Source organism: Macaca fascicularis, chromosome 6 (genome assembly GCF_037993035.2).
Source record: "Macaca fascicularis isolate 582-1 chromosome 6, T2T-MFA8v1.1".
Lineage (NCBI taxonomy): Eukaryota > Metazoa > Chordata > Mammalia > Primates > Cercopithecidae > Macaca > Macaca fascicularis.
Window position 1 is genome coordinate 102,891,800 of NC_088380.1, and position 70,910 is coordinate 102,962,709.

The following is a 70,910-nucleotide window of genomic DNA, read 5'->3' on the forward strand; positions in this document are numbered from 1 at the left end:
TTCAGGCTTCCCATGTGTTAGACGTGGGCCACTGCATCTGGTCTAATGCATTTTTTAATTTGCAAGTTTATATTATTTAATATTTTGAAGTACCGAATGTGTTGAACAACCAACTTGCAGAATTCCCGAACAATGGACGGTCAGCTGTCATGTCCTGGTTCAAATTGTCCCAGCACACCAAGGCTAGAAACCTTTCGGCCAACTTCCACTTATGTCTCCCGGGGCAGGACAATGTCACTTGGCCAATCCCCACTAAGAGGGACTCTGGAAAGGCAAGAAACTATTCTGTTCTCTATAATGGAATGTGACCAGAGAGAAGGCAGTTGGGAGGGCCAGCAGGGCCCTCCAACCAGCAGCGTCCACCATCGACTAACTGCCCTAGAGCTACACCGTGCTGGGCATTTGGGGCACTGTTATGAGCAAGAGTTTCCATTTTTCTTCTCATGGGACCTTCATGCTAGTGGCAAGAGACAATTCTTTTTTTTTTTTTTTTTGAGACAGTTTTGTTCTTGTCACTCAGGCTGTAGTGCAATGGTGTAATCTCGGCTCACTGCAACCTCTGCCTCCTGGATTCAAGCAATTCTCCTGCCTCAGCCTTCTGAGTAGCTGGGATTACAGGATTGCACCACCACATCTAGCTAATTTTTGTATTTTTAGTAGAGATGGGGATTCACCATGTTGGCCAGGCTGGTCTGGAAATCCTGAGCCACTGCACCCAGTCAAAAGGGAGATTTTAAATCAATAAGTATAATTGTGATGAATGCCAGAAAGAAGAATGTGTGTGATGGGGAGGGGACCTAAGTTATTGTCTCATATTTTACCACTTTCATAGGCAATAACTAAACACTTAGAAGCTTAAAACAACACACACCTTTAAGCCAATTTTGGCAAGCTAGGAGTTGAGCTCATTTTAGCGGGTCCTGTGCTTGGGATCTCACGCTAAGCAGCTGGGCTGCATCCTCATCTGAGGCTCCACCAGGGCAGAATCCATTTCCAGGTCCGCCGAGGTTACTGGCATAATTCATTTCCTCGGACCCGCTTGGCAAGGACCCAGTTTTTTGCTTCCTTGCCTACAGGGCCCCTCCGAAGGTCCTTTCTCAGCACAGCATCTCCCTCCTGTAGCGCCTGCAGGCGGAACCTTTCTCTCTAGTGTGCGAAGGTGATGCACTGTGACAATGACATCCCATTGCTTTTGCCAGGCTCTATGGGTTAGAAGCCAGTCACCGGTTTTGCTCGTACCCAAGGTCAGGAAGACTATGCAACGGCATAGGTCATTGGGGGGTCAGTCACTTTAGGGTGTGGCTGCCACCACTGAACTTGGTGAGACTTTAAGGGTTGGTAGGAGCTGGCCAGGTACAGGGGTGAGGGTGTGTCAGGCAGGGGTGAGGGCATGGAGGGGGATGCAGAGGCCTGCACCCTGGAATGTCCTTTCACTCCCTGAGGTTTTGTTCTCCTGATCCCTGAGTACATCCCAGAACACGGTGGGGCCCTAGCAGGGGAGAGGTAGGGAAGCATGTGTTGTTCATCCAGGGACCTTGTTAGGCAAATCAGATTAGGGGCCAGGCTTTCAGTGGTGGGTGTGAGCGTGGGAGTGATGAGTGTGCAGGTGTGTGTGCGAAGAGCGATGGGGATGGGGTCAGCCCCAGCCACCATGAAGACCTGAACTGTGCATCCACCCATCCCAGCAGCCTTCCTGAGTGAGTGCCTTCAGGGCGCAGGTCCTGTTTTACACATGGAAGTGAATCAGAGTGGGACACTGCCTTGCCTTAGAGAGGTCACACTTCTTCTCCTTCTTCTTCTTCTCCTCCTTCTTCTTTTTTAAAATTTGTGACAGAGTCCCGCTCTGTTGCCCAGGCTGGAGTGCTGTGGTGTGACCTTGGCTCACTGCAACCTCTGCCTCCCAGGTTCAAGCAATTTTCCTGCCTCAGCCTCCTGGGTAGGGTAGCTGGGATGATAGGCATACATTACCATGCCTGGCTAATTGTTGTATTTTAGTTTCACCATATTGGCCCGGCTGGTCCCAGTCTCCTGGCCTCAAGCGATCTGCCCACATCAGCCTCCCAAAGTGCTGTGACTACAGGCATAAGCCACCACACCGGGCGAGAGGTCACACTTCATGCCAAGTGGGTGGCAGCCACTCAGACAGCACCCCAGCTGGCACTGGGAGTGAGGCGTGCTCAGTGTCCTAGGAAGGCAGAGGGCTGCATGAGAGGTTCCAGGAGGAAGGACTGGAGGAGGATTTGAGATTTTCACCTGAGCAGCTGGGTGGATGGAGGGGCTGTTCACTGAGAATCACAAGAATGTGGATGAGCAGGTTAGGGCACTAATAAAGCACTCTGTTTGGCCCGCGGAAAATTTGAGATGTTTCCCTGTGTCCAGCTGGGCCTTTGGGAAAGGTCAGGGCTGGGCATCTGACTGGGATGGATGTCTCTGGCAGGCAGCAGAGCATGTGGATGGTTTGTGAAGCCTGGAAAGGCATGAGATTTCTTGTGGCAGTGCCCACTGCAAATGGAAGGGCATTTGGCCTGAGTCCAGACATATACAAGTTGGGCAGAGAAGGGGGTGGGTCCCCAGGACCCACCGAGGAGCAGCTATGGAAGTACAGGGAAACCAAGGGTGTGGGGTCACATGGAGCAGGAAACTCAAATAAGATGAGGAAAGACGTTTTAAAGACGATCAGGGCTGGGACAGTGGTTCATGCCTGCAATCCCAATACTTTGGGAGGCTGAGACGAGAGGATAGCTTGAGGCCAGGAGTTTGAGACCAGCCTGGGCAACATAGGGAGACCTCATTTCTATAAATAAATAAATAAATAAATACCATTGGTACTTGGCATTTCAGGCGGGGAACAGCAAACACATGAAAGTTCTGAGGTAGGAAAGGGAAGTGATTAGCGCTTGCTCCTGGTTCCTTTATCAGACCTTAAAGAGATGCAGAGACATTTCAGGTACTCCTTGGCCGAGCTCCTTCAGGGAAGGCCTAAGTTCGTTTTTACTTCCCCTCTATTAATTTTTTTTTTTTTTTTTTTTGGAGACAGAGTCTCATTCTGTCGCCCAGGCTGGAGCGCATGCAGTGGCACCATCTCAGCTCACTGCAACCTCCACCTCCCGGGCTCAAACGATTCTCCTGCCTCAGTCTTCCCAGTAACTGGGACCATAGGGACGCGTCACCACGATCGGCTAAGTTTTTTTATTTTTAGCAGAGATGGGGTTTCATCTTGTTGGCCAGGCTGGTTTCGAACTCCTGGCCTCAAGTGATCCACCTGCCTCCGTCCCACAAACTGCTGGGATTACAGGAGCGAGCCACCGCGCCTGGCCCTACTTCACTCCTAACGCCCACCATACGTGCTTCCAAATGTTTGCTGAATGACAAGGTGAACGAGTGAATGGGACTACGTGACTTCGGGCAGCAGGCAATCCTATTCCTTGAACCTCAGTTTCCTTTTTTGTAAAGCAAGCCTGTCTCTCGCTCTCTGCCCTAAAAGCCTGAGTTCTGGGCTTGAGATGAGCGCGTCCTGTAGGGCAGACTGCAGGTGGACGTTGAGCTGGGTCTTCTAGGAGGCCAGGATCCGGCCAGCTCTTGGGTCCGGTCCTCCCGCGGGACACCGCACGCCCAGTCCCAGCGCCGCCCCGCCCAACCTGCCTTTGTTCCCCCAGGCCCCGCCCTCTCCGCGCAGCTCGCTCCCCATTGCCCGGGGGGCGGGCCCTGGGCGCCCGGCTCCGCTGGGGGCGGGGCTGCGGGCGGCGGGCTGGGCCGTGTGCACCTGCGCGGTGTGTTTCCCGGCCGCAACCCCGCGCCAGCTGCAGCTCGTTGATCCGAGCCGGATCCTGAGCGGGGAACACGGGCTGAAGCGGCGGCGGCGGCCCCGCCCCGGGGCTCCATTGTTGAGGCTGCCGCGGCTCTGTCGGCTGCTCAGCTGCGCTCCAGTCGGCCCAGGCGCCGCGGCGAGGAGCGAGCGCTGCGAGGCGGCAGCCTGAGGTGAGAGGGCGCGACGGGCGACGGGGTCTCCGGACCGGGCGGGGGTCTCTGCCCCGCGCCTGGCGGCTCCGAGCTGGGCTCCGCAGGGTCTGAGGTTGGGATCCGGGGTCCTTGCTCCAGGGCTTTGTCTCGGCCTTGGGCGGCACCGGGGGCTTAGCGCCTGCTGCGGTACCTCGTGGGCCCGCGGGGTGTCCTGGTCGCCCTGCGGGTGAGGGCCGGTCCCTACTGCTCCCCGGCTCCCCGCGTCTGCCGCGGAGGGGACTGCATGGACCCAGGCGCTGGCTTCTGCCCGGTTCCCCGCAGCGTGGCTGGTCCCCGCGTGCAGCAGAGGGGGCCCTGCGAGGGCCCACTCGTGGGGCGGGGTCCGGGCCACCGCGAGAGGGAGACTCCGCCGCCCTCCTCGCCCTCCCTCGCAGCGAGACTGCTTCCCTAGACTCACCGAGGGGACTGCGCGGACCTTCGGACGAGGGAGTCCGTGACTCTGCGTGGGGGCTCTTTCCCGGCCCCGCATGAGGGCTTCCTGAGTGTTTTGTCACCTATATAGGTGGCTGCGTGGACCCGCGCGCGTGGGTAAATGCGAGGTCCTTTTTCAATACCGTGAATCCAAGTATTCGTGCTATTTTAAATCTGCAATTCCTTGACTCTCCAGAGGGTTTTTAGATTAATTTTTTTTCTATTACTTCCTAGCGTTTGTTGCATAGTTCAGAGTACTTGATTAAAACTTAACAGGTCTGCCTGGTACGGTGGCTCACGCCTGTAATCCGAGGACTTTGGGAGGTCTAGGCAGGCGGATCACTTGAGGTCAGGAGTTGGAGACCAACCTGGCCAACATGGTGAAACCCTGTCTCTACTAAAAATACAAAAATTAGTTGGGTGTGGTGGTGGGCGCCTGTAATCGCAGCTCCTCAGGAGGCTGAGGCAGGAGAATAGCTTGAACCCGGGAGGCGGAGGTGGCAGTGAGTGAAATGGCTGCACTGCACTCCAGCCTGGGCCATAGAGTGAGACTTCCTCTCAAAACAAAAACAAAAACAATGTACTGGGTCTACCTCTGGCTCTGGAATTTTCCTGGAAGGCCTTCTCTTCTGGGCTTCATTTTTCTCACTTTTGAGGATCGTAAACTACATAATTTCCAAGAATTTTTGCCCTACACCTTTAATTCTTTCAAGCAAATATAGCAGAGAAAAATTCTCTTCCCCGCAATGGTGTAAGGAAGTCTCTCACAGAAGGGGACACATGGGTATGGAGAAGACAGAGGGTATATATATATATATATATATGTTTTTTTTTTTTTTTTTTTTTTTTGGTGACGGAGTTTTGCTCTGTTGCCCATGCTGGAGTGCAGTGGCAGGATCTTGGCCCACTGCAAGCTCCGCCTCCTGGCTTCACTCCATTCTCCTACCTCAGCCTCCCAAGCAGCTGGGACTATAGGCGCCTGCCACCATGCCCGGCTAATTTTTTGTATTTTTAGTAGAAACAGGATTTCACTGTGCTAGGCAGGATGGTCTCCATCTCCTGACTTCGTGATCTGCCCGCCTCGGCCTTCCAGAGTGCTGGGGATTACAGGTGTGAGCCACTGCGCCTGGCCGACAGAGGATGTATTTTTGAGCTCTACATTTCAGAGTTCTTTTCTCTAGCCCTGGCCTGGGTCCCAAACAGGGAACTTAATTCACTCTATCCCGAAGTATACTCTTGCTTTGATGCCATTGGTATGTTGTCCTAGAGATTTGCTGTGGCTGCTAGGAGTGTTTCAGAGTTAAGAACTGATGCAACCTCTCTTTTGTCAGTTTATGAGTCTATAAACCATCTTGTTTCCTTAGCGTTATCTCCCTGGAACTGGAAGGTCAGAGATGAAGTTTTCTTAGATTATAAGTCTCAGTCTTTGCTATCTACCTTCGTCTGTCTCCCATGTCACCTGCTGTTTTTTTTTCCCCCTGTTTTTCGTTTTAATGTTTTTATTGGATAGGTGTCTATTATTGCAGGCTACCTCAAAACATTTTTGGATATTGACAGGATATAAGTATGAATAATATGTAAAAGATAACTTATTCTAGTTCTTTTGAGCAGAGGATTTGGTTTTGATATGTGGCCCTATTAAAGCTTTTGTTAAGCCCAAGTACTTGCTGAACTTCAGTTCCCTTACCTGTAAAATGGAGTTAGTTGTTAATAATACCTGTTCTGCCTAACTCAGGAGATTGTTTTGAGGATCAAATGAAATAATGAATGTAATGGAATTTTGTAAATTTTAAATGAAATATTGTATTACCTAAGATTTTTTTTTTTAACGCCATATTAAGAATGGAATGAATCTGGGTTTTCCTTTGAAATCCGAAATATTTAATGTATAGAGAAGTTTTAATGTGTCTGTTGGGGAGCTGCATTAGGATTGTTTTCTATCTTTAATTGGCCAGTATTTTTTTATATTTTAGCATTTTTGGGGAACATCAAAATTTGTGTTTCAGTTATCATTAATATTTTACAAAGTTATTGAATGTGCATGATTTAATCTTTAACAATCTCTTCAATTATTTACATTCCCATGTAAAAAATTCAGTAATGAACGTCCATGTAAATAACATTCCCATGCTTTAATGAAGCATAATTTCTTGACATTGCAGTTTCTAAGTGCCCTGTGTTGAGGTTGGGAAAGCTAAAGGGCAGTCAGAGGTCAAGGTCAGCAAAGCGTCACCTTTGACATTTGAAATCCAGCAGCAGATATCACAGTGAACCCCATTCCAGCATCCAGGAAGTTTCTCTGCCCTGCCTCTCCTCCGGCCACCTCAGAATCTGTGTCTGCGGTGTTGGTCCTGCTTTCCTGTCTCTCCTCTGCCTTTTCTTTCTCTTCACCAACTTCTACCGAGTGCCTCTGATGTCTCAGACAGTGGCAGTGGGATTACAAAGGCTAATAAACCCAGCCCTGGTCCTCAAAGAATTTATGTTTTCTGTGCAGATATTAAGTGACACTGTCATATATAGTGTTGACAAACATTGATACAGATTTCCTGTGAAGTGCAGAAGCACCATCCTAGAAGCAGAGATGCAGAGGCAGCACTGGTGACTCACACGTGGAGAGCTGGAGTTCTTGGTCTAGTGGGATAAACTGACCTGGACATCATTTCAGTGCAGCGGAGAGTGAGTGCTGGGATGGGCTCCCTTGGGGCATCTGGGGCTGGGTTTGTCTGGTGTTTAGTCTCCTGCCTGGTACTTAGAGTTTATCAGTAAGATGAGCATTGGGAGGCTTCTAAGTGAAAAGAAAGGCAATCACTTACCTGAAACCTAAAATTTGTAGGTGTTCTGGGCCATTTATAATTCACTGAATCTGTTTTGTCAGAACAAGTCTATCATTTATTGTTTTGGATGGAGTGTGGCCAGCCCTGCCTTGCGATGTAAGGAAATCAGGAAACGCTTGTCAGGTGTCAACACTGTGCCAGGAACTCTTCTAGGGGTTTCCACGTGAATCACTGTATTCATTTCTGTTGCTGCTTTACCACATTTCCACAAATTTAGTGGCTTAAAACAATTGAAATTGTATCATCTCACAGTTCTATGGGGCAGAAGACTGACGTGGATGTGACTGGGCAAAAATCACCATGTGGGCTGGGCTGCATTCCTCACTGGAGAATTGTTTCCAAGTGCTTTTGGCCAAATATAGTTCCTTGTGGTTGCAGGACTGAGGTGTCTGTTCCCTTGCTCTCCATCTGTTGGGAGCTGCCCTCAGCTCCTGAGGCCTCTATCTGGTCTTTGTACGTGGTCCCATCAGCTCAGGACTAGGTAGGCCAGGGACCTGGTCAGGCTCTCCAGTTCCCCTTTGTGCATTTCTCTTCTTGCACTCGGAGAAAGTTCTATTCCCTATTTTAAAATATTTTTTTGAGATGGAATCTCGCACTGTTGCCCAGGCTGGAGTGCAGTAGCATGATCTCAGCTCACTGCAACCTCTACCTCCTGGGTTCAAGTGATTCCCCTGCTTCAGCCTCCTGAGTAGCTGGGACTACAGTTGCCCGCGATGACACCCAACTAATTTTTGTATTTTTAGTAGAGATGGGTTTCACCATTTTAGCCAGGATGGTCTCCATCTCTTGATCTCGTGATCTGCCTGCCTTAGCCTTCCAAAGTGTGGAGATTACGGGTGTGAGCCACCGCGCCTGGCCAGTTCTATGCTCTTAGAGGCTCATGGGATTAGATTGGACCTCCCTGGATAGCCCAGGATACTCTTCCTAAGGCCTGTGGCCAAGCCCTTTTGCTGCACGACATAGTCACAGGTCTCGGGGGTTGGAATCTCCCACCACAGTTACGGATCCACTTACTACAGCAGCCTGGGAGGTGCTTTTTGTCACCTCTGGTTAACAGATATCAATTATTTATTTATTTATTTATTTAATTTTTTTGCAAGTTGGCAGGAACATGAAGGTCCTTTTTTTTTTTTTTTTTTTTTTTCTTTTGAGACGGAGTCTCATTCTCTTGCCCGGGCTGAAGTGCAGTGGTGCAGTCTTGGCTCACCACAACTTCCACCTCCCAGGTTCAAGCAGTTCTCCTGCCTCAGCCTCCTAAGTAGCTGGGACCACAGGCACGTGCCACCAAGCCTGGCTAATTTTTGTATTTTTAGTACAGACGGGGTTTCAGTATGTTGGCCAGGCTGGTCACAAAATCCTGACCTCGTGATCCACCCAACTTGGCCTCCCAAAGTGCTGGGATTACAGGCGTGAGCGACCACACCCAGCCATGAAGATCCTTCTTAAATGAAAAAACCGTTCCTCTGACTTGATGTGAGGCTGTTGGTGAGACTGATAGCAGTGGAGACAGGTCCATCAGAAATGGAGCTAAACTTTGTTTTCTGGAGTATTTTGATGGCCTGCCCTGATCATGTAAGTTTTGCTAAGAAGTCATTAGAGTAATTCCTCTACTGGAAGAAATACCATATGGGGAATTTGGGACCTTCCCTTTTCAAGTTTTGCACAAAGGACTCTTCATGGGCGAAAAGTACATGATTCCAGGTCCATTTCTAGAATGGAAACAGCTGCATCAACCCAACAGCGATTCACATTCCTGAGTTTGAGAGAATCTGATTGTTTCAAGGCTGAAGCCAAAAGCCCAATAAACAATGTTTGTACCTTTATTCATAGTTAGGAATTAGGTGCATCCTGTGGTCAAGCAAACAACTGATGGTGGTCACCAAGTAGTTTAAAACCAAGTAGGACCTCATTTTATCATGTGGGTGTTTTTGATTTTCTTAACTAAGTTTTTATTTTCCTGTGCAATAAATGACAAACTCTGACTTGAAATGCATTTCCTTTAATAAACCAGAATCTAGGGCCGGGCGCGGTGGTTCACGCCTGTAATCCCAGACTTTGGGAGACCGAGGAGGGTGGATCACGAGGTCAGGAGATTGAGACCATCCTGGCTATGGTGAAACCCTGCCTCTACTAAAAATACAAAAAATTAGCCGGGCATGGTGGCGGGCGCCTGTAGTCCCAGGTACTCGGGAGGCTGAGGCAGGAGAATGGCGTGAACCTGGGAGGCAGACCTTGCAGTGAGCGGAGATCACGCCACTGCACTCCAGCCTGAATGACAAAGCAAGACTGTCTCAAAAAAAAAAAAAAAAAGAAAAAAAAAGAAACCAGAATGTATAGTCCTAAGGTTTTTAACCTGGCTTTCAGGACTTTATGAAGTCCCCAAAATCCTGTGCAACAATTTTGTGTATCTGCATCCATGTGTGTTTATGGGGAGATGATTTATAGCTCTCCATACTTTTTCAAAGTGGTTGGATTCCAAAAAATTTTAGAATACACCACTTTGGCCTGGTGTGGTGGCTCACACCTGTAATCCCAGAACTTAGGGAGGCTGAGGCAGTAGGATCCACTGAGGTCAGCAATTTAAGACCAGCAACATAGCAAGACCTCCACCTCTACCAAAAAAAAAAAAAAAAGAGAGAAAGAATGCTGGGCATGGTGGTGCACACCTGTGGTTCTAGCTGCTCGAGAGGTTGATCACCTGATCCCAATAATTTGAGGCTGTAGTAAGTTAGAATTATACCACCGCACTCCAGCCCAGGCAACAGAGCAAGACCCTCTCTCAAACAAAAACAAAAAACCATATCACTTAATATACTATTGTTGTTGGTCAAATATCAGATTTTGTTTAAAAACTAAATACTCTTTTTTTTTTTTTTGAGATGGAGTCTCGCTCTGTCGCCCAGGCTGGAGTGCAGTGGCATAGTCTCAGCTCACTGCAAGCTCCGCCTCCTGGGTTCACACCATTCTCCTGCCTCAACCTCCTGAGTAGCTGGGACTACAGGCGCCTGCCAGCACGCCTGGCTAGTATTTTGTATTTTTAGTAGAGACGGGGTTTCACCGTGTTAGCCAGGATGGTCTCGATCTCCTGACCTCGTGATCCGCCCACGTTGGCTTCCCAAAGTGCTGGGATTACAGGTAAATACTCATTTTTAGCAAAGTTGTACAGGCCTACAGTTCTAAGAGTCAGAAATTAACAAGGCTTAGGACAAAACCCAGCAATCCCCCACCTTACCCTTCTCCACTCTGATCCCTGCTCCTTGGAGGTTACTGTGTTTATGTTTTAGCTCGTTCTTCTAGATTGTGTGAAAGACAGGGAGGTGTCCTACTATGGAAGACAAGGATTCAGGCTGCTTACCTTCCCCGCTCCTCCTGTTGCCCACGTTTTTCTCCCCCATCCTCTCAGTATAATTATTGTGCTAGTGAGGCCAGGCACGGTGGCTCGTGACTTATCCCAGATTTTTGGGAGGCCGAGGTGGGCAGATCACTTGAGGCCAGGAGTTGAAGGCCAGCCTGGCCAACACAGTGAAACCCCGTCTCTACTAAAAAATACAAAAATTAGTCAGTTGTAGTGTTGCACACCTGTAGTTCCAGCTACTCAGGAGGATAAGGCACAAGAATTGCTTGAACCTGAGAGGTGGAGGTTGCAGTGAGCTGAGATCGCACCATAAGCTGAGATTGCACCACTGCACTCCAACCTGGGCAACAGAGGTAGACTCTGTCTCAAAAAAAATTATTGTGATAGTGGGATACATAGTATAATAGTGTATATATTTAGTATTCTTCCTGGTTTTTGGCCCACAGCTTCTAAAACCCTTGTAATTTCCTGAGTGATAGGAACATCATTGGTTATAATATTTGGTCTTAGGTTTCAATACCTGACACAAGAGCTTCTAAGACTTTGGGAATCTCTGGGGCGATAGGAGTGTCTTTTGTATGATAATGAGATGACAGGGGGCTTCGGCCCCTAGACAGGTTCAGGATCAGGGCTGGTTGCCAGAAAGATGAGTCATGATTATAGAGTTGGACATGTCAGCCCCACACCTACCTCTGGGAGGGGAGATGAGACAGGCTGGAGATTGAGCTAGTCACGGGTAGCCAGTGACTTAATCATGTTGATGTTATTAAAACTCCATAAAACCCTCTAAATACTGGGTTTGGGGAGCTTCTGGTTTGGTGAACTCATTTGGTGCTGGGGAGGTGGCACTTCCAGGCATGGGAGCCTCGACCTCTCTGCCCCGTGGTGTGCCCTGTGCCTCTCTTGCATTTGGCTGTTCCCGTGTTCTCTTCTTTGTAATAAACCAATAAGAGTAAGTAAGTGCCAAGCACTTTGCGTCTGTCACCTCTCTTACTTTTTCAGCAACACTGTGTGGCAGATAATGTCCTCATTTTGCCGGTGACAAAATGAGACTGATGCATTGAGTAACTTGCTCAAGGTCACATAATAAGCGGAATTCAAGCTCTGACTCCGAAGCCTGTGCTTTTAACGAGCATGCTGCATACGCGGCCTCTTTATTTGTTAGGAGTTTCGGTGTCTCTAGGGCCTGACACCAAGTTGACCGTCGTGTCCTAGAGCTGTTATAAGGGAGCTTTTAGCGGCCCTGCTGAGAACAGAGCCAGCACCTCCGGATTGGCAGGGCAGGGGCTGTTCCTGCTGGGAGCTGCAGGTCACTCCCTGTAGCCCTTGGCTGATCTTGCTCATCCACTCCCTCCCTCATTCAGTAGTTCCTGAGTGCCGCCTCTGTGCGGAGGAGAAGGAGGCAGCCTTCCAGCCCAGGTGGGGCCTGCAGGTACACAAAGGGAGAGGCAGCTGTGCGCTGAGCTGGCTGTAGGCTGGGACAGTGTGGCTCCAGAGGTGGCGATAGAATGCTCTGGGACTGCAGAGAGAACACATGCTTGTGAAAGGGAGGAAGGGGCAGTCACCGCAGAGGAGGTGTACTTGAGTTGGACTTTGAGGGAGGAGTTGGATTTCCACAGTGGAACCGAGCAGCTGAGGCTTTCTCAGCAGCTGAAGATTACAGCCAGCCAGCCTCAAATGTTCAGTTTTTCCTGAATTCCCTTTTTTAAGAGAGTGCAGTAAGTTTTCAACAGAGATAAAGCAGTCACCTCCATGTCATTCATGTTCTGCAAATCCTATGTGTAGTTGTTGATGCTTAGCAGATGGGGGCAGCCTGGGCCATAAGAGAAGAGCCTGTGTGTCCACTTGTTTGGACATCAGTCAGGTGTGGCACAGGGCAGTGATCACTGCCTTCCCCTGAGGACCTCAGTTGTACTTTTATGTGGAGAGGACAAAGAAAGCTGTTGTACAGGGGGCAGGAGACATTTCAACTGCAAAGCAAGGCACAAAATACACATAGTCTGTGCCCTGCATGAGAAACCTAGCAGAACTGTGTGCTGATTCCACCCCTGCCTCCCCTTCTGAGAGCGAACCGTCCATTGTACCATGGTGGAAGGCATTTCTGAAGCCTCTGCAATCGGAGTGATCTGTTACTTGCCCATTGAGCCTTGGGGCAGCAACCAGATGGTGTGGCTGAAACACAGGCCTTGGCCAGACGTGGTTGGTCATGTTGGTTCTGCCACTGATTGTGAATTACAAAACCTTGGAGAAGTCATTGTCTTTGTGTGTGCCTCTCATGTAAGATGGGGAACACTGTGGCCATTGCAGAAAAGCAGATAGGTGGAGCGAGTATGGAGTGCTTTGTGTGTGTGTGTCATACGGTGAATGAAATGGCACTGATTGACGTTATTGATAGTAATAACAGGTTTAATTCAGGAATAAAACTGGTAAAGTAGGCCAGGTGCGGTGACTTACGCCTGTATTCCCAGCACTTTGGGAGGCCAAGGCGGACGGATCATGAGGTCAGGAGTTTGAGACCAGCCTGGCCAATATGGTGAAACCCCATCTTTGCTAAAAATACAAAAATTAGCTGGGTGTGGTGGTAGTCCTGGGTGTGCCTGTAGTCCCAGCTACTTGAGAGGCTGAAGCAGGAGAATCGTTTGAACCCGGGAGGTGGAGGTTACAGTGAGCCGAGATGGTGTCACTGCACTCCAGCCTGGGCTAGAGAGTGAAACTCCATCTCAAAAAAAAAAAAACCTGGTAAAGTATTTTACCCAGCCTAGGTACATGTGGTAGAGCCGAATGAAAGCTTAGAAAAAGATGACTTGAGAACTAGCCCAGCAGAGGAATCAGGTGGGATGTGTTGTTACTGAGTAAGTGAAATTTGCACCTGCTTTCTCCCAGGCCTCGCTGAGTTGTGTACAACAGAGAGCTCAGGTGTTGGGGGCAGTTGACCGGTTGAAGAATGCATTGCTATTATGTGAGGAACATTGGGCTTTGAAAAAGCAGAACTGGATCCACGTTCTTGCCTGGTAACTCTAACTATCATCTAGTTTGTAAAGGGGAATACAGTTCACTGAAAAATTCTTATGACCGTGGGGAAAGGATTGGGGCGTCTGCATTGGTGTGTGTAATATAGGTCATATGAAAGAGCATTTAGGCTGGAGGGAGACTTTTCATCTCTATAACTTTACTTTCACAGGACAATTCCATCATGATTTGAAGATTTTTGAGTCAAAACTACATTGTTCTGCTATGTGTTTTGGGGCAAATTTATACATACAATTTGCTTAAATATTTCAGATGATACAAGAATATATGTGTAGCATAAAAAGCTGAAATTTGCATTTCCCCTTCTCTAGAAGTAACCATTGTGAATAGTTAAGTCTGTATTCCGCTATTTTGTGTATTATAAATACACTGTGAATATATGAGTCTATATAGACATATATGTTACAGAAACACATTTTTAGAGATGGAATATTGCTGTGTTGCCCATGCTAGTCTCAAACTCCTGGGCTCAAGTGATCCTCTCGCCTCAGCCTCCCAAAGTTTTGGAATTACAGGCGTGAGCCACCGCGCCTGTCCTGGATGAGTATATTTACTAATTGCTAAGTTACTCTGTTCATTACGTGTCTATTGAACTCCCCCATGTGCCAAGCATTGTTCTGAATACCTTATATGCACCAATTCACTTAATTTTTAGAGAAGCTCTATTGTTGCGTCCCTTTTACAGTGAGGAAACTGAACCACAGAGAGGCTGGGGACGTTGTCTAACATCACACAGCCAGTGCTGTTGGAATTGAGGTTGGAACCCAGACAGCTGGCTTCAGATCTCTTAGCTGTTATCATAGATGGCACACCCAAACCTTAGGGCCACCTCCCAAGCCTTGCCTGAGCTCTGCCTGAGCTCTGCGAGAGCCGTGTATGTGAGGTTTCTTTCCTCTTTAAGAACACAAGTCTTGGAATTGTCCCAGACCCTGGTAGGAGCTCTTGAGGACCAAAAAACAGGGGTTCTTCAAGCCTGCCCCAAGGCCAGATCTCTGATTTAGCTACTTGGAAGGCAGACGTGGAAGAGAGTAATTTTGCCAGAACAAAAAGTCAAGATTTCTGGGCTGACTCGGCCAGATGCGGTGGCTCATGCCTGTAATCCCAGCACTTTGGGAGGCCGAGGCAGGTGGATCACCTGAGGTCGGGAGTTCGAGAGCAGCCTGGCCAACAAGTTGAAACTCCATCTGTACTAAAAATATAAAAATTAACTGGGCGTGGTGCTGGGCGCCTGTAACTCCAGCTACCAGGGAGGCTGAGGCAGAATTGTTTGAACCCGGGAGGCAGAGGTGGCAGTGAGCTAAGATTGCACCACTGCAGTGCAGATTGGGTGACAGAGTGAGACTCCATCTCAAAAAAAAAAAAAAAAAAAAAAAAAGAGGGAAGGGGAATGGCTGGGCTGTCTCATCCTGGGGAAGAGGCCCTACAGCAGCCGTAGGACCTTGGCCACTTGGTTGGAAAAGAAGGAAGGAAAAGCTTCACCCATGGCGGTGACCTGGACTGCAGAAACCACACTAAACAGTCCACGTCCTGGAGCCTGGCCACCCCATTTGCTTCTCTTCTCCTTGGGTAGAGGGTGTGGGGAGCTTTCTACCCTGGAGGCTGAGCAGTGCAGCTTCTAACCAGGGTAGGCGTTTGTCTGTTCCTGGGAATACAGACAGCATTCTCATAAGCAGCCCAAATACTCCTGAACAGCTTTTTGTAGGGTGGGGTGGAGCGGGGCAGAGGGTCATTTTGACTCATAGGTACCTTTTCCACTTTCACGGCTGATAACTGTGTTACAGATTAAAGTTTTGTTTTTGATACTGAAGAGGGCTTAAGAGAGTGAGCTATTATGGCACATCTAAGTCTGCTAAAATAGAACCGCGGGGTAGTGTAGGAAAATCTCTTCTAAATTATGGATCATATATGGTGAACATTAGAAGCCATGTGTACCTAAGTTGACAAATCAAAACATGGCTTGTCTTTGGGTGACCCAGGTAAGTCTGGATGCCACTGCGCCTTGTGTGAACACAGGATGCTGAGGTGTAGGGATCAACAGGCTTTTTCTGGACATCTTGCACTTCTCCCTTGGGGTAAAGTGGGGCAGCAGTAGGAGCACACAGCTGTTGGGCCCCTAATATTTGTCAGCTGTTTTACATGTGGGATTCCATTTAATGCAATCTTAGAGGTAAAATTATTTTATTGAAGATGAAGATAGAAGCTTAGAGAAGTTAAGAAAATTGTTCAAGGTCACGTCATTTGTTTTTTTTTTTTTTTTTTTTTTTGAGACAGAGTTTTGCTCTTCTTGTCTAGGCTGGAGTGCAATGGCGTGATCTTGGCTCACCACAACCTCTGCTTCCCAAGTTCAAGTGATTCTCCTGCCTCAGCCTCCCGAGTAGCTGGGATGACAGGCATGAGCCACCACACCAGGCTGATTTCATATTTTTAGTAGGGACGGGGTTTTTCCATGTTGGTTAGGCTGGTCTTGAACTCCCAACCTTGGGTGATCCGCCCAACTCGGCCTCCCAAAGTGCTGGGATTACAGGTGTGAGCCACCACGCCTGGGCAGGGCCATGTAATTTAAGTGGAAAGATGAAGTACTTGATGAACTCAGAAGTTTGACTTCAAAGCCCTTGATCTTTCCATAACACATGGTTCCTTCCCCGGTTAGTGGGGAGTGACTGAAGAACTCAAGGAAGTTGTGTTTTGTGGAAAGAAGACCTGAGGGGTGTATGGTCTTTCCAGGCTTGGAATTGCCATGCTGGGCTTCTGAATTGTGTAGCTGGGCCATATAGAGAGAAGCCCCTCATTTAAGACTTATTCTTTGGGGGAAATAAAGGAAGGCCGCCCACATGAGACAGGCAGAGATGACTTTCTCAGAGCTGCTGTGGCAAGGGAGTCGGCACCATCACTTGCGTGTGGCAGAGACTGACATGCAAGTGAGTGGCAGATGAGGAGTGGGGAAGCTTCAGGATGGAAAAGAATGGCTCTCAGTGGAGGCTGTTGTGGGGGCTGGAGGCGGCTGTGCAGAAGTGGGGTGTCCTATGTGATTCGTTAGGGGTGTATTTGGCTTTCTTTGAATTATCCTAAATGGAAATAGGGGCCAAAATTAGGGTGGCTGTCAGTTTTGAGTCAAGTCCTGGCCACGGACAGAATCGTGGTTTAGTTTCTGGGTTGTGGAGAGAGAGCAGTCTGGCTTCCTGTCTCATGTGCTAGCCTGGCTGGCCTCCTAGCTGTTTACTGTAGATAGGGGATTGGTTTCCTGGGTGGGCAGCTACAGGTTGTGGTCTGAGTTCTGTCTTTATACATATGATCAGGCATGTTCTGTTTGTATATTCAGTCCCTCATTTTTCTTGTCAGTAAAAATATCAAATGACAAATTGGATACATTGGGAACTTTTTAGATGTCTGTGTCCCCTGGAGGAAGTTTTCACGTTCACATTTAATCAGAATGAATATAAACAATTGGGCCATTTATCTTGAAGTTGTAAAATAGGAAATCTTCAACAATACTACCTCAGCGCCATTTCCTGTCTGTCCATCGTTAGGGAATGTGTTTTTATCCCCCGCCGGCTCATCGTCCACCAGTTTGTGGTTGATCCACTTCTCTATACGTCTTGTCTTGTGTGCATCTCATTGTTTGCTAGTGTTAGCTTTCCCCTTCGTCAGTGTAGTTTATTTGTGTAGCCTCTGTTGGTAGGAAGTTATTTGTGGAATTTGTGAATGGAAGGGACCTTGGAGGTCTGCTAGGTCAGCCCAGTGATTTTCAAGATAAACAGAAATACAGGGAAATGTTCCAGCTTCTTTGGTGGCAAAACCAGGAATAGAAAGCAGTGTTCTTTGTGCCACAATGTCATTGGAAGACAACTCAAGGTGGGCCTAAAATGCAGAGTAACTAACTTTCATTTATCTCTGCTTCTGACTCTTGTTATCAGACATTTTAAATTGACCTTAATGTGTTCGCAGAAATATGAAAAGTTCTGACTTGTTTACATATAAGGTACTTCTTTGCCTACTCATTTGGTTGTTTTTTTCAACAGGATTGAAAAGACATTGTTATAAACTGAATGTTAATGTCCCCTCCAGATTCTTGTACTGGAACCCTAACTGCCAGTGTGATGGTATTAGGGGATAGGACCTTTGAGAGGTGATTAGGGTTAGATGAGGTCATGAGCGTGGGCCCTGGTCTGACAGGATTAGTGCCCTTAGAAGTAGAGAAACCAGGCCGGGTGTGGTGGCTCACACCTGTAATCCCAGCACTGCCTAGCTAATTTTTAAATTTTTTGTAAGGTCAGAGTCTTGCTGTGTTGTCCAGAGTGGTTTCAAACTCCTGGCCTCAAGCAGTCCTCTCACCTCAGCCTCTCAAAGCACTGGATTACAGGCGTGAGCCACACGCCCAGCCCAGTGATTTTTTGTTGTTAAGATCAAGGACGGGTTCCCTGGCTTGGCATTCAAGGCTCATGATCTGGGCGTGATATGCAAGTTGGGTTGCAGTGTTTCCATTCCCGCCATCAGCCTTGCATTCCAACTTGTTGCCTAAGCGCTGTTCTGAAGCCCAGCCTGAGAGCTGCATTTAGAATTTATACCTTCTCATCTCTTCATCTTCTTTGCCTATGTTCTTATCTCCATCTGGGACATCGTCTTCACCTGTGTTCTTATTTCCGTCTGGGACATCGTCTTTGCCTATGTACTTATCTCCATCTGGGACATCGTCTTCACCTGTGTTCTTATTTCCGTCTGGGACATCGTCTTTGCCTATGTACTTATCTCCATCTGGGACATCGTCTTCACCTGTGTTCTTATTTCCGTCTGGGACATCGTCTTCGCCTATGTTCTTATCTCCATCTGGGACATCATCTCCACACTTCTGCCTCTTTAAATCTTCTCCATCCTTCAAGACTTGAAATACTCACTTCCTTTACATGATCCCCGCTCTGACATCCAAGCTAGAATTAATCTTTCTTCCTTTGAACTCTGATAGTGATTAATGTTTTTCATCCTTTAATTATGCAGCAGTCCTGTGTGTTAGATATTATTATTTCCCCAGTTTTTCATAGTTACTCTGAAAATATTTACTGTAGTCATATATTTTGAGTATGTAATATGAGCGACATTCAAAAGGTCCTGGAGAGTGAAAGGCAGTCCTACTCCCATCACTGCTCTGTGACCACTGTTGCCAGTTTTGTTTGTTTGTTTGCTTGTTTGTTTTTCCAAGATGGAGTCTTGCTCTGTCACCAGGCTGGCGTGATCTCAGCTCACTGAAACCTCCACCTCCTGGGTTCAAGCGATTCTCCTGCCTCAACCTCCTGAGTGGCTGGGACTACAGGCGCGCGCCACTATGCCCAGATTATTTTTGTATTTTTAGTAGAGACGGGGTTTCACCGTGTTGGCCAGGATGGTCTGGATATCTTGGCTTCTTGATCCACCTGCCTCAGCCTCTCAAGGTGCTGGGATTACATGTGTGAGCGACTGCACCCAGCCTATGTATCTTCTTTTTAAAACACAGATGTTGGCATAAGATAAACAGTGTTCTCCATCAGTTCCCCACTGGTAAATATTTAGGTTATTCCCAACCGTTTGGATTAATCAATGCTGAGTTGTACGTAATTCTTCCATATTTGCATCAATATGTTCATAGGATGCATTGCTAGAAATGGAATTGTGGGATTCAGGGTTCTGCACATTTTAAATGTTGATGGGTGTTGCTCGATTCCCTTCTGTTAGGGCCATACTGTTATCTCACTGTCAATGTGTAAGGGCGCCTATTTCTATTTCCTTGCCAACAGTTTGTTCTGACATCACACACACACATAAAAATAGCCCTTTGTTCCAAAAACATGGACATTTTACCTTTCTACTTAAAGTGTGAGCACACTGACTGAAGCTCTGTGTTGCAGTGATATGTGCTGCTAGGATTGTGGCTCTGTTTTGAATTTGCTAGCCAGGCTATGGCTTTCCAGTCAGTTATTTTTTGTTTTCTTCATGTTGTTCCTGCCGTTGGGCTGGGGTAACCTGTGTGAATTTCCTTCTACTGCCCAGCCAGATTTCCTTTCCAGTGGATGGGCTTAGTGTCTCATATGGCAGTCCTGTTTCCTGGTGATCTGGGCTTAGTGTGTCATCCGGCAGCCCTGTTTCCTGGTGATCTGGGCTGAGTGGCTCCATGAGAAGTTGCACCCATCTTCTCCAGTAGTGCGTCTTTTCACAGCAAGCAAAACATTTTCACCACTTTTCTAGCGGTACAGGCACTAGCTCTTTTCTGGGCATCAGGAGACCTGGCTTTGTTCTGGTTCAAGCAACAGCTGGTGAGTTACCAAAGACAAGTCGCATCTGGCCCCTGGTCCTTTGCTTTATAAGTGAATCGCAGTCCGAGTGGGCATCACTGCCCTGGTCTCTATGCGGTGCTGAGTGTTGTGGGGATGATGGCTAAGTGTCAGGATGCATTTCCACTGCTAGGGGATTACAGGCCAGCCAAAGACACAGGAGGAAAGCTAACAGCCCTGGGCAGGTACACACAACGAGAGGAGTTTGAAAGGGTGGTTCCAAGTTCCTTGGTGTGATTGATGTGATCACAATAAACATTTTATCTCTAAGTCTTGGGCCATTGGACCAAGAGAAGAGAGAGCTGGTGTTGAGTTGTAGTGAGAGGTGTGTGGTTCGTGTGCCTGCTGAGCCTGGCTGGGACTCAATTCCATTGAGTCCCATTCCATTTTACCTTCTGTTTCCACCTTTTTCGTGCTCCTGCTTGTTTCTCCAGAAAAAAATGCAATAAATTGCTTTCAAAAACTTTACAAAAGCCATAGATGCTTATTGAAAATAGTTCAAATGATATGGAAGACAGAAAGATAGTGAGTGTTTTTCTGTTGTGTGTTTGGATGAATGTGTCTTTGGGGTAGTCACTATTAACACTGGGTGTATTTCCTTCCAGATCTTTTCCAGTGTACCTACAAATACATATGTACACTTTGTAAAAAACAAAATAGTACCTGATAAACATTGAGTTCCCCTACTCCCACTGCACAGTCTACATGGACATCCTTTCATGGTGATACGATGAGACCTGATCGACTCCTTTTGTTCGCTGGAGGGGCAGGTAATAATAGCTACAGATAACTCACCTTCAGTGGGCATTTACCATGTGACAGGGTCTGTGCTCCGGGCAGGCTACATGAAGTGGGTCTTAAGGCTTTTTACAACAATGCTATGGGTGAACACAGTAATTGTTAACATTTTGCAAATGATAGAATTGCAGTAGAGAGAAGCAAAGCTGCTTGCTCAAACTCATGGCATGATTCCTGAGAGAGAGAGAACACTTTTAAAACAATTGTTGCTATAATCAGGTGATTTATGATCATTTCAAGAAATAGTGCATTCAGCGAATACATTTCAGGGTCTGGTACAGTCTGGGAGCTGGTCCTGAAAATGCACTGGGCTAGAGGTAAGGGAGCGGTCCATTGGCCCTGGACCGCTAGTGCAAGGAGGGAGGTCCCGGGGAGAGGGGGTATGGAGAGGAGGTCTCTGAACAAACCTTGCAACATCCATTTCTGCTGAGTCTGGTCCGAGGTCTGGGTCTTGACATGCACACTTTTCAGAGATACTTGGTTTTGATTTTTATCATGGCTCACCTGAGCAGCCATGGTTTCAAACTGCCTGGAGATGTGGTCTGGAAGGCCAGTGCTATGCCCATCCTTCCCGCTCCTGCAGGAGGGGAGTCATCCTGGACTAGAGGGCTTTGCCTGTAATCAGCTATCTCATAATAAGTGGATTTGATGCTGGTTTCGCTAGGTCAGGAAATTTCCCATTTGGAAGGAAAACTGATACTTGTTTTTGGGTTTTGCTGAGGAGTCACAGGGTTTAGAGCAGGGACTGGAGGTTTGTTGAGACACACGTGAGTGCACTCAAACATCTTCCATGAAACGTGGAAATAAAGACAGTGTTCCAGAGAGGTCCCTGGCTTTGGGATATACATATTTCAGTAACAGAATGGCACTGGATGTCTGCTGAATTTTTTTCATGCTATTTTGGCAAATTTTATTTGGGTGTGTGTCTCCTTTACAGACGGTATGACATCAGTTTTTGCCACCAAGTATTTACAGCCATTGGTCCCTCCTATGTGGGTCACTTTTGTGCCGTGGTTTCTTTGGGCAAATTGTAGGTCTCCTACCCAAAGCACATTGCCCATTTCAAGGTGCTCCTGGTTTCTGAACACCTGTGGCAGTGCCTTCCCTGTAGGTGAATCCAGCGGAGAAAGTACCCCTCCCCAGGAGGTGGGGACTGGTGATTGCCTGAGTGAGGAGGCCGGGGATGAGCCCTGGACTAGAATTTGGGACTGGCTGCTTTTTCCTTCCCCTCCTCTCCCTCCTATTTTGCCACCACCCCCACTTTTTAAAAATTTCTTATTAAAAATTAAGCAATTATTTTGGTTTCCTTTATTCGCTATTCCTTTCTAATCGCATGCAGAGTGAGCCTAGGACAGTGGAAAGGAAAGTTGTACTTAGCTTCAGATGATCCTACCAGTCCCGCATTGAGGGGCTTCCGCCAGGCAGCATCGTCAAGTGGCGTTGAGGTTCTCCTTTCAGTCCTCAGCGTTAACCAGCAGAGGCAGGTGGTACTTATTCCTGGTTAATGTTGAGGAAGTTGAGCTCAAAGTGGCTAAGGGAACTTCCCAAAGTCACATAGGAAGTAGCAGAGTAGAACCAAACACAGATTGTCTCTGAATCAGGCAGGTCGTCCGATTCCAAAATGGGCTCTTAATTTTTGGAGGTCAAAAAGCTGAACAGACACAGATATTTCTTTTTTTTTTTTTTTTTTTTTTCTTTTTGAGCTAGGGTTTTGCTCTGCTGCCTAGGCTGGTCTAGGCTCAAGCTGTCCTCCTGCCTTAGCGTTCTGAGTGCTGGGCTTACAGGTTGGTGTCACCACACCCAACCGAACAGACATTTCTTGAAAGAAGACATACAAATGGCCAAAAAATATGTGAAAAAAATGTTCAGTATCACTTACAATCAGAGAAATGCAAATCAAAACCGCAGTGAGGTATCATCTCACCGATTAGGATGGGTATTATCAAAAAGACAAAAAATAACAAGTGCTGGCAAGGATATGGAGACAAGGGAGCTCTTACAGGGTGTAGGGGGGTGTAAACTAGAGCAGCTGGCTGGGCGCGGGGTGCACGCGGACATCCCAGCACTTTGGGAGGCCGAGATGGGCAGATCACCTGATGTCAGGAGTTTGAAACCAGCTTGGCCAACATGGTGAAACCCCGTCTCTACTAAAAACACAAAAATTATCTGGGCATGGTGGATCACACCTGTAATCCCAGCACTGTTGGGCGACTGAGGTGGGCGGATCACTTGAGGCCAGGAGTTCAAGACCAGCCTGGCCAACGTGGTGAAACCGCATCTCTACTAAAAAATACAAAAATTTGCCAGGTGCAGTGGCAGGCGCCTGTAATCCCCGCTACTCAGGAGGCCGAGGCATGAGAACCACTGGAACCCGGGAGGCGGATGCTACAGTGAGCGAGCCGAGATTGCACCACTATACTCCAGCTTGGGCAACAGTGAGACTCTGTCTCAAAGAGAAAAATGAAAAAGAGTAAGAGTAAGCTAGGGCACCCACTATGGCAAACAGTATGGAAGTCCCTCAGAAAACTGCAAATGAAATTACAGTGTGATCCAGCAGTCCCACTACAGTGTAGATACCCAAAGAAAAGGAAATCAGTGTTGGAGGGGCATCCACACCTCTGTGTTTCCTGCAGCACTGTTCACCATAGCCAAGGTATGGAATCAGCCTCGGTGTCCAACAGCAGATGATGGATAGAGAAAATGTGGTCTTTATACACAGTGGAGTACTAGTCAGCCATAACACAGGATGAAGTCCTGTTATTCTCAACAATGTGGATGGAACTGGAAGATATTATGTGAAATAAGCCAGGGACAGAAAGTTACACAGCATATATTCTCTTATGTGGAAGGCAAAAGGAGTGGATCTCATGGAAGTTGAAAGTAGACAGAGGATCCTAGAGCGTTGGAAGGGTGGGGGAAGAGGGAGATAGGGAGAAATTTGTTAAAGGATGCAAAATTAGAGCTGGATAGGAGTAAGTTCTAGTGTTTTATAACATAGGACGACTATAGTTAACAAGAATATATAGTTTCAGGCTGGGCACCATGGCTCATGTATGTAATCCTAGCACTTTGGGAGGCTGAGATGGGTGGATCACCTGAAGTCAGGAGTTTGAGAGCAGCCTGGCCAATGTGGTGAAACCCCATCTCTACTAAAAATACAAAAATTAGCCGGGCATAGTGGTGGGTGCCTGTAACCCCAGCTACCAGGGAGGCCGAGGCAGGAGAATAGCTTGAACCTGGGAAGCAGATGTTGCAGTAAGCTGAGATCACACCACTGCACTCCAGCCTGGGCAACAGAGCAAGACTTTGTCTCACAAAAAAAAAAAAAAAAAAAAAAAAAAAGAATATATAGTTCCAGATAATTGGAGGAAGGGTATTGAACGTTACCAACACAAAGAAATGATAAATGTTTGAGATGGTGGATATGCTAATTACGCTGATCACATAAATTACATGTAATATAACATCACTATGTGTACTCCATACATATGTAGAGTGCACAATTATGTGTCAATTTAAAAAGAAAAAGCTGAACTTAGATTGCAATGGCTAAGTAGCTAGCTTTTTCATATTTTTGATATAGACCCGGGGCATTTATTTTAAGTAAACTACCCTTGGCTTCAGGAAATGTTTAGTATTTGAATTTTAGCCTTGCATTTTATTATACAGAGAAGTAAAACTGTAGGCTTGCTTTAGATACAGTCACAGGGGTTTGCCGTGATGACTTTTTGTGTAATGAGGGGGAAATATACCTTAATTAATAGGCATACATGCTCATTTTTCTCCCTCGTACACATTTTTAGTTGTTGTCCAGGCATTGTGATACTTATGTAAACAGTATGTGATATCTTAGGTAGGAATCAGAATTTTAAGGTAAGAATACTTAGAGTTATATATTTTTCAAGCTTTCAAAGTGGACATTTTACATGTCTATTATATAACTGTAATTAAATTTTCAGAAAGACAATACCTGTCTCATATGGGTGATGCTCTAGCATGTTTTGTTTGTTTGTTTCTTTCTTTTCTTTTGTTTTTTTTTTGTTTTTTTTTTTTTGTGGAGACAGTGTCTCACTTTCTCCCAGACTGGAATGTAGTGGTGCAATCATGGCTCACTACAGCCTCAGCCTCATAGGCTCGAGAGATCCTCCCACCTCAGCCTCTCAAGTAGCTGGGACCACAGGTGTACAACACCATGCCCAGCTAATGTTTAAAATTTTTTGCAGAGACAGGGCCTCCCTCTGTTGCTCAGGCTGGTCTGGAATTCCTGGGTTCAAGTGATTCTCCTGCTTCATTCTCCCAAAGTGTTGTGATTACAGTCATGTGCCACTGCCTGGCCGCATATAAGTGGGATGATGACTTTAGCCTAGGAGTTCCACACCAGCCTGGGAACATGGCTCAAGACCCTGTCTCTACAAGAACTAAAAAAATTAACTGGTCGTGGTGGTACCTGCCTGTGGTCCCAGCTACTCCAGGAGGCTGAGGCAGGAGGATAACTTGAGCCCAGGAGTCAAAGCTGCAGTGAGCTCTGTTCTTGTCATTGCATTCCAGCCTGGGTGACAGAGTGAGACCTTGTCTCTTAAAAAAAGTTAATGGCTACCTGATTATTCATAGGAAAAAAACCTGAACTCTGATCTAAACCTTATACCTCGTACAAAAATTAACTCAAAATGGATCATGGACTAAAATGTACAGTGCAAAATAAAGATGAAAAGAGGAGCTAGAGACTGGGAGAAACTATTTGCAAACCAGATGTCTGATAAAGGACTCATATCTATAATATATAAAGAACTATCAAAATTCAGCAGTGAAACCAAATCATCTACTTTGAAAATGAATAAAAGACCTGAAGAGGCATTTCAGATAACATATAAGCACAGGAAAAGATGTTCAACATCATGAGCCATCAGAAAAATGCACACTAAAGCCACATCACTATACACCTATCAGAATGCCTAAAATAAAAGGTAGTAACAAGACCAATGCTGGTGAGGATGCAAGGAAATGGGATCACTCACACTTGGCTGGTGGGAATGGAAGATGGTACAGCCATTCTGGAAAACAGCTGACAGTTTCTGAAAAAACTAAATGTGCAATTGCCATAGGATGCAGCAGTCACATTCATGGGCAGTTATCCCAGAGAAATGAAGACTTATGTTCACACAAAAGCCTTTATGTATCTGTTCATAGCAGCATTATTTATAAAGGCTAGAAACTGGAAACAGCCTGGAAACTGCTCAGCAGGTGAATGGTTAAACAAACTGGTGCACCCAGGCCCCAGATACCACTCTGCAGTAGTTAATGACATCGTTGTTCATCAGTCTTTCAAACTAGAAACCACTATCATGCTTAATCCCCTTTTTTCCATCCTGGGTCTGAGTGGACTTCATTTTGCATTTCTTTCCAATGCATTTTCCCTCTGTCCTTTCTGGTTGCGCCTCATGCCTCATTTGAACTATTGTAAGAGCCACTGAATTGTTTCTCTGCCTCATCATGGAATCCTTTCTACACTTGATGCCCCGCATTGTCATTGGAACAATCTTTCCAAAACATGAACAAACTAACTTAAAGGAATATCCCACGTAGCCTTCCAAATAAGTATAAGCTTTCTGTTAGAAGTTTTACTTCTTGTCTATAGGGAACCCCAGAACTCTAGAGAGACGGATTTGCTGTCTGCATTTTAAGATCAGGCAGAAATCCCTGGAGGGGCCCATGTGGAATATTGGCACAAATACTGGTTGTAGAATCAGAAGCCCTCATATCCTGGTTCTAACACCAGCTGGATGTTCTTGGGAAAGTTTTGGTTTCATAACCTCAGAAACTCCATTTCTTAAGAAATGGAGATGAGGAAGCTTACTGAAGGGATCACACAAGGCTGCTGGGAGGAGCGGATGAGGGGCTTGGTGAAAATGCTGTGTAATCCATGAAGCCCGTTATATGTGTGAGAAGTGGAGCTGTGTGAATAGCGGTTCTGGAATCACTGTATGAAAACGATGGAAAGCACATTCATATTTCTGCCTGATGATACCACTGGGCACCTGTGTTGTACATGCCTGCAACATGAGTGAGGCCCGGGTCAGTACGGCTCACAGTTTGGTTTTCATGCAGTTAGAAAGGCCCGAGAGGACCCTTCCCCCCTCCAGCTGTAGGAAGGAGGTGGCTGTCTCCTGCCTATATTTGGTGGAATTGTCTGTGGTTCCTTAGGGACAGGAATGCAGGGAGTGGGGGGGGAGAAAGCCGGCCTGACTGCTCGCTAGTCAGCCTTCCCCCACGGAGGAGTGGAGGGGTCATTTCGTGGTAACCTGCCACGTCTTTCTTAACCCATCTGCTCTTAGAAATGACCAGCATGACAAGTAAAAGACCCGTTAGAGACAGATGGGCTGTGTGTCCCCTGCGTTTATGGCTTTGTGGCCTCAGAGCTGTCAGGACTCGATAGCTTTCTGGGGAATGCTGGGTCAGCCAAGGGGCTGAAAATAGTGAGAGGAAGAAAATTCCCCCTCGCTGCTCTGCTCTGGGAGTGGTTACTGAGGAGAGCAGCATGGAGAGCCCAGCCGTGGGGTCCCTCTCAAGCACGCCCTCACCGCAGTGGGAATGCAGGTCTCAACCTCCCTAGGCCTCCGTGATTTTCGTCTGTCACATACTCACCTCCAGCAGGGATGTCTATGGTGATGAGATGAGGGAGCATCATAGCAGATGTGGCACTTAGTAGGCTTGCGATGAGTGGACGCTGGCGTCAGTGGAACAGGAGACTGGGCGCTGCGTGTGGACGCACTCACGTGCTGGTGGCATGGGTGGACAGAGGAGAGAGGGACGCTCTGCCATTCTCCTTTTGGCCTGTCACCCCCGCTGTTTTGAACAGAATCCCTGAGTGTATTCTGTTGCCCCAGTCAACTTGGTAGGCTGATTGCTCAGTTTTCTGCTTCCACATTTGATTTCTTATGAATGGGAAAAGGAATACTTCAGTTACTTTTCTGGTTGATGGCATATATTCCTTGATATCACCTTAATGCTTTTTAATTTCTATGTATTTTGGATTCTGGAGCTTGCCTGACATCTGTGGTTTTATGCCTCACCCTCTCGCGTAACTGTTGGCCACACCAGGACCAGAGAGAAGTGACCAGACCGATTGGTAGCAGGGCTAGGACTGGAATTCCCCAGCCTTTTGGCACCCAGCAGGCTCTGTTTTCTGTATTGCACTGCTCTTCCCTATTTCGACCCCTGTTAGGACAGTGGATGTGAAATGTAGCTGGGCGCTTTTGGGGGTGTGTTAGGAGTGTGGCAGATGCCTCAGACTGGCATTTTCCCCTGATTCTGAATTCTCATGGCTCAGAGTTAGTCTCTAGGCTACGGACCGGGAAGATACAGGAAGTTGTTTTGTGTGGCAAACTTTGCCTGGGCATTTTTTTCACCCGGCAATTTATTTGGTTTGGACTGGAATAAATCTCTGATATTGGTTTCTTTGCCAATATTATTAGGGAGTCGAGCCTGACTTGTTAACTTAGCCCGATTCGTAGTGCTTAGAATCTCAGTGAGTGTGTGTTGAACTGAGCGGAAGTGTGAGAACATCTTGGATAGTGGTTTGCAAACCTAGCTGCATCTGGGGGGCTGTGAAAAAAGCATGCGTGCTTACTCCAGACCAGTTGAAATAGAATCTGCAGGAATGGAGCCTGGGCAGCTATAGTGCTGTTAAAAACCGATATACCATAAAGGTTGAGATCCACTGATCCACAGTGAATTGGAGTCCTGGATCATAGACATGCCTTATGCTTTCACCAGCTTAGAATGGTTCTTGTGCTTTAGAACTGTGAAAAAAAGTGTTATGCAAACAAATGTGGAAATAGCCTAAATGCCACCTCCTGTTACTACCTGCCATGAAGTATATTTACCAGTTATTCACTCTATTCTGATCTCTACCCGTTCCACCTTTTCTTCATGGAACAATGATTTGACAGTTGGTTATGCAGAACCAGAGTAAGTGTAGTTTGATTGGCGGGAAACAATTTTGGGTATGAAGTACTCTTTAGGCATTTATTGAACTCTTGTTTGTACCACTGCTGTGCTGGACAGTTTATAAATATTCCTTCTTTAAACAAGGCCTATGGAGTCAGGCTGCCTGCGTCTTGCTAACTAGCTGTGTCATCTGGGGCAAGTTTTTAAGCTTATATAAACCTGACTTTCAGCTATGAAATGGGATGACAAGGAGTCATTATCATCTCACAGGATTGTGCAAATGTGTGTGTAAAGTGCTTAGTTTGGTGCCTAACACATAGTAACTACTCAGTAAAGTTATTATTACACCATCATCATCATATTTAAATGTAAATATTAAGAGCTAATAAATTTGTAAAGGTAGTATATACCCTTACGCCTTGAACCAAAGACTAGTTTAGTTTTAAGTGGTTGGGTTAATTTATCACTTAAATATTAGCCTCTTGAATACCTTGAATTTCAATTGAACGTAGCCAGAGGATTTCATAATTGGACTGTTGCCTCTGGAAGTTGGAGCTTTGTTTGGTTGGTTGGTTTCACTTCCTACACTAAGCATGTGGCTGTGTGCATCTTTATGGTGACTTCCGGTACTGGGGAATCAAAGCTTCATTCGCTTCTTTGGAGGAGATGATCTTATGCCATATGAAGCACTCAGACTTCGTTAACTATGTACCATCCAGACAAGACCAGGTGCTTCCCATGGCAGCCTGTCCTTTTCTTAGCTCTCTCATCAATCTAGCCTGTTCCTTCTATTCCTCTTTCTATTAGAACTCCTCTTCGAACAAGGAATGTTGTTTTGTCACTGCTAGGTCCCCAGCAATTAGTAATGCCTAGCACATACTAGGTGCCTCCTGAATGTTAATAGGTGATAATCTAGCAGAACACAAGATAAATCCGCAGGTTGAGATTTAAGCTGTGTGGTATGAACGCTGCATTGGCAAACTTATTGAATTAATTTTGTTAATACAAGTTTAACATGTCTTAGTAACTGACTTAGTTCAGTAATCATTTACTGAGTGTCTTCTAGGCCAGACATTTTTGTTAATACAAGTTTAACATGTCTCAGTAACTGACTCAGTTCAGTAATCATTTACTGAGTGTCTTCTAGGCCAGACATTTTTGTTAATACAAGTTTAACATGTCTTAGTAACTGACTTAGTTCAGTAATCATTTACTGAGTGTCTTCTAGGCCAGACATTGGGGACAGAAAGGTAATAATATATGATCCCTGCCTCATGCACAGGAAGTCTAGTGTGATGGACAGACATGTGCCAATGGCTGCCATGGAATATGGTGAGTATTAAGATAAAGGGGCACCCTGTGTGCCCTTGGAGCACAGAGCAGGGCTTGTGTTATGGGAACATGGGCTGCATGTGAAAACACAATTTAAATTAATTTTCTTTTTTCTTTTTTTTTTTTTTGAGACAGAGTCTTGCTTTGTCATCCAGGCTGGAGTACAGTGGTGTGATCTTGGCTCACTGCAACGTGCTCCCCCCAGGTTCAAGCGATTCTCGTGCTTCAGCCCCCCGAGTAGCTGGGATAACAGGTGTGCACCACCATGCCTGGTTAATTTTTGCATTTTTAGTAGAGATGGAGTTTCACCATGCTAGCCGTGCTGGTCTTGAACTCCTGACATCAGGTGATCCTCCCATCTCGGCCTTCCAAAGTTCTGGGATTATAGGCATGTATGTGTTCATCCTTTTAAATATCTGCGGGTAGCACTTAACTTTAAATGGGTACTAATTAAACTATTGAATGACTTTAGTATGGGTTGAATGACTTTGCTCGGTTCTCATTTTTAATTTCCTTCATTAGAGGAAAAAAAAAAATGCAGGTTGAATATCCCTCATCCAAACTGCTTGGAATCAGAAGTGTCTCAGATTTTTTTGCATTTTTGGATTTTTGAATATTTGTATTGCACTTGCTGGTTGAGCATCCTGAATTCAAAAATCCAGCATCTGAGCTGCTCCAATCAACATTTCTTTGAGCGTCACGTCGGCACTCAAAAAGTTGTGGATTTCGGAGTTTCTGGTTAGGGAGACTCATCCTATATGGGTGCTGGATTGTCACAGGATTTCTGGACCAGAGGTTAAGTGACTAGGCTTTGGTTTCCGCTTTGTTCCTAAGCAGGCTGTTTTCTTCCATAATCTCAGCTTTAGATCCCCTGGTTGTCAAAGAAGGGGATGGGCCATTGATGTTTACGGCCTCTGTTAGTTCTGACTTGGAGACACCTGGCTTCAGTTCACCTTCCTTAGGAGTGGACAAAGAATATGGGAATTTTGAAATTGTTAGTCAACATCTACAGGGTCATTGCAGCCTGGTTTTAGGTAAAGGCAATCTTTAGTGAGCCCAGGGAGAAGCACTGGTTTAGCTGTCAGCTGAGAGGGGTAAGCGGTCCTATTAAATTTTCTCTGTGTTAGTGAAAGCATTGTTAAGGGTCACAGCATTAGTGGAGCTCGCTGGAAAGAGGAGGGGAACTCACTGTTACAGGTTATATTGAATGTCTTTTCAGTCACTAAATGCTTTTTATGATATGTTTTTCAGGATTTCAGTGTTGTATGATTTCTCTGTATTAAGCACAGGAAATTAAACATCAGCAAAAAAGAATGCTCTTTCTTTATTTTTTTTTTCTTAGAGATGGAGTTTCGCTCTTGTCCCTCAGGCTGGAGTGCAGTGGCGTGATCTCAGCTCACTGCAACCTCGGCCTCCTGAGTTCAAGCGATTTTCCTGCCTCAGCCTCCCGAGTAGCTGGGATTACAGGTGCCCGCCAGCATGCCCGGCTAATTTTTGTATTTTTAGTACAGACGGGGCTTCGCCATATTGGCCAGGCTGTTCTTGATCTTCTGACCTCAGGTGATCCTCTTGCCTCGGCTTCCCAAATTGCTGGGATTACAGGCATGAGCCACCACGCCTGGCCTTGAATGTTCTTTCTATGGGAATCTACAAAAGCCAGCTTTTGAGCCTAGTAGCAGAAAACCTCTTCTTCATTGTTTAGCTGTGCTGTGAGCTTGGAGGAGGGCTTCAAGCCCAGCTGAAAAAGCTGTAGTATTTTATGTCAGTGGCTGTCTTGGAGAACTTAATGAGCACTGGGCTGGAGTGATACTGTCAGAGTTCCTGAGCTGTTTGAGGCTCTCAAAGCCTAGATACTGGGGTTGCCCAAATACATCAGCTGGACTCACTATTTCTCTCGGGAGTCGGGGGGTGGAAAATGCTGTTGTCTTAACTCTGCTCTTAATTTTACAGTGCTGTTATTAATGGTAAGAATGATTTCATACGTTTGTATTTTGCTTCGTAATTCACAGAGAATTTAAAAATCCATTATCTGATTTTATTCCCTCAGCAGTTCTGTGAAAAAGGCAGAGCAGTTTTCATATCTTCTGTTTTCCCGTGATTCTCTTGTGGCTCACAGAAGCTAAGAGCCTTCACCAAGGTCATAGGGTGAATGAGTTGCAGAGCTGGGAGTAGAGGCTCAGGCTTCTAGTGACCCTGTTTCTTCCTTGATAGCTCGCTCTGGTGGCGCTATGCTCAGGTAACTGCGCATGCTCGGTTTGGTCTTTCGTAAATCCCTGCCCCATTTTGGGGGAGGTTCTTGGGATGCTTCTATTCATTTTAGAGCATTTAAGTATCTTGTCCTCTCTCCCTCCTCCCAGATGCATGGGCATTTCTGCAGGCCCCCAGGCTGGCCCTTGTGAGTGGGAGTGTCTCCTGCCTGCACGTTGCTTGCATGCCCCCTTCTGAAGGTGCTCTTCCCCGCATGGAGCCCCCTCGTGCCTGCCTTCACACTGCAGGCTGTTCGGTAAATGTTACTGACTCAGCATCGTTGTTTTCTAGAAATGAGACGGGGTATGGAGGCCAAGTTCTTTTCTGTTTGAAGGCTGCCATGGTATCATCTTGCCTTCCCCGTGTGTGCTCCTTGAGGGTGTCGCTGTGCTGCCGTCATCTGTGTTCCCTAGGGTGCCTCCCTTGGAGTCCCAGCCGTAGCAGACATGCAGTCAGTGCTCATGGCCTAAATAAGAGGAAGGCCAACGGAGCCATTAAATCTGGAAAATGACAAGTGAGGGAAAGGAATTTTTATTGAAGGCTTGTGAAAAAGAATCTTTTTAGAAAAGTTGACCTGTTTCTTAGCTGGAGCTGAATTTCAGCTCAGAAAAGCAGCTGTGTGCCCAGAGGGCTTTGGGATTTCAGTTTGGACAGATGAATTTAATTTGTTGTTGAATTATCCTTTTGTAGTTTTATTAGACCTTTCTCCCAAATGGAATCGATTTTTCTATAAAAGTCTCACTTCCTTTTTGAGAAGTGTAACACTAATTGTATGGGATGGTCTCCCAAAAGATTACCTGCCAGGAACCAAACACACTGCCTCAGACTCAGGCCCCTGGTTTCTGCCTGTGCAGCTGCAGGGGAGAGACGCACGCTCGAACTGAAATCAAGACGCATGTCTGCATCTTCTCTTTCTTTACTGCTGTTTCGGCTCTGAGCTGGCCTGCCTTCAACATCTAGGAGCTTGGTGGGTGTAGACACATTACGGTATGGAGGAGGGATATGGTGTTGCAACAGCCAGGAGACTCACTGAAGTCTCTGTTCTCTTCCTGCTCACTGCTCTGACTTTGTACAAGTCGCATTTGTAGGGCTGTGCACAGTGGTTTACACCTGTAATCCCAGCACTTTGGGAGGCCGACCTGGGAGGATCTCTTGAGCCCAGAGTTCGGAACCAGTCTGGGCAACATGGTGAAACCCCATCCCTACAAAAAATAAAAATTAAAAAATTAGCCAGGTGTGGTGGCTCATGCCTGTAATCCCAGCTACTGGAGAGGCTGAGGTGCGAGAATCACTTGAGCCCGGGAAGTCGAGGCTGCAGTGAAACATCATTACGCCACTGCACTCCAGTCTGGTCAGAGCAAGACCCTGTCTCAAAAAAAAAAAAAGAAAAACAAACAAACAGAAACCCATTAGTAATAGTGGCAGTAGTTAACTTTTGAAAGTTTGGAGAAAAGTTCCTAAATAACCTGTGACCATGGACAACTTACTTAGCCTTTCTATGACTCAGTTTCCTCATCTATGAAAAATGAGAGAATATGGTACTGATCTTACCGGATTTCAATGAGAACTAAACGAGATCAAACTCAGAGCCTGGCACCTCGTGAGTGCACACTCAATGTTATTATTTCAACATTTTAGAGGAAAAAGAATGCTAATGGGTCATTATGGCTAAACATAGTCTATCACTGGTGTTACTCATGGTATTGGAAGGAACTTGAATTCCATATAGATAGTGTGATGGAGAAAGTATTTTGGGCATTGGCAGCATTTATTCAAAGAACAAAGGACGTGTCTGTCCTGTGTGGAGAGCTGTTTCCGCTTGTTTCTTTAAATGCTATGGGAAAAGCAGTCGGCCCTGTGCTCTCTGCCGGACAGCTTCAGTCTCCATGTATTGATTTGGCCAATTGTCGCTCGCTGTCATCATGGCAGCAGCAGTTGAAGGGACAGCTTGTCTTGATTTGCATTTTTGTGTGTTCGTGCTATTTATAGACAATTAAGACATGGAAGCCTGTTTATGGCAAGCTGGCAAATTCAGCAAAACATGGAAAAACCTGTTAGCACAGTTTGCACGTGTGCGGGCACAGAGCAGCCAAATAAACACACACGTTTTCCTGTACTTTAAAAATCCTCTGGGGAAAAAAAAAAAAAAAAGACATTAAACCATTGCCCAGATGGCTTACAGAGCTAGAGCTTTCTCCTTGAAGTACATGAGTATGGCTGTCAGATATCTGAAACCCAAAGCCATCTTAAAACATCACCATAATTTTGATGCTACCCCTACCCACCGTTTTTTTCCATTTGTAAGGTAAAAGGATCCAGGAAGGAAAGTATCAGCTTACAAAGGCTTTTGTTACAATTAATCGTTCACGTTCTTTCTTTTGGTATCTTATTCTCTGTTTACATTTTATTTTTATTTTTACTTTTTTTGAGACAGAGTCTTGCTCTGTCACCCAGGCTGGAGTGCAGTGGCACGACCTCGGCTCACTCCAACCTCTGCCTCCCAGGTTCAAGTGATTCTTGTGCCTCATCTTCCTGAGTAACTGGGATTACAGGTGTGTGCCACCACGTCCAGCTAATTTTTATGTTTTTAGTAGAGACAGAGTTTCGCCGTATTGGTCAGGCTGATCTTGAACTCCTGAACTCAGATGATCTGCCTGCCTCAGTCTCCCAAAGAGCTGAGATTACAGGTGTGAGCCACCGTGCCCGGCCGCTGTTTCCATTTTGTAACGCTAGCATCACCCCAGTGTAGGGTGGCTAGGGGTATTCTTCTTTCCTGTTTCCTGGTGTATTTTCCTCTACAGCATTGATCACTCTTTAACATACTTTTTGGTTGTCTGTCTCTACCTACAAAAATATGTATGTTCCTTGTTATATCACCAGTGCCTGGCACGTAGTTAGTCAGTCAATATTTGTTGAATGAATGAATGAATGAATGAATGGGCTAAAAGAACCTTCTTCTTCTTTCTTCTGGCACTTCACACCAAATGCTTTTGGAAAATGCTATGTGAACAGGGATCATAAGCAGGAGAGGTTACACACATTGCTGTGGGATCGCCCATCATCCTCAGATACTTGTCTGGAAGGAGGTGGAGTACTTGAGTAGAAATGATACAAGATAACTTCTTCAGGAAATCAGCCAAGTGTCACAGCTTTTCACATAGGCGTGTGATATTTGCGTATGTGTGTATGAAGAGCTGTCGTGGCCTAGAATCACGGGCCTTTAGATCCCTTGTACAGATAGAAAAGTAAAGGCCGAGGCCCAGGAATGCTGCAGGCCACCGAGGTAGAGTCCCTGTCTGCCCTTCTCAGTGCCCGGTCACTTCTCACTGCACTCCCCTCTTTACTGCTAAAGCCACTTTCCCTGACTCTGAATGTGTAACCACGAGGGAGAAAAATGTACTCCAGGCTCACAGTTTGTGGAGAAAAAGCCCAGCAGCTGAAAATCATGTTGACGAAGTTTGTACCTAGAAAAAGTGGCCATTTCTATAGTGTCTTTAAATTTCCCTGTTTCTCATACATTTTATAAACAAGACAGTAGAAGGAGATTTGGGGACAGCAACTTTAGAACAAGGGGGAAAAAAATCAAACCTAGAACATTCCAGTTTCTGTTTTCTTCTCAGTTTAGGGCTGAGGCACTTTAGCTTCCTGTCTAAGGGACCACTCAAATCTGATTAGAAGCCATTGTGGGCTGGTAATTATCCGTAATTTTAGGAAGACAGATGCAGCACCAACTCTGTTCTCTAATAGCAGGCTTATTAATTTTATATTTGCATGGCAGGAGAAGCAGATGGCAAGGTGGGATAAGCGTCCAGATGCTTGGTCATTGATAGCTTTTTACTTCCACGTATCACATGGGGATTTGGGACCCAGGAGGCCTGCTGAGAACTGATGATTATCTGTCCCTTAACCAGCTAGGTTCTTTTTAATCCTGAGCTCAGAAAGATTGCTCCTACTGCAGCCAGGGAAGACAGGTGGTTGACTGGTTAGAAATCATGGCAGGTTATTTTCTCCAGTTGGCAAGCAGAGCTATCAAAAAGTTGTCTTCTCTATTGTATTTCAAATCTGGGTGTTTAAAAAATTGTGTAAGCAAATTAAGCATTTATTTAATGGTAGTTGTGTGTGTTCTTGATGCGAATGAGAGGTGCATTCCCTTGTAAAATCCCTGGGACACTGTAGGAGGACGTGAGCCTTAGAACCGAAGTTGGTTTTCTAGATAATCATGTAGACATGATGATGCTGAGCACCAGACAAAGATGTTGATTGAAGTGATTTAAAAAAATTTTCTGAGTTCAGAGTTTACACCAATATTTAGAAAATCAGCAAAGGAACTTGGAGGAATGTTCTCAGGCATCCAGTTCAGCCCCCTACCCACATTGTCATAAACTCCGAGTGTGTGTACAGGGAGGCGCATTCCTTTCTGGTCTCATCACAGATCCTTCCCTGGCTCTGCACCTGCCTGTCATGTACGTCCGTGTGAAGAGACCACCAAACAGGCTTTGTGTGAGCAATAAAGCTTTTTAATCACCTGGGTGCAGGCGGGCTGAGTCCTAAAAGAGAGTCAGTGGAGGGAGATAAGGGTGGGGCCATTTTATAGGATTTGGGTAGGTAAAGGAAAATTACAGTCAAAGGGGGGTTGTTCTCTGGTGGGCAGGAGTGGGGGTCACAAGGTGCTCAGTGTGGGAGCTTTTTGAGCCAGGATGAGCCAGGAAAAGGAATTTCACAAGATAATATCATCACTTAAGGCAAGAACCGGCCATTTTCACTTCTTTTGTGGTGGAATGTCATCAGTTAAGGCCGGACAGGGCATTTGCACTTCTTTTGTGATTCTTCAGTTACTTCAGGCCATCTGGGCATATATGTGCAAGTCACAGGGGATGCGATGGCTTGGCTTGGGCTCAGAAGCCTGACATTGCCCTCTTCCCTACCTTCCCTACCTTTTCCCTCCTGTGCGGTTCTCTCACAAAGTGAATGGCCTCAGCCACAGCTTCTCTGCAGCTGCATCAGACTGTGGCAACTGGAGTGGTGGCTGCTGCAGGGCCTGCTGTCCCCACGGAGCCCAGTCTTGCTTGCCACTACAACCTGGTCACCATTTTGCCCTGAAAGTATGTAATTCTACAGAATGTGAGCCCACATGCTGGGGATGGAGGCGTCTTTATCACGGTGTGCTCTGCATATTTTAATCTTGGGTGGAAAGTATGGAAAAGTATGTGATACCTGTGGTTTGATGTCAGAAGGACGTTGTGAACTTGATGTGGACTGAGGATGTTAAGGTGCAACAGGCACCCCGGCTTCATTAAATGAGACTTCCCCGTCTCCCTGCCAGGCACACACAGGTGTATGGCCATGCCTTATGTGTTATCCTTATCTAGAGTGTGCCTTGTTGTCATGCTTAAAATTACATGATGATATTCTGCCTCATAGAGTAGGTCCCAAACCGCATTCAACACAGAAATGTACTCTTGCTATTGTACATAGAAAGTGCTTTCATATACCAAGTGGGAGAGCAGTCCTAAAATCTGGGCTGGAATCGCAGAAGGAAGGCATTGGAAAGCAACAGATTCCCTAATCCGAAGCTGATTTTTGATGAACCTAGAAACAGGACCAAGAGAAGTGAATTTGCCTAAGGCCCTGACAGTGTCTCACGGTAGCATCTGAACCTAGCAGTTTCTTGACCTATTTCTTTAAATGATTAGTCATGCTTCCTCTGATTCCTATATAAACATTCATTTATATAATGTTCATTCTTCATTCATTCTTTTATATTCATTTATATAATGTTCCTCATTCATTCTTTTGTTTCAGTGAATTATTGCAGTGCTACCACGAAACAGTATTTGAGTCAAAATGTGGCAGTGTTGATCCCTTTCCAAGGATTTTAGTTGCACAGTTTTTCAAAGCTGTGCTAGCAGTTTCTTGTTGGTTGCAAGGTGTCCTTTCAGAAGCCAATTGTGTGGTGTATTTATGTTGATTGTTGGAGGTAGTTTGGTTAGAACCTACTTCGAGTGGCTGGCGTGGGCCTGGGGGACAGTGACAGCTGCCTGCTTCATGGGCAGAGATGAAGTAATTGCTTCCTGGGAAGTACCATCCTCCTGGCCACACTCTCCAGCCCATTTCGTTTGTGTTGGTTTCCTTGGCATCTGCACGTTTCTGGCTTCATGTGAGTCTCATTTATTTTAGCGTATGACTTCAGGCTGTGGGGAAGAATGGCCATTTTAGCAAAGAGATGCACACAAAGGAACAACTGGCTAAATGTGAGTGAAGACATTCTTAGGGGGGGTTTCATTTCTTTTATTCTGTGACAGGCAGTCTGGCAAGCCGTCTGGACACGTGGCCTGCGCTGTCACAGTTCCTCCTTGCAGGATTGCAGATGTTTGGAGATTGTAGTGATAACTGTTATTGAGAATGTCATTCTCGCAGGCTCTAGTAAGTCAGGATTTATTCAGTGTTAATTTGTTAAAGACAACTGTATTTCTAGCCAAATCCATGTTAGACGTTTCTCCTGGCATTGTTGCTGGGGGTATTCCCGTGGCTTAGTCTTAGGGAAGCACACGCCTTTGAATACTGCTGAAGCTGTGAGTACCCAAAGCGCACCGGAGTACTTTTGCCATATGAGGTGTTAGTCACTGATACACATCTCAGTCAGACCTGATGGATTCTTGACCCCTTCCTTTTTTAATTTTTTAATTTTTAATTTTTATTTTTGTTTTTTAAGAGCACAACCCCTCAGGTGGCCACCATGAATCTCTGGTGTTTTCAGTTGGCTGCAGCCTATTTGCCATCTCTGGTTCAAACATATTCAAAGCCTGATGATGCTTCCCTCTGTTGTTCTTCTGCTGTGTGACCTCCGCACCCGCAGGGTTCAAGACTGTCAGAGCTGGGAGCCACCTTCACAACTACCAGGGTTTCCAGAACCTCCTTCTTCTAGCCCTGGGGATGGAAGAGATGTCATCAGAGGTGAAGGCTTATTAGGTTTCCATGCCATTGATAACGAATGAGGAGGTTTTCTTTTATATAAGGGGAGCGTCTTATAACGTGCTTTAGTAGGGTAAAGAAGCTTTTGAGGTTTGCTTTCTCTGGAAAGATAATTTGTGATCCTGCCCTTGCTTTCAACAAAAATATAGTTTGCATACCAGTGCATTTTGTATTACTGAGCACTGGCTGACAAATGGTTCTTAACTCGTCATTCACTCAGCCACTGTTTCTTGAATGGCATATGTGTGCCAGCTGTAGTAGGAACTTGCTAGGCTCTAGGACTAACCCTTATGAAACGGGGGTCCTGGGGGAAGCAAATGCATATAAATATAAACGTTTGAGGGGATATCAGAGGGGGTGCCTATAGGTGCAAAACTTCGTTCATTCTTTGCCCCATCTAGGAGGTTTTGTGTCTTAGCAGCATGTTCCATAGCAACACATCCCTCTATCAAAATATTCATCTTATTATTTTGAAATTCTCTGCTTAGGTATGTGTTTTTCCGACTAAGTTTAGAACTGGTTAAGGACAGCCTATGGGGTATGTATTATATATATCTAAACACACACATATATTTATATATATACACATTACCAGTATAAATTTACAATATATTTATATATATACACACATATATATTTCTCCCTTTCTGTATATACACACACACACCACACACATATATGTACACACACACATATATGAAATTCTACTGCCAAGCACAGAAAGTCAAAACTAGGCAAGGATTCTTTTAGTGTTCATGAAAAAATAGATGTGCTTAGTTGAGAGCATCCTTCAGTTGCCAGGGGAAAGACAGGATGGATTCACAAATGGAGATAGTGTTTTGTTTTTGTTTTGGTTTTTGTTTTTTCTTTGTTTAACTCTTGAATTCAAAATAATCCAGACTTATGGAAAAGTTGCAAAAATAGTACAGAGAATTCCCATATACTCTTCCCTCAGATTCCCCAAACATTTCACCCCATTTGTACTTTCTCTTTCTCTCTCTGTGGATATAATTTTTTTTTTTTCTGAAATGTTTGAGAGTGGAAGGTAGAATGCAGGGTAGGGTGAAAGGTGGAAGGAGAGAGGTAGGTTGGGAGGCTTTTTTTTTTTTTTTTTAAACCTTCTGAGATGGAGTTTCGCTCTTGTCACCCAGGCTGGAGTGCAATGGCACGATCTCGGCTCACTGTAACCTCTGCCTTCTGTGTTCAAGTGATTCTCCTGCTTCAGCCTCCCGAATAGCTGGGATTACAGGCACCCACCACCATGCTTGGCTAATTTTTTGTATTTTTAGTAGAGGGGTTTCACCATGTTGGCCAGGCTGGTCTTGAACTCCTGACCTCTGATGATCCACCTGCCTTGGCCTACCAAAGTACTGGGATTACAAGCATGAGCCACTGTGCCTGGCGATTGGGAGGCTTTTGCAGTAACCCAGAGCGCTGTGATGAGGGCTGGACCTGGTTGGAAATGATGAGAAAGGTGAGAAGTGGTTAGGTCTGGCATATAGTTTGAAAGGAGAGTTTAAATGGGTTAGATGACAAGAGAGAGACGTGGCTCTGAAGGCATAGTAGCCCTTGCCCTGCTGGGCCGGATGAGACAGGCAGCCTAGGGCTACTACCGCACCCTGCGGGCGGCTCAGGACCTGGGCCAGCGGAGGAACCAGGCAGTGGTGCTGGCCAACTTCGGGACCCTGTGCCTGCACGCGGGTGCCAGCAGGCTGGCCCAGCACCACCTCCTGGAGGCCGTGCGGCTGTTCTCAAGGCTGCCCTGCAGGGAGTGTGGCCGGGACTTCACCCACGTGCTCCTGCAGCTGGGCCACCTCTGCACCCACCAGGGTCCGGCCCAGCAGGGCAAGGGCTACTATGAGTGGGCCCTTCCAGTCGCTGTGGAGATGGGCCATGTGGAGAGTGAGTGCCCCGGTTCCTCCTGTTCACCTTCCGGGGCCACTCGCATCAGGGCACACCTGGGGTTTGTGATTCAGAAACAAGTGGTGGTTTTTCCACCATCGAAAGTGCTGAGTCATGGCCAGCAGCAGATGTTGGCAAGCGCCCTGGAGACAGGCGGTTCCCATGCAAGGCCAGGCCCTCTGCCCTACTGGGGCAGCCAGCTCTTCCCAGTTTGCCCAGGGACCATGCTGCCTTGAGCACGGAAAGTCCTGCGTGCTGGGAATCCCTAGCCATAACCCTGGGATCAAGACAGGCTCTGCTGAGCTGGGACTTGGGGCCCCTCCATGAGCCAGGCCCTGAACGCCGGTTCTTGTGCCCGTCTTATCTGCTTGGTGTGTTGGCAGGCTGCGCACCTGTCATCCCACTTCACAAAGGACACGGGGCGGGTGATTGCCCGAAGCCGCAGAGCAGTTCATGCAAAAGCAGCTCGTTGTGCAGTGTGTGCCAGCCCCACGCATAAATAGGGCTTGTGGGGTCCTCGGGTGGCAGGGACTGAGCATGGGAATGTGAGTTTTAGGCCAGAGAAGCCACAAAAGGGTGAGTGGCGTGATGGCGGGGCAGCACTTGGCCCCGGGTTAGGGAAGCCTCTTAGTCTGGGACCAGAGGGTTGAGAGGATTTAATCAAGTAATAGGTGGTGGTGGAGGGGCTGGTGGTGTAGCCTGTGTGAAGGACCAGGGATAAGCTAGTGGGGGTGAGTGGTGGTGAGTGAGTGGGGGTGAGTGAGCGGGGATGAGTGAGTGGGGGTGAGTGAGTGGAGGTGTGATGGGGGTGAGTGGGAGTGTGAGCGGGGATGAGTGGGGTGTGAGCAGGGGTGAGCGAGTGGGGGTGAGTGAGCGGGGACGAAGGGGGTGTGAGGGGCAGTGAGTGAGTGGGGGTGATTGAGTGGGGGTGAGTGAGCGGGGATGAGTGAGTGGTGGTGAGTGAGCGGAGGTGTGATGGTCAGTGAGCGGGGATGAGTGGGGGTGAGTGAGCAGAGGTGTGATGGGAGTGAGTGATCAGGAGTGTGAGCCGGGATGAGTGGGGTGCGGTGGTGAGTGAGTGGGGATGAGTGAGCGGGAGTGTGAGTGGAGATGAGTGAGTGGGGGTGAGTGAGCGGAGGTGTGATGGGGTGAGTGAGTGGGAGTGTGAGCGGGGATGACTGAGTGGGGGTGAGTGAGCGGAGGTGTGATTGGGGTGAGTGAGCGGAAGTGTGAGCGGGGATAAGTGGGGTGTGAGCGGGGGTGAGTGAGCAGGGCTTATGCAGGGAGGTGCAGAGTTAGGAGTGCGTGGGTTGGGTGCTGGATGGTGAGAAGCTCTTCTGGAGAGCTAAGCAGGGCCTGGGGCCTCAGGCTGTGGCTTGGCCTTTTCCCCAAGAGCACTGGGGAGCCATGGAGTGCTATCCAACAGTCACTGCAGACTGAGCAGTGAATGGACAGTAGGTGGGCAGGGCTGTCCGAAATCTAGGCCGCAGAGGATAGATGAGGAAGTTGAGTCCAGGGAAATGGCCGAGACAAGGGATACTGTTGTGGGTCCCCTCTGCCTTGCAGTGCTTTGTCATGGCATAGTGAGAGCACTCAGAGCTGCCTCCTGTGGCCTGGACCAGAGCCCCAGGGGCTGTGGCCAAATCTGCCCATTTCCCAGCACAGGCCTGGCACCCACTCCTGGCCCTAGGAGGGATGAGATTTTGGGAAGGACCATGTGAAGGGGCCCCGGTCCCACATATCTGCCCAAGGAGGGGTGGGGGGTTCAGACCCAGGCTTCTTCCCCAGGGGCATTCTCTGACTGGAAGGAGACCCTCCAGGAATCCAGCGCCCCAACCCCCACTGCAGCCTCCCGTGGCTCCTGGCACAATAGCCTGTGGCACCTCCTCCTACGAGGCCGTCCCCAGGGTGCTGGGGGATTCAGACTTGGAAATGCAGGCCAGGGAACGGGGATCATGCCTCCCTATCTCCCCACCCTGCCCTGAATGGTCAAGGAGACCGAGGGCGGCGCTGATACCCCACATGCTTACTTGGGGTCATTTTTGAGTCACTTTTGGTAGTTTGTGTCATTTTAGGAGTTTGGCTGTTGTGTCTAGATGGTCTGATTTGTTGGTGTAGAGTTGTTCGTAGTGTTTTCATGGAATCCTTTTATTTCTGTCAGGTTGGCAATAATGTTTCCTCTTTCATTTCTCATTTTAGAAACTTGGGTTTTTAATTTTTTATTTATTTCTTTTTATTAGAGATGGGGTCTCATCATGTTCCCCCAGGCTAGTCTTGAATGCTGGCCTCAGCGATCCTTCCACCTCGGCCTCACAAAGCGCTGGGATGACAGGCGTGAGCCATGGTGCTCAGTCTCTGATTTCCGTCATTTGTGTCCCTATTTCTTTTCTTGGTCAGTCTGGTGAAAGATTTGTCAATTTTGTTATTATTTTCAAAAAACCCACTTTTGGTTCTGTTGATTATCTCTGTTTTTCCATTCTCTGTATTTTTACTTCCCATTTCCACTCTCATATTTATTATTTTCTTCCTTTTATTTGCTTTGGGTTTAGTTCATTCTTTTTCTAGTTTCTCAAGGTGGAAGGTTAGGTTTTTGAGATTTTTCTTCTGTCTTTGAATGTAGACATTTACAGTTATAAATTTCCCTTTCAGCACTGCCTTAGCTGCATGTTGGAATTTTTGATACACTGTGCTATTTTTTTTTTTTTTTAAAGACAGAGTTTTGCTCTATTGCCCAGGGTGGGGTGCAGTGGTGTAATCTTGGCTCACTGCAACTTCTACCCAGGTTCAAGCCATTCTCATGCCTCAGCCTCCCGAGTAGCTGGGATTACAGACATGCACCACCCTACCCGGCTAATTTTTATATTTTACTTTTTTATAGAGACGGGATTTCACCATGTTTCCCAGGCTGTTCTCAAACTCCTGTACTCAAGCGATCCTCCCGCCTCGGCCTCCCACAGTGCTGGGATGACAGGCGTGAGCCACCGCGCTGGCCCGGGCTGTGCATTTGTTTGCATTCTTCTCAAATTAGTTTTCAGTTTCCCTGATGGTCTCTTTGACTCACTGGTTGTTTAGGAGTGTGTAATTTCCACATATTTTTGAATTTCTCACATTTCCTTCACTGTTGATTTCCAGTTTCGTGCCAGTACAGCTGAAGAACACCTCTGCTTTGGTCTCAGACCTTCTCCATTCCCTGAGGCTCATTTTGTGGCCTGGCACATGGTCTGTCATGGGGAATGTCCCATGGGTGCTCGAGAGGACTGTGTATTCAGCTGTTGTTGGGTGGTGTGTGTAACAGCTGTCCATTTGGCGTACCTGGTTTCCTGTGTTAATCTCCGGAATGTTTCTGGCACTAGAAAATCAGAAGCTTTCCACCGTTCCCAGCGCCCTGGCTTTGGGAGAGGTCAGTGAGCCTGTGGCTTGGGAGCCTGGTTGCATGAGAGAAGCATGTGTGGGAACGCCAGGGCCCAGCTTTGAACCCCGTTCCCCCAACATGATGCCGTATGTGGCAGACATGACGCTTGGCTTTGCTCTCTCAGGGTTCCATCTGCGACAGGGGCTACTTGTGCCCCTGGCCTCATCAGCTCAGGCTGAAGGCGGCCCTGGTCCTGGCCAGAGAGGCTTTGTGAAGCAGAAATAGATGGCCTGGTGCAGGGGCCGAGCCTGGCCAGGACCTCAGCCCTGGGAGTTGTAAAGAAGGCCGGCCTCTACCATGAGCATCTGCACCAAAGTGTGCCCATGTGACTGTGTGTTCGGTATCTGTCCTGAAATGGGTGCATGGCCTGTCTGTGCTCAGTCTCCCCACCTATGGGGCCCAGGCTCACAGAGGTGTGAAAGAGGCAAGCATGGCGCAGGGTCCTCCGAGCCCAGCCAGCCTCGCTTCGATGCTGGGAGACTAATGTCTTCCATTTTGTCTTCTGCCCAGGCCAGCTGCGGTCCGTCCAGCGGCTGTGCTACTTCTACGGCACCGTCATGCTCAGTGAGGCCCAGCGTGTCATCTACCATGAGCTCCAGCTCTCCCTGGCCCGCAAGGTGGCCGACAAGGTGCTGGAGGGGCAGCTCCTGGAGACCATCAGTCAGCTCTACCTGTCCCTGGGTACCGAGCGGTAAGGGCTGGCTTTGCAGTGGTGGAGGTGGGGATGGGCAGGGCAAGGAGCGGGGCACAAGAAAGCTGGCCCAGGACCCCAGCAGCCCCTCTCCTTTTGATCATTTGGTTCCTTGGCATCAGATGCTTTGAGCTGGTGGGCCTGGGGTCGTTCCAGGGCTGCTGCTGGCCCGTGAGTCCCAGCTTGAGCCTCCCTTGTTGGGTCAAAGGTCATCTCCACCCCAGCAGAGGCAGTACGTGCTCTCTGGGCTGTTCTTCCTACTATGGTGGCTTTTGTCATCTGACCTCTGACTGCCCCGAATCTTCACTCCTGGCCTTCATCTGTCCCCTTAAATGTGACCACAGCAGCCACCTGTGGCTTCTCTCCCACAGAAGACAGAGCCAGTTGTGTCACCTGCTTCCCTGGGGCAGGGTTTCAAGGTCTCACATCCCATATGTGGCCTACTCGGCTTCCCCCAAGCATCCTGACCTGGTGGGGTAACCATGGCCCTGGCCACCCCACCCACAGGGCCCAGTGACATTGCTGCAGTCACACCCCCTCGAGTGTCAGACTTACTGAGAGAGCAGGGAAGGAGCCAGATTCCATGGGGACCTGGGAGACTGGCTCCAGTCTTGGCCTCAGGTTCACAGAAGGAAAATGGGCCAGTGTGCTAGAGCCATGCTTCTCAAAGTGTAGTCCCTGGACCAGCAGAGCAGCATCCATGTCACCTAGGAGCCTGTGGCAAGTGGGAGTTCTAGGGCCTGCCCCAGGCCTGTGGAGCCGGAAGCTCTGTGGGCAGGGCCAGCAAGCTATAGGGACAGGCCTCCGGGTGACTGTGATACCTGCACACCTTGAGAACCATCGGCCCAGATAGCCTCTGAACACTAACGGCTCCTGGTGCGTCTGGAGAAGACACAGGCCATGTCTGGGAGGCAGGGGAGATGGACTAGCACATTCCTCCTGCCACAGGGCAGCATGATGCCCAATTCCCTCAGAAGGATGTCCTTCATCTTTTCCATGCTGTGTGTGTTCACCCTGGCCCTCCCAGCACCCTGGGAAGGGCAGAACACTGCACACACAAGGGGGCCGTTCCCAGTCCGCACATTCCAGATTCATCTGTCACCAGACCCACAGGAGGAGGCAGACTGGTTCCAGGAGGATGAAAGCCCTTGTTCTGACACCTGTGTCTGATTCCAGGGCCTACAAATCCACTCTGGACTACACTAAATGAAGTCTGGGGATTTTCATTGATCTTCAGAAGAAAGAGAAGGAGGCGCGTGCCTGGCTGCAAGCAGGGAAGATCTATTACAGCCTGCAGCAGAGCGAGCTGGTGGACTTGTACATCCAGGTGAGTGGCAAGGGATGCAGGAGGACCCCTGTGCTGTTCACTTTCTGTCCATCCACCCATCCATTCATTCTTCCATCATCTATTTACCTGTTCATCCATCCATCCATCCATCCATCCATCCATCCATCCATCCATCCATCCATCTGTGCATCCATCCATCCATCATTCATCCATCCTTTTCTCATCCATCTATTCACCCATCTATCCATCCATTCACCTGTCCATCCACCCATCCATTCATCCTTCCATCATCTATCTGTTTACCTGCTCATCCTTCCATCCATCCATCCATCATCCATCCATTCTTCCATCATCTTCCCATATACCTGTGGGTCCTTCCATCTATCCATCTATCATCCATCCTTCCATCCTTCCATCATCCATCCATTCACCTGTTTGTCTTTCCACGCATCCATCCATCCATCCATCCATCATCCATCCCTCTGTCCATCCATCCATCCCTCCGTCCATCCATCCATCTATCATCCATCCATCCTTTTATCATCCATCCATTCTCCTGTCCATCCATCCATTCACCTGTTCGTCCATCCATCCATCCTTCCATCTATCTTTCCATCATCCATCCAACTGTTCATCCTTCTATCCATCCATCCATCCATCATGTTTCTGTTCACCTCTTCGTCCATCCATTCACCTGTTCGTCCATCCTTCCATCCATCCTTCCATCCATCTTTCCATTATCCATCCAACCATCTTCCATCCATCCATGATGCTTTCATTCAGCTGTCCATCCATCCATCCATTCATTCATCATCCATCCTTTTATCATCCATCCATCCATTGACCTGTTCATCCATCTCTCTGTCCATTCTTCCATCCTTCCATCATCCATTCACCTGTTCATTCTTCCATCCATCCATCATCCATCCATCCTTCCATCATTCATCCACTCGCCTGCTCATCCTTCCTTCCATCCATCCATCCATCCATCCATCCATCCATCCATCTATCATACATCTATTCACCTGTTCATCCTTCCATTCATCCATCTATCGTCCATCCATCCATCCATTCATCCATCCATCATTCATCCATTCTTTTATCATCCATTCTTTCAGCCACCATCCATCCACCTGTTCGTCCATTCATCCATCCATCCTTCCATCATCCATCCATTCACCTGTTCATCCTTCCATCCATCCATCATTCATCCATCCATCCATCCATTTTATCCATTCATCCATTTATCCATCCATCCATCTATCATCCATCTATCCTTCCATCATCCATCCACTCACCTCCTGTTCATCCTTCCATCCATCCATTTATCCATTCATCCATCCATCCATCCTTCCATCATCCACCCATCTTTCCATCATCTATCCTTCCATCATCCATCCATTCATCTGTTCATCCTTCCATCTATCCATCATCCATCCATCCATCCATTTATCCATCCAGCCATCATCCATCCATCTGTCCATTCATCCATCCATCCTTTTATCATCCATCCTTTTATCATACATCCATTTATCATCCATGCATTCACCCGTCTATCCATCCATTCACCTGTTCATCCATCCATCCGTCCATTCATCCTTCCATCAACCATCCATTCACCTGTTCATCCTTCCATCCTTCCATCCATCCACCTGTTCATCCTTCCATCCATCTACCATTCATCCATCCACCATTCATCCATCCATCATTCATCCATTCATCCATTCATCCATTCATCCATTTATCCATTCATCCATATATCCATCTGTCATCCATCCATCCTTCCATCAACCATCCACTCACCTCCTGTTCATCCATCTATCCATCATTCATCCATCTATCCATTTATCCATTCATCCATCCATCCTTCCATCATCCATCCATTCATCTGTTCATCCATCCATCCATCATCCATCCATCCATCCATCCATGCATCCATCCATCCATCCATCATCCATCTGTCCATTCATCCATCCATCTGTCCATTCATCCATCCATCCTTTTATCATCCATCCTTTTATCATACATCCATTTATCATCCATCCATTCACCCGTCTATCCATCCATTCACCTGTTCATCCATCCATCCGTCCATTCATCCTTCCATCAACCATCCATTCACCTGTTCATCCTTCCATCCTTCCATCCATCCACCTGTTCATCCTTCCATCCATCTACCATTCATCCATCCACCATTCATCCATCCATCATTCATCCATTCATCCATTTATCCATTCATCCATTTATCCATTCATCCATATATCCATCTGTCATCCATCCATCCTTCCATCAACCATCCACTCACCTCCTGTTCATCCATCCATCCATCATTCATCCATCTATCCATTTATCCATTCATCCATCCTTCCATTATCCATCCATTCATCTCTTCATCCATCCATCCATCATCCATCCATTATCCATCCATCCATCCATCCATCCATCCATCCATCATCCATATGTCCATTCATCCATCCATCTGTCCATTCATCCATCTGTCCATTCATCCATCCATCTGTCCATTCATCCATCTGTCCATTCACCCATCCATCATTCACCCATCCATCATTCACCCACCCTTTTATCCATCCATTCACCCGTCTATCCATCCATTCACCTGTTGTTCCATCCATCTGTCCGTTCATCCTTCCATCATCCATCCAATCACCAGTTTATCCTTCCATCCGTCCATCATCCATCCACATATCCTTTTATCCATTCATCCATCCATCCATCATCCATCCATGCTTCCATCATCCATCCATGCTTCCATCATCCATCCATCCACCTGTTCATCCTTCCATCCATCCATCATCCATTCACCCATCCATTCATCCATCCATCCATCCTTCCATCCATCCTTTCTCCCATCCATCCATTCACTGTTCGTCCATCCATCCATCATTCATCCATCCACCCACCAATCTACCTATTAATCCATCCCTCCATTCATCTATCTGTCAATTTGTTTATCCATACATTCATCCACCATCTATCCATCCATATGCACATACATCATCTACCCTCCACCCATCCATACATTATCTACCCACCCATACATACATACAGACATACACACATCATTCCACCCATCCATCCATCCATCCATCCATCCATCCATCCATCCATCCACCCACCCACCCACCCATCCACCCATCCACCCATCCACCCATCCACCCATCCACCCACCCATCCACCCATCCACCCATCCATCCACCCATCCACCCACCCGTCCGTCCGTCCGTCCGTCCGTCCATCCATCCATCCATCCATCCATCCATCCATCCATCCATCCGTCCATCCATCCATCCCAGCATTAATCTATCCACACACTCATCCATCCATCCATGTGTCTACATCTCCTCATCCATTCATCCATCCATCCACTCATTCCTAAGCCACTGCTGAGCACCTGTTGTGTGCCTTTTTCCTCCCTCCAACTGGTTACCTCATATCCTCCCCCAGTGGCCAGCATCTTCTCCCTGAGGGCAGAGGCGCAGCCCCTCACAGTGCCCAGCACCTGCTCAAATACAGCACATGCTCAAATAATGTGACCACTCAGTTAACACACAGAAGAACTTGCTCCAAGCAACACGTGGCACATCTCCTTACAAAATGAATCTATCATAGTGGCTGTTTTCAGAGGCTTTCCCAAACACAGTGTGGTCCGGAACAAATTGTGAAGCCCACGAGCCTGGTGAAGCTTTCATTACTGAGCACCTGCTGTATACCTCCTTGAGCTGAGGAGAGGGATCAAGAGCTCATGGCCAAGAGGGGACCAGGCCCACCCACAAACACTGTTGATGTGGCAGGGATGTGGCAACGCAGAAAGGAGCCAGGGGATGGGCTCCCAGCAATCTGGGGGCCACGGAGACTGGTGTGAGTGCAGGGGGAGTGGGCTAGGGCTAGCCCTGGTGGTAGGATTCACAGGTGTCGGGCTCCTGGGCTGCAGCTGCTCAGTTATCTCCTGGCACTCAGGTGCATCAGTTCATTGTCCTCATGCCAGTGGTGGGGGCAGCCCTAATGCACAGGGTCTGAAAAATGCTCAGGTGTACCTGTAGTGTGTGAGAGGAAGGAGGCTGGAAAAAGTGGGCATGGCCACCTCACCAGGTGTGGGTCTTGAGGGAACTTCTGTCTCCTTTCAGGTGGCACAGAATGTGGTCCTGTACACAGGCGACCCCAACCTGGGGCCGGAGCTGTTTGAGGCAGCTGGAGACATCTTCTTCAGTGGGGCCTGGGAGCGGGAGAAAGCTGTGTCCTTCTACCGGGTGAGCTGGCCTGTGGGCTGATGTGGGTGGGCCTCAGGGGGGCACCTGGAGGGCTGAGGCACAGGTGTGGCAGGGCAGAGGCCTCCCACCTGGAGGCAGGGCCACCCATGCACATGCTAGTTTCCAAGTGGTCTCACCGGGCATGATATTGACCGTGCCCCTGCCTGGGACAAACACTCGGGGCCTGGATGTGACAATGGCTCTACCCTTGTACCTGATGATCTCAAGCAACCATGAGCGGGAAGTTCTGTCCCCATCTTTCAGATGAGGAAACTGAGGCTCAGAGAGGCACAGGGACATGTCAGAGGACACACAGCATGTCACTGGGAGGCCCGGGTCTGCATGCACCCCGAAGTGGGACGGCTTCTCCCTTCCTCTGAGCTCACGGTGTGGCTCAGTCCTGGGCACAGATAAATGTGGTGTTTTTAGAGCAGAGAGGAGTGCTGGCTCCCCCGAGTCAGACCCCCGGTGGCCAGGTGGGAGAGACGGGTCTGAGGCTGCCGGGTGTAGCTGGATGGGCCTCAGGTGACTCTTCAGCCCCCAACTTGGGTGTCTGAACTGTGTGTTATCCCAGAGCACAGAGCTGTGTGGAGGTGCAGGTGTAGCTGGGGTGTGGGAAGCTCCAAGCACATGTTTGAGCTCTGAGGAGGGCGCTGGGCAAGGTGGGTGCTACGGGAAACCTGACCCCACCTGCCTGTGTGGTAGGACCGGGTCCTGGCCCTGGCAATGACTACAGGCAACCGCAAGGCGGAGCTGCAGCTACAGCTGTGCAACAAGCTGGTGGCACTGCTGGCCACACTGGAAAATCCCCAGGAGTGCTTGGAGTTTGCCTACGTGGCCCTAGCACTCAGCATCACTCTGGGTAAGTCCCCTGAGCCCCACCCTGCCAGGACCCACACTGTGCCAGAGCCCAGCCTCCAGGACTGCAGGGCAGGAGCTGAAACAGCTGCTGGATTTTCCTGGTCTCCTGTCCAGGCAGGCAGATCTGCCCAACTGGCTTCCCCGTCCGGCTGTGCGGCACAGCCCAAGGTCTCTCACGCAGTGCAGAGCTCCCTGCCTGACTGAGCTCTGTTTCCTCTGCCTGTTCCCGCTGCTGACCACAAGGGCCGCCCAGTGTGCCCTCTGCCTTCCAGACATGCCAGGCATCTCGTTGGTCCCTGTATGTGCCAGGCTGAGTGGCATATTCCCTTTCTCTTGTACCCTTCCCACCCTCATCAACCACCCAGCTCTCTGGCTGATAAAATCCCAATTCCCCTTCCAACAGTCTGCCCCTTAAGGCCGGGCATCCCCTGGTGCTGTGCCAGGGTCGTCTGTCCCCCTCCAGAGACAGGGAACCCTAGGCAGGCCGCATGCCCCAGCGCCTTGTGCCCTGTGGCCCAGTACACAGTAGGTGTGCAGCTGACTCCCCAAAGTAGGGGGCTCCGATTGTGACACACCCAGGAGGAGTCGGATGTTATGTCTGTGGGTTGCCTGGAGCCGGGGTGCCTGGGAGCACCTGGACTGCATGGCTTTTGGGCTCCCCTGGTTAAAACCAGTGAGCATAGGCAGGTGGCTATGTGTAGGCACAGAGCTGGGCCATCCAAGTCCGACTTTGCCAAAGCCTCACAGTAGACGGGGCAGGCCTTATTAATTCTGCTTTGCAGATGGGAAAGTGAGTCTGGGAACCCAGAAGGGACTGGCCAGAGCTGCCCAGGTGACCGCAGGTGCCTGGAGGCAAGCCAGGTGTGCTGCCTGGGGTCTGCATGCCTGCTCCAGAGGGGCCTGTGCCCTCCCTGCCCCAGGGAGCCACATCCTCACACCTGCCCCTTTGGCCTCCACCCCAGGGGACCAGCTGAATGAGCGCATGGCCTACCACCGGCTGGCCGCCCTGCACCATCAGCTGGGTCATGGCAAGCTGGCGGAGCACTTCTACCTCAAGGCCCTGTAGCTCTGCAACTCGCCGCTGGAGTTCGACGAGGAGACCCTCCACTACGTGAATGTGTACCTGGTGCTCGGTGACATCATCTTCTACGACCTGAAGGTGGGTGGGGAGGGGCAGGGCTTGGGGTGTTCCCGGCCCCCTTGGAGTGGGATCTCCACCCAGACCCCAGAGGCCTGGGTTCCAGCCTTCCTTAGGAATGGCCCAGTGGCCTCCCTGGAGCTCTGCACGTGGCTGGAGGAGCCGGCAAGGTCAGCAGATACAACCCAGCTCCCAAGCTGGCCAGGCCCCACCCTCAAGAACTCAGTCTCAGCCAGGGAGGCTGACACATGAGTGGGCAATGGTGTCCTCTGGATAAAGAAGGAGGATTGCAGTCGGGGGGCCCTCCTGGAGGAGATGACACCAAAGCTGATTCTTGACAGTCAAGTGTCAAGTTGCATTTAACAAAGAAAACAGGGTCGGGAGAAGGACATTTCGGAGGACGGCATCATCCTCGCATTGAATCAACGTTGCAAGATCCAACCCAAATCCTGGCGCCTCGTCTAGGAAGCCTGCCCAGGGTGCCAGCCTGCACTGAGCAACTCCTTCCTGGAGTTCCGAGACACCTTGAATTTTCACATCACCCAGGAAGGGTGGGGTGGGACCAGTGTCTTACCATTGGGTTCACAGACAGGGAAACCCCAGCTCAGGGCAGGTGCGGTGGGGCGGGGCCCCAGCCAGCCAGGCTGAGGCCTTGCTGGGTCGGGTCTGTCTCGAGGGGAGGTGCTGTGCTCCCTCTGCCCCCAGCCCTGCAGGGGTGGAGAGCTGGGACTGTCAGACTCAGACCTGGGGTGTCTCCACCCCTCTGCCCAGCAGGCACCGCCCCTCCTCAGCATCGCACCGGCACCGCGTCAGTGCTCCTTATGGGCTGAGGGGCCAGGGCACTCCAGTCCTGCGGCCGAGATCTTGGGGGCCTTAGAACAACATGAGGAGCTGGGGCAGCCCTAAGACCCCGCCCCGTATCCCCCACCGCAGGCCTGGGGCTGCCGGGAAGGCCCCCGCCCAGTGCTGACGACACCTGGTGGTCAGAAGTGGTCCCTGTGGCCTCCCAAGTCCCAGCCAGACAGGGAGGTGCCAAGTGTCAGACCTAGAGGGACGCTGCTCACCGCTCAGGGGCTCACCTGGGACCCAGGGGGACGGGCCTCCCAGAAGAGGCCTTTCTCTGTTTTGGTCAAGCCTGCCGCCCACTCCGCCTGCCCAGGAGGAAGGAAAGGGCCAAGTAGTACCTGAGAGGCCAAAGTCCATGGTTGGGGTTGAGGGGCAGAGGCCTCCTTCACCTCCTTCCCATGCACAGCCCTCCTTCCCATGCACAGTCTTCCTTCCCATGCACAGCCCTCTGGGCCTCATTGTGACTATGCTGTCAGCGCAGGCCAGCTTCCCACAGGGAGACCCCCTTGGAATTCCCCAAGGGCGGCTGTCTTTCCAAGGCTACACCCTCCTCCTTGTGTAGTAGGCTCTGGACCCAGGGCCCAGAGGAGTAGGAGAAAAAGCCGGGCTGCATGGGGCCTGGAAGGCTGGCAGAGAGGCAGGGGTAAATGGGCATCTTTGCCGATTGCCTCTAAAAAGGGGTCCCCTTTAGTCTACACGTGAGAGCGAGCCCTGGAATAGGTAGGATTAGGTGTGTCCTGGCTCAGCCTGCCACTCACTAGCTGCTGCACACACTACAGGCACATGGAAATGCACACGCAAATGCACACGGGCACAGGCACACGCACACACAGACACGCACACACACACAGGCATGCACACAGGCACACAAACACGCACAGACACACAGGCACCCAAATATGCACAGACACATGCACAGGCACACGCAGAGACATATGCATTGGCTGGCTCCTTCCTGTTTAGTTGGGATGCCCCCACCCCTTCAGGAAGCCTTTGCCTTCCACCCCCGGCTGAGTCTGGGGCCTCCTGGGCCCCCCACAGGCTCCTGGGCTTCCCTCTGCCACAGCCCGGGCCACCCTGTGTGGTCAGTGTTCACTCCCAGGTCCCTCAGACTGGGAGCAAGGACATTAGGCTCAGCCACGTACCCAGCACAGAGTCCAGTGTTCGGCTGGGCCGAGGGGCATTGGATGAGCAGTGGCGGTGACTCGGGGCCTTCTCACGCCCCTGCGCCGTGTGTGGGGCGGGGCAGTGGGGGAATGGACTGCTGCATCTTGGACTTTGTCCTTGGCCCTGGGAGTCATCTTGAGATGGTAAAGAGGGACAGGCTAGGCATGGGTCTTAGAGAGGTCCCTTGGGTGACCCCATGTGGAGGAGGCGCCTGGGGAGAAGCCGGGTGGGGGATGGGAGGGTCAAGGAGGAGGTCTGGGAGATGGCATCCCAACCCAGGGATGGTGAATTTGAGCCAAAGATGCATTGAAAATGGGAGTGGATGTCTGGGGAGTCACACTCCGTCAATATTTCAGGGAACATTGCCAGAGAGAACACCTGTGAGATGGTTTTGTACCTGGCCTGTCCCGTGGAGGGCCTGGAAATGGTCAGCATGGACAGGGGCCAGAGGGGAGCCTGGGTCACTCAACGCTGTGCCCCTGCTGTGGCTTGGAGCCACGGGCCCTGCATGGAACTCTCAGAGCAGGCAGGATCTGCCCTGACCTCAGCCCATGGGGAAAGCAGCCACTGCCTGCAGAGAGGGTGGCACTGGGGCAGGAGACTTGGGGTGAGTGGGGCGTAGGGGCAGTCAGGAAGGCTTCCAGGGGTGTCAGGGTCATCCCCACCTCCTGCAGCTGAGACCACAGCAGTGTCACAGGCTTCAGGGTTCATGGGGTGAGCCAGCATTGGCTGGACATGTGGAATGACCTGGAGACAGGAACGGCCTCTGGGAAGACGGGCTCCGAGTCCCCCTTTTGCTGAGCATGACCTGTCCCCTTCAGGACCCGTTTGATGCAGCCAGGTACTACCAGCTGGCACTGGCAGCCGCCGTGGACCTGGGCAACAAGAAGGCACAGCTGAAGATCTACACGCGGCCGGCCACCATCTCCCACAACTTCCTCCTGGACCGTGAGAAGTCGCTCTTCTTCTACCAGAAGGCCAGGACCTTCGCCACAGAGCTCAACGTCCACAGGGTCAACCTGCCTCCTCTGCCACTCTGCGGGTGGGCCCCCTGGTTGGCCCCCAGCCACCCTCGCTGAGGACAGCATCCGAGGGAGTGGGTTTTGTGCAAGGAGGATGGTCTCCTCCCTCTCCTGGTGTCTCCCGTGGCTCATTTTCTGGGAAATGGAGGCATGAAAGCAGGGTTCAAATAGCAATAAATGGTTTTTTTTTACAATAACATACCGAAGTCCCCAGGGCATCCTTCCCTGTGTGCTTCCTGGGCTGTGTCTGGGGGCCATCTCCTTCCCTGGTGGCAGCCCGCTGATCTTGGGGATGAGAACAACTGTGAGTCCAACAGACCTGGGCCAGGTCATCATGAGCCTCGGTTTCCTCGGCGGCCAGAGGGGAGATGGTGGTGGAACTCTGGGCAGCTCCTTGCTCTCCCTGCTCAGAGCTCTTGCTGTAGGTCTCGTGCCGCCCTTGCCTTTAACCTTCAGGCCACTGTGCCTGGATGTGGGGGCTGCTAGTGTCCCTGTTCGCCATTGAAGAAATAGAGGCACAGAGAGGTTAGGTGTCTGGCCCACCGTCACACAGCAGGTAGGGGCGGAGATGCAGAGCCCAGTACACTGACCACCACACCACCCTGCCAGCCTGCAGCCAGGAAGATGTCCCCCATTAGGACCCAAGGTCAGCTCCTGGACCTCTCTTGTGGTGTCAGGAGAGCCACAAGCCAGTGAGGGTGGCCCCAGGGATCCCTCACTCAGTGTCCTCTGCTCCTAGGCTTGGTTGGGCCGGGCCTGGCCAGTCCCACCTCTGACCACCGGTCAGCCCTGCGGGAAGTGAGATGCGGGGATCTCTGCCTGTGTAGATGCTGCTACCCAGTATTGAAAGCCTTATCTGGGCTGCCCCCCAGCCGTCCCCACATACCCCTCCCCTTCCAGCCTCCGGCCCTCATCCCAGTCCCTGGAAACCCAGGTTTTCCTTCTTGGAATCTCTGGGCCCAAGGAACACAGCTCACACGGTCTCTGCCAGTTTACGGCAAGGAAACCGAGGTTAGAGACTGTGGGTGTCCCACGTGATTCTCACATACACTGCACTCTCCCAGGCCGCTCTTTTAAACACTTTAAATGAGGTAACTTTCACATCGCATGCAATGAACTATTTCAACGCAAATAATGTGGCATTTGTGCATTCACAGTCCTGTGCAACCACTCACGCCATCAAGTTTCATAAATGTATTCATCTCCCCAGAAGAAACCTCCCATCCTCACTAAGCTGTTACCTCTCCTTTGTATCCCCCAAGCCCCTTGTTTAATGGAAGGGGAAACTGAGGCCCAGAGAGGGACTTGCCAGTGGGCGGAGCTCTGATAATAAGGAATCAGGCACCCATCTGCTGCTTCAGTCCTGGGTTGGTGTTCCACCGAGCAGAGGTGACAGAGCCAGGAGGTTCTGGGAGCGCCACAGGTGTCACTGGTTCAGTCCTGGGTTGGTTTGCCACCCAGCAGAGGTGACAGAGCCAGGAGGTTCTGGGACCCCATGCTTGCAACCAGAGCCCTGCCCCGAGCCTCCCCACCAGGGGACAGCAGAGAGCTTTCCAGAACGGGCCGCGGGGCTGGCGGGAAGCAGCAGCTCAGAGCTGCTGACAAACCTCACGTTGACCCCAGATCGCTGTCTCTGTGGGTTGGGCTTGGGAATTGGAGAGGAGGCCGCATGACTGGAAACGTGAAGACGGCACGGCCTGGCTGGAGGAGCGGGAAGCGCCGTCACGTTGACTGAGGACACAGACCTCCTGCCCGCTGGGCCGGGCCTGCAGCCATTCTTCTCGGGGTGGGGTCGCAGGTCCGGGTTGCTCTCGGCCCCCGAACTGCCTCAGAATCCGGGGGGCTTTGGAACTGTGCCTTCCCATCTCCACCCACCCTGGCTGGTGCCATGAGGGGCCTGGATCCTGGGATCCTGTTTCTCCTGGACAGCAGAGACTGGGGGACCAGAGGAGATGATGGGTCTTCAAGCCCCACATTCAAACCCCAGCCCACCACGCACAGTCTGGGGGTTCGGGGTGAGGGAGTTGATGTCTCTGAGCCCCAGTTTTGTCACCACTAAAATGAGACCGACATACTGGGGCAGAGTGCCAGCCCCAGGGCTAACCGAGGCCTGTTTCCTACTGACAATCCCGCTTACTCCTAGGAACAGCTCCAACAACCACACACTAGGGGACACTCAACCCAGGCCAGCTTGTCAGAGGCACGTGAACCAGAGCGACTCCATCTTGAATGGGGGCTGGGTAAAGGGAGGCTGAGACCTGCTGGGCCGCATTCCCAGTAGGCTAGGCATTCTTCGTCACAGGATGAGATAGGAGGTCCCCACAAGATACAGGTCATAAAGACCTTGCTGATAAAGCAGGTTGCAATAAAGAAGTTGGCCAAAGCCCCAAACCCAAGATGGCCACGAGAGTGACCTCTGATTGCCCTCACAGCTCATTATGTGCTAATTATAATGCCTTAACTGCTACAAGACACTCCCACCAGCGCCACGACAGTTTACAGATGCCATGGCAACATCTGGAGGTTACCCTACACGGTCTCAGAAGGGAAGGCAGAAACTCTCAGTTCTGGGAATTGCCCACCCCTTTCCTGGAACACTCATGAATCGTCCAACCCTTGTTTAGCGTATGATCAAGAAATAACCATGAAAATGGGCAACCAGCAGCTTTTGAGGCCACTCTGCCTGTGGAGCAGCCATTCTTTTTTTTTCTTTTTTTTTTTTTTGAGATGGAGTCTTGCTCTGTTGGCCGAACTAGAATGCAATGGCATGATCTTGGCTCACTACAACCTCCGCCTCCTGGGTTAAGCGATTCTCCTGCCTCAGCCTTCCTAGTAGCTGGGATTACAGGCACCTGCCACCACACCGTTAATGTTTTGTATTTTAGTGGAGACAGGGTTTTGCCATGTTGGACCAGGCTGGTCTCGAACTTCTCACCTCAGGTGATCCACCTGCCTCGGCATCCCAAAGTTCTAGGATTACAGGAGTGAGCCGCTGCGCCCGGCCAGAGTAGCCATTCTTTTATTCCTTTTCTTTCCTCATAAAGTTGCTTTCACTTGATGGACTCGCCCCGAATTCTTTCTTCTGTGAGATCCAAGAAACCTCTCTTGGAGTCTGGATCGGGACCCCTTTCCAGTAACAAACTTGCTTAACCTCTCAGACCCCTCGTCTCTTCATCTGTAACCAGAGATAAAGCCTCCCCCGAGGTTCCAACAGTGAGGAGAGAACGCATGGAAAAGAGGGGCACAGAGTTGGTGTGCAGAACCAATATCACAGACTGGGTGTCAAGCCACTGTCATATTGGAAGTAATATCACGCTCTCCCCTAGAAGTTATGAGGAACAATATCACACCGGGGTGTGTACACCCCGTGTGTTTTTGGAAGCAATGTCATTCTCTCTTCTTCTAGGTTTTAGGATTCATATCACAGGCGGGGTGTACACATCATCCACTCACCCCCTGGATATCAGGAACCATATCACAGAAGAGTTGTCCACCCCCTTCGATATTGTCAGCAATGTCATCTTCTTCCCGCCTGGATATTAGGAACGATACCCCGGGGTTGGGGGCGGTGTACACCCACTGTGATATCGAAAGTAAAATCAGCCTCTTTCCCGCTGGATATTAGAAACTATATCACAGGTGTGTGTGCACCTTCTGGGATATTGGGAGTACTGTCAGCCTCCACCCCTCTGCATATTAGGGACAATATACAGGGGACAGGGTGGTTACACACCCTGCGATATTGAGAATAATATTCTTCTCTTTCCCCTGTACATTAGGAACCACATCACAGGGGTCTGTACACCTTCTGCGATATTGGGATTAATGTGATCGTCTCCCCCAACTGAATGTCAAAAACGATATCACAGAAGGGTGTACACCCCCTGCAATATGGCCAGTAATATCATCGTCTCTACCTTTGGATCCTAGGAACAACATCACAGAGGTTGTGTATACTCCCCAGCAATATTGGGCATAATGTTATCCTCTCTTCCCCTGGATATTAGGAACGATATCCCTGGTGGTGGGAGGTGGAGTACATTAAGAACATCACTGAGTGGGTGTACACCCCCTGCGGTATTGGGTGTAATATCATCCTCTTTTCCCTAGGATATAAAGAACAATATCACAGGAGGGGTGTACAGCCACAGCCCCTCCGTTATTGGGAGTAATAGCGTCTTCTCCCACACTCGATATAGGAACAATATCCTAGGGTGGGTGTACATCCCCTGCGATATTGGGCATATTGTCATCGTCTCCCAACGTGAATATTGGGTGCAGTGTCCCAGGGGGGTGTACACCTTCTTCGATTTTGGGAGTAATATCATCCTCTCCCCTCAGGATTGTAGGCAAAATATCGAAGGGGTTTTACACTTTGTACGATATGGGCAGTAACAACATCCTCTCCCTACCTGGATGTAAGGAACTATATCACGGCCGGCTGTACACTTCTTGCCATACTGGGAGTCTTATCATCCTCTCCTATCATGGATATGAAGAAAAATATTACAAAGGAGGTGTACACCCCCTGAGATATTGAGAGTAATATTATGCTCTCCCCTTCGGGATATTAGGAACAATATTGCAGGAGGTGTGTACAACCCCTGTGATATTGGGAGTCATATCATCCTCTCCCCCTGAATATAAGAAACAATATCACAGGAGGAGGTACCTCCCCCCTGTGATATTGGGAGTCATATCGTGTTATTCGGAACAATAGCACAGTGGGTGTGTACAACCCCTGCGACATTGCCACTAGTATCATCGTCTCTCTCCCAGGATATAAGGAACAATATCATAAGGGGGTGTACACCCCTGCGATATTGGCGGTAATATCTTCCTCTCCCTGGCTGGCTATTAGGAACAATGTCACAGAAGAGGTGTACACCCCCTGCTTTAATGGGAGTGATATCATCCTCTCCGTCCCTGGATATTAGGAACAATATCACCAAGGAGTGTACACCTCCTGCAATATTGAGACTGATATCATCCTCTCGCCAGCTGGATAGTAGGAATCATATAACAGGGGTGGTGTACAACCCAAGCGAAATCGGAAGAAACATCACCCTCTCCACATTTGGATGTCAGGGAAAATAACACGGTGGCGGTCCACGCCCACGGTGATATTGGGAGTCATATAAACCTCTCCCACCCTGGATAGAAGGAAAAAGCTGACCGACGGCATGTACACACACTGCGGTAGTTTCAATAATGTCATGCTTTACCCCCTGGCTACTAGGAATAACATCATAGAGGGGTTTACAATTTCTGCGACACTGGGAGTAATATAATCCTCTCCTGGCAGGATATCAGAAACAAGATTATTAATTATTAATATTAATAAATATAAAAATTAATATTAATCACAGATATTTAAAATCACAATTAAGATACTATAAACACTGGTGAAAAATGTTAACGATTAGTATTAATAATTAATAATATTAACACAATTAATAATAAAATAATGATATCAACAACTAATGTGACTTAAATCAATACTAAGGGATGTAGGCAAAAAATTAATAATTAATATTAAGAAATAATAATATTGATAAATGACATTAATATTAAACAATAATTCTTGGAGTAGATCATAATCTATTTCAAACAATTATCAGTAATTAATAGAAAATTATTAATTGATAGTATTACTGATAATTATTAAAATCGATCATTGATGCATAATAATTAATTATATTATTGCTCCTAGAGCAATACACTGAGGGTGTACACCCGTCTGTGAAACAGTACATTATTTCCAGAGAGGCAGATGATACTACTCAAAATATAGAAACCAGGCTGTGAGTCCACCATGGCTCCCAATAGCCAAAGGGGGGGAGAGGGGGTGGCTATTGGTCCCCACCTCGCGGGGGGTGGCTCACCCCCCTGCGAGGTGGCTCCCAATAGCCAAGGGGGGGAGAGGGGGTGGCTATTGGTCCCCACCTCGCGGGGGGTGGCTCACCCCCCTGCGAGGTGGCTCCCAATAGCCAAGGGGGGGAGAGGGGGTGGCTATTGGTCCCCACCTCGCAGGGGGGTGGCTCACCCCCCTGCGAGGTGGCTCCCAATAGCCAAGGGGGGGAGAGGGGGTGGCTATTGGTCCCCACCTCGCAGGGGGGTGGCTCACCCCCCTGCGAGGTGGCTCCCAATAGCCAAGGGGGGGAGAGGGGGTGGCTATTGGTCCCCACCTCGCAGGGGGGTGGCTCACCCCCCTGCGAGGTGGCTCCCAATAGCCAAGGGGGGGAGAGGGGGTGGCTATTGGTCCCCACCTCGCGGGGGGTGGCTCACCCCCCTGCGAGGTGGCTCCCAATAGCCAAGGGGGGGAGAGGGGGTGGCTATTGGTCCCCACCTCGCGGGGGGTGGCTCACCCCCCTGCGAGGTGGCTCCCAATAGCCAAGGGGGGGAGAGGGGGTGGCTATTGGTCCCCACCTCGCGGGGGGTGGCTCACCCCCCTGCGAGGTGGCTCCCAATAGCCAAGGGGGGGAGAGGGGGTGGCTATTGGTCCCCACCTCGCGGGGGGTGGCTCACCCCCCTGCGAGGTGGCTCCCAATAGCCAAGGGGGGGAGAGGGGGTGGCTATTGGTCCCCACCTCGCGGGGGGTGGCTCACCCCCCTGCGAGGTGGCTCCCAATAGCCAAGGGGGGGAGAGGGGGGTGGCTATTGGTCCCCACCTCGCGGGGGGTGGCTCACCCCCCTGCGAGGTGGCTCCCAATAGCCAAGGGGGGGAGAGGGGGTGGCTATTGGTCCCCACCTCGCGGGGGGTGGCTCACCCCCCTGCGAGGTGGCTCCCAATAGCCAAGGGGGGGAGAGGGGGTGGCTATTGGTCCCCACCTCGCGGGGGGTGGCTCACCCCCCTGCGAGGTGGCTCCCAATAGCCAAGGGGGGGAGAGGGGGTGGCTATTGGTCCCCACCTCGCGGGGGGTGGCTCACCCCCCTGCGAGGTGGCTCCCAATAGCCAAGGGGGGGAGAGGGGGTGGCTATTGGTCCCCACCTCGCGGGGGGTGGCTCACCCCCCTGCGAGGTGGCTCCCAATAGCCAAGGGGGGGAGAGGGGGTGGCTATTGGTCCCCACCTCGCGGGGGGTGGCTCACCCCCCTGCGAGGTGGCTCCCAATAGCCAAGGGGGGGAGAGGGGGTGGCTATTGGTCCCCACCTCGCGGGGGGTGGCTCACCCCCCTGCGAGGTGGCTCCCAATAGCCAAGGGGGGGAGAGGGGGTGGCTATTGGTCCCCACCTCGCGGGGGGTGGCTCACCCCCCTGCGAGGTGGCTCCCAATAGCCAAGGGGGGGAGAGGGGGTGGCTATTGGTCCCCACCTCGCGGGGGGTGGCTCACCCCCCTGCGAGGTGGCTCCCAATAGCCAAGGGGGGGAGAGGGGGTGGCTATTGGTCCCCACCTCGCGGGGGGTGGCTCACCCCCCTGCGAGGTGGCTCCCAATAGCCAAGGGGGGGAGAGGGGGTGGCTATTGGTCCCCACCTCGCGGGGGGTGGCTCACCCCCCTGCGAGGTGGCTCCCAATAGCCAAGGGGGGGAGAGGGGGTGGCTATTGGTCCCCACCTCGCGGGGGGTGGCTCACCCCCCTGCGAGGTGGCTCCCAATAGCCAAGGGGGGGAGAGGGGGTGGCTATTGGTCCCCACCTCGCGGGGGGTGGCTCACCCCCCTGCGAGGTGGCTCCCAATAGCCAAGGGGGGGAGAGGGGGTGGCTATTGGTCCCCACCTCGCGGGGGGTGGCTCACCCCCCTGCGAGGTGGCTCCCAATAGCCAAGGGGGGGAGAGGGGGTGGCTATTGGTCCCCACCTCGCGGGGGGTGGCTCACCCCCCTGCGAGGTGGCTCCCAATAGCCAAGGGGGGGAGAGGGGGTGGCTATTGGTCCCCACCTCGCGGGGGGTGGCTCACCCCCCTGCGAGGTGGCTCCCAATAGCCAAGGGGGGGAGAGGGGGTGGCTATTGGTCCCCACCTCGCGGGGGGTGGCTCACCCCCCTGCGAGGTGGCTCCCAATAGCCAAGGGGGGGAGAGGGGGTGGCTATTGGTCCCCACCTCGCGGGGGGTGGCTCACCCCCCTGCGAGGTGGCTCCCAATAGCCAAGGGGGGGAGAGGGGGTGGCTATTGGTCCCCACCTCGCGGGGGGTGGCTCACCCCCCTGCGAGGTGGCTCCCAATAGCCAAGGGGGGGAGAGGGGGGTGGCTATTGGTCCCCACCTCGCGGGGGGTGGCTCACCCCCCTGCGAGGTGGCTCCCAATAGCCAAGGGGGGGAGAGGGGGTGGCTATTGGTCCCCACCTCGCGGGGGGTGGCTCACCCCCCTGCGAGGTGGCTCCCAATAGCCAAGGGGGGAGAGGGGGTGGCTATTGGTCCCCACCTCGCGGGGGGTGGCTCACCCCCCTGCGAGGTGGCTCCCAATAGCCAAGGGGGGGAGAGGGGGTGGCTATTGGTCCCCACCTCGCGGGGGGTGGCTCACCCCCCTGCGAGGTGGCTCCCAATAGCCAAGGGGGGGAGAGGGGGTGGCTATTGGTCCCCACCTCGCGGGGGGTGGCTCACCCCCCTGCGAGGTGGCTCCCAATAGCCAAGGGGGGGAGAGGGGGTGGCTATTGGTCCCCACCTCGCGGGGGGTGGCTCACCCCCCTGCGAGGTGGCTCCCAATAGCCAAGGGGGGGAGAGGGGGTGGCTATTGGTCCCCACCTCGCGGGGGGTGGCTCACCCCCCTGCGAGGTGGCTCCCAATAGCCAAGGGGGGGAGAGGGGGTGGCTATTGGTCCCCACCTCGCGGGGGGTGGCTCACCCCCCTGCGAGGTGGCTCCCAATAGCCAAGGGGGGGAGAGGGGGTGGCTATTGGTCCCCACCTCGCGGGGGGTGGCTCACCCCCCTGCGAGGTGGCTCCCAATAGCCAAGGGGGGGAGAGGGGGTGGCTATTGGTCCCCACCTCGCGGGGGGTGGCTCACCCCCCTGCGAGGTGGCTCCCAATAGCCAAGGGGGGGAGAGGGGGTGGCTATTGGTCCCCACCTCGCGGGGGGTGGCTCACCCCCCTGCGAGGTGGCTCCCAATAGCCAAGGGGGGGAGAGGGGGTGGCTATTGGTCCCCACCTCGCGGGGGGTGGCTCACCCCCCTGCGAGGTGGCTCCCAATAGCCAAGGGGGGGAGAGGGGGTGGCTATTGGTCCCCACCTCGCGGGGGGTGGCTCACCCCCCTGCGAGGTGGCTCCCAATAGCCAAGGGGGGGAGAGGGGGTGGCTATTGGTCCCCACCTCGCGGGGGGTGGCTCACCCCCCTGCGAGGTGGCTCCCAATAGCCAAGGGGGGGAGAGGGGGTGGCTATTGGTCCCCACCTCGCGGGGGGTGGCTCACCCCCCTGCGAGGTGGCTCCCAATAGCCAAGGGGGGGAGAGGGGGTGGCTATTGGTCCCCACCTCGCGGGGGGTGGCTCACCCCCCTGCGAGGTGGCTCCCAATAGCCAAGGGGGGGAGAGGGGGTGGCTATTGGTCCCCACCTCGCGGGGGGTGGCTCACCCCCCTGCGAGGTGGCTCCCAATAGCCAAGGGGGGGAGAGGGGGTGGCTATTGGTCCCCACCTCGCGGGGGGTGGCTCACCCCCCTGCGAGGTGGCTCCCAATAGCCAAGGGGGGGAGAGGGGGTGGCTATTGGTCCCCACCTCGCGGGGGGTGGCTCACCCCCCTGCGAGGTGGCTCCCAATAGCCAAGGGGGGGAGAGGGGGTGGCTATTGGTCCCCACCTCGCGGGGGGTGGCTCACCCCCCTGCGAGGTGGCTCCCAATAGCCAAGGGGGGGAGAGGGGGTGGCTATTGGTCCCCACCTCGCGGGGGGTGGCTCACCCCCCTGCGAGGTGGCTCCCAATAGCCAAGGGGGGGAGAGGGGGTGGCTATTGGTCCCCACCTCGCGGGGGGTGGCTCACCCCCCTGCGAGGTGGCTCCCAATAGCCAAGGGGGGAGAGGGGGTGGCTATTGGTCCCCACCTCGCGGGGGGTGGCTCACCCCCCTGCGAGGTGGCTCCCAATAGCCAAGGGGGGGAGAGGGGGTGGCTATTGGTCCCCACCTCGCGGGGGGTGGCTCACCCCCCTGCGAGGTGGCTCCCAATAGCCAAGGGGGGGAGAGGGGGTGGCTATTGGTCCCCACCTCGCGGGGGGTGGCTCACCCCCCTGCGAGGTGGCTCCCAATAGCCAAGGGGGGGAGAGGGGGTGGCTATTGGTCCCCACCTCGCGGGGGGTGGCTCACCCCCCTGCGAGGTGGCTCCCAATAGCCAAGGGGGGGAGAGGGGGTGGCTATTGGTCCCCACCTCGCGGGGGGTGGCTCACCCCCCTGCGAGGTGGCTCCCAATAGCCAAGGGGGGGAGAGGGGGTGGCTATTGGTCCCCACCTCGCGGGGGGTGGCTCACCCCCCTGCGAGGTGGCTCCCAATAGCCAAGGGGGGGAGAGGGGGTGGCTATTGGTCCCCACCTCGCGGGGGGTGGCTCACCCCCCTGCGAGGTGGCTCCCAATAGCCAAGGGGGGGGAGAGGGGGTGGCTATTGGTCCCCACCTCGCGGGGGGTGGCTCACCCCCCTGCGAGGTGGCTCCCAATAGCCAAGGGGGGGAGAGGGGGTGGCTATTGGTCCCCACCTCGCGGGGGGTGGCTCACCCCCCTGCGAGGTGGCTCCCAATAGCCAAGGGGGGGAGAGGGGGTGGCTATTGGTCCCCACCTCGCGGGGGGTGGCTCACCCCCCTGCGAGGTGGCTCCCAATAGCCAAGGGGGGGAGAGGGGGTGGCTATTGGTCCCCACCTCGCGGGGGGTGGCTCACCCCCCTGCGAGGTGGCTCCCAATAGCCAAGGGGGGGAGAGGGGGTGGCTATTGGTCCCCACCTCGCGGGGGGTGGCTCACCCCCCTGCGAGGTGGCTCCCAATAGCCAAGGGGGGGAGAGGGGGTGGCTATTGGTCCCCACCTCGCGGGGGGTGGCTCACCCCCCTGCGAGGTGGCTCCCAATAGCCAAGGGGGGGAGAGGGGGTGGCTATTGGTCCCCACCTCGCGGGGGGTGGCTCACCCCCCTGCGAGGTGGCTCCCAATAGCCAAGGGGGGGAGAGGGGGTGGCTATTGGTCCCCACCTCGCGGGGGGTGGCTCACCCCCCTGCGAGGTGGCTCCCAATAGCCAAGGGGGGGAGAGGGGGTGGCTATTGGTCCCCACCTCGCGGGGGGTGGCTCACCCCCCTGCGAGGTGGCTCCCAATAGCCAAGGGGGGGAGAGGGGGTGGCTATTGGTCCCCACCTCGCGGGGGGTGGCTCACCCCCCTGCGAGGTGGCTCCCAATAGCCAAGGGGGGGAGAGGGGGTGGCTATTGGTCCCCACCTCGCGGGGGGTGGCTCACCCCCCTGCGAGGTGGCTCCCAATAGCCAAGGGGGGGAGAGGGGGTGGCTATTGGTCCCCACCTCGCGGGGGGTGGCTCACCCCCCTGCGAGGTGGCTCCCAATAGCCAAGGGGGGGAGAGGGGGTGGCTATTGGTCCCCACCTCGCGGGGGGTGGCTCACCCCCCTGCGAGGTGGCTCCCAATAGCCAAGGGGGGGAGAGGGGGTGGCTATTGGTCCCCACCTCGCGGGGGGTGGCTCACCCCCCTGCGAGGTGGCTCCCAATAGCCAAGGGGGGGAGAGGGGGTGGCTATTGGTCCCCACCTCGCGGGGGGTGGCTCACCCCCCTGCGAGGTGGCTCCCAATAGCCAAGGGGGGGAGAGGGGGTGGCTATTGGTCCCCACCTCGCGGGGGGTGGCTCACCCCCCTGCGAGGTGGCTCCCAATAGCCAAGGGGGGGAGAGGGGGTGGCTATTGGTCCCCACCTCGCGGGGGGTGGCTCACCCCCCTGCGAGGTGGCTCCCAATAGCCAAGGGGGGGAGAGGGGGTGGCTATTGGTCCCCACCTCGCGGGGGGTGGCTCACCCCCCTGCGAGGTGGCTCCCAATAGCCAAGGGGGGGAGAGGGGGTGGCTATTGGTCCCCACCTCGCGGGGGGTGGCTCACCCCCCTGCGAGGTGGCTCCCAATAGCCAAGGGGGGGAGAGGGGGTGGCTATTGGTCCCCACCTCGCGGGGGGTGGCTCACCCCCCTGCGAGGTGGCTCCCAATAGCCAAGGGGGGGAGAGGGGGTGGCTATTGGTCCCCACCTCGCGGGGGGTGGCTCACCCCCCTGCGAGGTGGCTCCCAATAGCCAAGGGGGGGAGAGGGGGTGGCTATTGGTCCCCACCTCGCGGGGGGTGGCTCACCCCCCTGCGAGGTGGCTCCCAATAGCCAAGGGGGGGAGAGGGGGTGGCTATTGGTCCCCACCTCGCGGGGGGTGGCTCACCCCCCTGCGAGGTGGCTCCCAATAGCCAAGGGGGGGAGAGGGGGTGGCTATTGGTCCCCACCTCGCGGGGGGTGGCTCACCCCCCTGCGAGGTGGCTCCCAATAGCCAAGGGGGGGAGAGGGGGTGGCTATTGGTCCCCACCTCGCGGGGGGTGGCTCACCCCCCTGCGAGGTGGCTCCCAATAGCCAAGGGGGGGAGAGGGGGTGGCTATTGGTCCCCACCTCGCGGGGGGTGGCTCACCCCCCTGCGAGGTGGCTCCCAATAGCCAAGGGGGGGAGAGGGGGTGGCTATTGGTCCCCACCTCGCGGGGGGTGGCTCACCCCCCTGCGAGGTGGCTCCCAATAGCCAAGGGGGGGAGAGGGGGTGGCTATTGGTCCCCACCTCGCGGGGGGTGGCTCACCCCCCTGCGAGGTGGCTCCCAATAGCCAAGGGGGGGAGAGGGGGTGGCTATTGGTCCCCACCTCGCGGGGGGTGGCTCACCCCCCTGCGAGGTGGCTCCCAATAGCCAAGGGGGGGAGAGGGGGTGGCTATTGGTCCCCACCTCGCGGGGTGTGGCTCACCCCCCTGACAATGTCACTGTTTTTTTACACCCCCTGCAGTACAATGCATGTTATTATCTTCTCTCACTTTAGCTGTTGAGAACAATGTCACATGGCGGAAGATACACCCAGCACTATTGGGAGTATTATCATTCTCTCTTCTTCTGGATAGTAGAGAAAGTATCTCAGGCGAGTTGGACAACCCCTTTCATATTGACAGTATTGTCATCCTCTGCCAACGTGGATATTAGGAACCATATCACAGGGGGCGTGTTAACTTCCTGGATATTGGTCGCCAAATCATCCTCTCCTCACTAGGTATAGGATACAATGTGACAGTCAGGGTAGACACTCCCCGCGACTTGAGGTGTTATATCTATTCCTGTGTATTAGGATCCACGATGGACACACAGCGTGTTTAAGATTTTGCGAGTAATGTCATCTCCCCCTGTAGACATTACGAGCAGTATCGTAGACGGGTGTTCACCCTCTCCAATGTAGGGAGGAATATCATCCACTTCCCGCCTGGATATTAGGAACCATATCAAAGGAGTGTTTATAACCCCTGAGATATCTGAGTAATATCATCCTCTCCCAGGTGGAAATTAGGAACAGTATCACCGGTGGCATTTACACCCTCGCGACATTGAAAGTAATATCATCCTCTTCCCTCCCGGATCATGGGAACAACATCACTGGGGGGTGTACACTTTCTGCGATATTTGGAGTAACATAATCTTCTGTGCCTTGGTATATTAATGACAATATCACGCGGTGAGCGTGTACATCTTTTGCAATATTGGGAATGAAATGATCCTCTCTCCCCCTGCAAATTAGGAAAGATATCACAAGTGGGTGTTCACCTCCTGCGATATGGGGATTAATACCATCTTCCCCTCTTCCTGATATCAGGAAGGGTATCACGCGGGAGTGTACAGTGTCTGCCATACTGGGAGTAATATGAACCTCTCGGCTTTGAGATATTAAGAAGAATGTCACAGGGTGGATGTACACCCCCTGCCACATTGGGAGTAATATCAGCCTCTCCCCTCCATGCATATTGGGAACAATATCCCAGGCTGGGTGTACGCTTCCTGCTCTATGGGGAGTCATATCATCCTCTCCCTTCCAGGATATTAATAACACTATCACAGGGCGGGTGAACACAGCCTGCGATACTGGAATTATTATCATCCTCTCCCCCTCCGGATACTAGGATCCATATCACAGAAGAGCTGTACCCTCCCTGCGATATGGGGAGTGATATCATACGCTTCTTCCGTGAATATTAGGAGCAATATCACCAGGTGGCTGTCCATTCGTTGCTATGTTGGGAGTCATGTCATATTCTATCCCCCTAGATATCAGGATCAGTGTCACAGCGGGAGTGTACACCAGCTACGATATTAAAACTAATATCATGCTCTCTGTCCCTGGATATTAGGAACGACATCACAGGTAGGTGTACACCCCTTGTGGTATTAGGAGTAATAATATGGTTAATTATTAAACATCAATGATCGATTTTAATAATTATTAATGACACTTAATTAATAGGATACATTATTAATTATGGATAATTATTTTACATATAGGATTATGCACATTTAAAATTAATTATTAATATTAATGTCATTTAACAATATTATTAATTCTTAATATTAATCTTTTTTTATTACCAACATCTCTTAGTATTGACTTAAACAACATTAATTGCCGATATCATTATTTTATTATTAATAGTGATATTACTATTCATTATTAATACTAATCGTTAACATTTTTAAGCAATATTAATTTTTACTGTCTTTATTATGATTATTAATATTGATGATTATTAATTTTTATTATATTTATTAATATTAGTAATTAATAGACTTGTTCCTGATATCCGGCGGGGAGAGGATATTACTCCTAACATCGAAGAAAGTGTACACCCCTCTATGATGTTATTCCTAATAGCCGGGGGTAGAGGATAACATTATTGAAAGAGAGAACAGAACTGGCCTCAGCAACAAGAAGTAAGGAGATGCAGGGTCAAGCAGCCGTGTGGTTCCATCACACTCAACATTCACACCAAGCGGAGCACAGGCAGGACCAGCGGATGGGGGAGCCATAGTGGAGGGTCTCTGGGGTGGAGGCCCTCTGGATGGGCAAGATTCTCTACCTAAAACTCCAATAGAAGATCTACACAGCAGTAGTTAAAGAAAACACACACTAAGAAAAAGGCCAAAATAAAAAT

At 50.6% G+C, this 70,910-nt stretch overlaps 1 protein-coding gene and 1 pseudogene across 9 annotated transcripts; one reads left to right on the forward strand and one right to left on the reverse strand.

The window, feature by feature from the left end:
* Positions 1-3,170: 3,170 nt before the first annotated feature.
* LOC135971372 (uncharacterized) lies at positions 3,171-4,609 on the reverse strand (annotated as a pseudogene).
* LOC135971373 (SH3 domain and tetratricopeptide repeat-containing protein 1-like) lies at positions 3,830-56,039 on the forward strand. 9 transcript variants are annotated; one of them, XM_073993961.1, is made up of 8 exons: positions 3,830-7,107; positions 30,162-30,279; positions 45,070-45,250; positions 46,427-46,577; positions 50,684-50,806; positions 51,512-51,668; positions 52,630-52,826; positions 55,640-56,039. In XM_073993961.1, the coding sequence occupies exons 6-7, from the start codon at positions 51,533-51,535 to the stop codon at positions 52,731-52,733; spliced, it is 240 nt and encodes a 79-aa protein (XP_073850062.1). In that variant the 5' UTR covers positions 3,830-7,107; positions 30,162-30,279; positions 45,070-45,250; positions 46,427-46,577; positions 50,684-50,806; positions 51,512-51,532; the 3' UTR covers positions 52,734-52,826; positions 55,640-56,039. The 9 variants fall into 9 exon arrangements, with proteins under 9 accessions (XP_073850062.1, XP_073850064.1, XP_073850063.1 ...); XM_073993963.1 differs by lacking the exon at positions 30,162-30,279 and having other exon boundaries at positions 3,830-3,978; positions 6,991-7,107; XM_073993962.1 differs by lacking the exon at positions 30,162-30,279 and having other exon boundaries at positions 3,830-3,978.
* Positions 56,040-70,910: the final 14,871 nt, after the last annotated feature.

What these genes read in the sequence shown, in the direction of transcription:
- LOC135971373 (XM_065546561.2), top strand. Translation starts at nt 44,485, where the DNA reads ATGTTTCTGGCACTAGAAAATCAGAAGCTTTCCACCGTTCCCAGCGCC. An exon ending in GCGCCCTGGCTTTGGGAGAG is followed by an intron (nt 44,548 to 45,069) that starts GTCAGTGAGCCT and finishes TCTTCTGCCCAG; the next exon opens with GCCAGCTGCGGTCCGTCCAG. An exon ending in CTGTCCCTGGGTACCGAGCG is followed by an intron (nt 45,251 to 46,426) that starts GTAAGGGCTGGC and finishes GTCTGATTCCAG; the next exon opens with GGCCTACAAATCCACTCTGG.